This window comes from Aegilops tauschii, chromosome 5 (assembly GCF_002575655.3).
Source record: "Aegilops tauschii subsp. strangulata cultivar AL8/78 chromosome 5, Aet v6.0, whole genome shotgun sequence".
NCBI classification, from domain to species: Eukaryota; Viridiplantae; Streptophyta; class Magnoliopsida; order Poales; family Poaceae; genus Aegilops; species Aegilops tauschii.
In genome coordinates, this window is record NC_053039.3 from 396,403,414 (window position 1) to 396,475,502 (window position 72,089).

Here is a 72,089-nt window from a genome sequence, read left to right on the forward strand (position 1 = left end):
CATACTCTTGAAGGCAAGCATTTCTGAACTCTGGCATAATATTTTGTGTGGTGTTTTGATATGGTTACAGCACCTTTGACTTGGAGTATGTGATAGCTTTATGTATCGATATGGTCTCGTGCATGAGTGCACTTTGGAGTTGTTTTGTGGTCAGCAATGGATACACTAATGATTTGGATCACCCTCGTGAGCTTCTCTTGCATACCGGTAGGAAGCCGGGAAAGTCGTGGTCTTGGGTAGACACGAGCTTGTCCCTAATCCCTCGTCGAGACGAGTATGCCCGGCATAGCATGGTGAGGCTCGAGGGGTGGTGATTTATTTCACTAGTGGTAGTATCGATGGTGGATACTTGGACCACCTGAGTCGGTTGTAGACCGAGTCTTGATCAATAGCTTCCTTTTGTTGGTACCACCACTTGTCCCTGCAGGGGACAGGGTATGGTTCAGTAGGTTGTCAACCCCTTTCCAAAGCACACACCGTACAGAGAGGCCGTGATGAAGGTCCCGTGGCCACGGATTAAAGCCTGTCATTCGGTCCGGGGGCATGGGTGTTTCGGTTGTAGCCGAAGGGGATAGCTTCCCCAGTTTGCGCGCGGTATAAATTTTGTGATCCCATGCTACGTCGAGGTTGTGGCCTCCCCACTTAGAGTTTTGCTTGGCAAGTGTCGTGGGTGATTCCAGACACTGGTGAGTTAAGCTGGTGTGTGCAGGTCAGGCGTGTTTTCAGTCAAAAGACCGTAGGCGGAATTGGTCCCGAGGGACTGAGTAATCCCGTTACTCGTGGAGAATGGTACTCCCTCTGCAGAGGATATATCCTGTTGGATAGTCATGTCCTTGAGTAAGGACCACAGTCTGAGTTGAATCTCGGTAACGGTATTCGGATGGAGAACGATTTAACTAGAACTCTGTAACGGTATTCGGATGGAGACACGGTTAACTGGATCCTAGCAACGGTATTCGGATGGAGATACGGCTTGACTAAACTATCGGTTTTCGGATGGAGAAACGACTGTACTTAATTTTGTTTAAGATTTTGGCATATGGATTATGATCTTTATTATTTTGGACTAACCAATTATATTGCGTATATTATGGAGTATCCCTAGGACGGTCAACCTCCTGGATATTCACTATGATTGTTCCCTTATAAGCCCTCTCTGTGGCGTCGCTCAGACGCCCGACTGCGGCATGCTTGTTGTTCATTTATCTTTTATAAGCCCTTTCTGTGGTGTCGCTCAGACGCCCGACTGCGGCATTACTATTCTGCATTTTCCGCTCGAGGAGTCTTTCAGACACTCGTTTGGCACCAGTATTACTGTTCTGCATTTTCCGCTCGAGGAGTCTTTCAGACACTCGTTTGGCACCAGTATTACTATTCTGCATTTTCCGCTCGAGGAGTCTTTCAGACACTCGTTTGGCACCAGTATTACTATTCTGCATTTTCCGCTCGAGGAGTCATTCAGACACTCGTTTGGCACCCGATATTTTGTTTGGTATATTTTTTAACCATATGTGTGCATCTTGGTCTTTCGTATATTTCGTGACAGGCGTGTGATCACATAATAGTCTGGAGCATGTTTGATATATATATTATACCCGTGTTCTTAATGTTTGCGAGTACATTCAAACGTACTCACTGGCTTGTCCCTGGCTATTGTCTTGGCCAGATTCCTTGCTTGGAGATAAGCATCGCAGTGACAACCTCAGAACCTACGCGTTGACATTTGCAGCCTCGTGAAGATAGGAGTTATCCTGGTCAACTGTTCTTGTGGGAAATGGAGTCCCATAGACGCAGATGAACCACAGACCGCTTCCGCCATCAACCCTAGCAAACCAAATGTTGTACTCCTGGGCCTAAATGGCCTTGTACTACATATTTTTGTACTTGCTTGGATTTTCTTGTATCAAGTTGGTGCCTCATCAGCTAACAGAAATCCTGGGGCTGGTGAGTACACAGGCCGTTTTTCTGGGAATTTATATCCTAAAAATCCGGTCGTGACAGTAAGTGGAGCAATCGGAGTGCTAAGGAAATCATTATTGTTGGTATTGGTAAAGTCACATAATTTGGTATTATCTTGAGCCATCGTGACAAACAAGCAATCCAACACACGAGCAAACAAAAAGCAAGCGAAAAAGAGGCAAACGAAAAAGAGAGGGCGAATAAAACGACAAGGGTGAATTGGGGGAGAGGAAAACGAGAGGCAAATGGCAAATAATGTAATGCGGGAGATAAGGGATTGTGATGGGTACTTGATATGTTGAATTTTGCGTAGACCTCCCCGGCAACGGTGCCAGAAATCCTTCTTGCTACCTCTTGAGCACTGTGTTGGTTTTCCCTTGAAGAGGAAAGGGTGATGCAGCAAAGTAGCGTAAGTATTTCCCTCAGTTTTTGAGAACCAAGGTATCAATCCAGTAGGAGGCTACGCGCGAGTCCCTCGCACCTACACAAAACAAATAAATCCTCGCAACCAACGCGATAAGGGGTTGTCAATCCCTTCACGGTCACTTACGAGAGTGAGATCTGATAGATATGATAGGATAATATTTTTGGTATTTTTGTGATAAAGATGCAATGTAAAATAAAAGCAAAGTAAAAAAGCAAAGGAAATAACTAAGTGTTGGAAGATTAATATGATGAAGATAGACCCGGGGGCCATAGGTTTCACTAGTGGCTTCTCTCAAGAGCATAAGTATTTTACGGTGGGTGAACGAATTACTGTTGAGCAATTGACAGAATTGAGCATAGTTATGAGAATATCTAGGTATGATCATGTATATAGGCATCACGTCCGAGACAAGTAGACCGACTCCTGCCTGCATCTACTACTATTACTCCACTCATCGACCGCTATCCAGCATGCATCTAGAGTATTAAGTTCATAAAAATAGAGTAACGCCTTAAGCAAGATGACGTGATGTAGAGGGATAAATTCATGCAATATGATAAAAAAAACCCATCTTGTTATCCTCGATGGCAACAATACAATACGTGCCTTGCTGCCCCTACTGTCACTGGGAAAGGACACCGCAAGATTGAACCCAAAGCTAAGCACTTCTCCCATTGCAAGAAAGATCAATCTAGTAGGCCAAACCAAACTGATAATTCGAAGAGACTTGCAAAGATAACCAATCATACATAAAAGAATTCAGAGAAGATTCAAATATTGTTCATAGATAATCTTGATCATAAATCCACAATTCATCGGTCTCAACAAACACACCGCAAAAGAAGATTACATCGAATAGATCTCCACGAGAGAGGGGGAGAACATTGTATTGAGATCCAAAAAGAGAGAAGAAGCCATCTAGCTACTACCTATGGACCCGAAGGTCTGAGGTAAACTACTCACACTTCATCGGAGGGGCTATGGTGATGATGTAGAAGCCCTCCGTGATGGATGCCCCCTCCGGCAGAGCTCCGGAACAGGCCCCAAGATGGGATCTCGTGGGTACAGAAGGTTGCGGCGGTGGAATTAGGTTTTTGGCTCCGTATCTGATCGTTTGGGGTACGTAGGTATATATAGGAGGAAGGAGTACGTCGGTGGAGCAACAGGGGGCCCACGAGGGTGGAGGGCGCGCCCTGGGGGGTAGGCGCGCCCCCTATCTCGTGGCCTCCTCTTTTGTTTCTTGACATAGGGTCCAAGTCTCCTGGATCATATTCTTCCTAAAAATCACGTTCCCGGAGGTTTCATTCCGTTTGGACTCCGTTTGATATTCCTTTTTTGCGAAACTCTGAAATAGGCAAAAAACAGCAATTCTGGGCTGGCCTTCGGTTAATAGGTTAGTCCCAAAAATAATATAAAAGTGAATAATAAATCCCAATAATGTCCAAAACAGTAGATAATATAGCATGGAGCAATCAAAAATTATAGATACGTTGGAGACGTATCAGTAGCGTAAGTATTTCCCTCAGTTTTTGAGAACCAAGGTATCAATCCAGTAAGTGGCTACGCGCGAGTCCCTCTCACCTACACAAAACAAATAAATCCTCGCAACCAACGCGATAACGGGTTGTCAGTCCCTACACGGTCACTTACGAGAGTGAGATCTGATAGATATGATAGGATAATATTTTTGGTATTTTTATGATAAAGATGCAAAGTAAAATAAAAGCAAAGTAAAAAGCAACGGAAATAACTAAGTGTTGGAAGATTAATATGATGAAGATAGACCTGGGGGCCATAGGTTTCACTAGTGGCTTCTCTCAAGAGCATAAGTATTTTACGGTGGGTGAACGAATTACTGTTGAGCAATTGACAGAATTGCGCATAGTTATGAGAATATCTAGGTATGATCATGTATATAGGCATCACGTCCGAGACAAGTAGACCGACTCCTGCCTGCTGATACGTCCATTTTGCATCATGCTTTTATATCGATATTTATTGCATTATGGGCTGTTATTACACATTATGTCACAATACTTATGCCTATTCTCTCTTATTTACACGGTTTACATAAGGAGGGAGAATGCCGGCAGCTGGAATTCTGGGCTGGAAAAGAAGCAAATATTAGAGACCTATTCTGCACAACTCCAAAAGTCCTGAAACTCCACGAAAGTTATTTTTGGAAATAATAAAAATTATTGAGCGGAAGAAGTACGTCAGGGGGGGCCCCACCTGGCCACGAGGGTGGGGGCGCGCCCCCCTGCCTCGTGGGCCCCCTGTTGGCCCTCCGGTGGCCATCTTCTGCTATATGAAGTCTTTCGTCCGAAGAAAAATCATAAGCAACCTTTCGGGACGAGACTCCGCCGCCACGAGGCGGAACCAATCTAGGGCTCCGGCAGAGCTGTTCTGCTGGGGACACTTCCCTCTGGGAGGGGGAAATCATCGCCATCGTCATCACCAACGCTGCTCTCATCGGGAGAGGGCAATCTCCATCAACATCTTCATCAGCACCATCTCCTCTCAAAACCCTAGTTCATCTCTTGTATCCAATTCTTGTCTCTAAGTCCGGGATTGGTACCTGTAGGTTGCTAGTAGTGTTGATTACTCCTTGTAGTTGATACTAGTTGGTTTATTTGGTGGAAGATCATATGTTCAGATCCTATATGCATATTAATACCCCTCTGATTATGAACATGAATATGCTTTGTGAGTAGTTACGTTTGTTCTTGAGGACATGGGAGAAGCCTTGCTATTAGTAGTCATGTGAATTTGGTATTCGTTCGATATTTTGATGAGATGTATGTTGTCTATCCTCTAGTGGTGTTATGTGAACGTCGACTACATAACACTTCACCATTATTTGGGCCTAGGGGAAGGCATTGGGAAGTAATAAGTAGATGATGGGTTGCTAGAGTGACAGAAGCTTAAACCCTAGTTTATGCGTTGCTTCGTAAGGGGCTGATTTGGATCCATATGTTTCATGCTATGGTTAGGTTTACCTTAATACTTTTGTTGTAGTTGCGGATGCTTGCAATAGAGGTTAATCATAAGTGGGATGCTTGTCCAAGTAAAGGCAGCACCCAAGCACAGGTCCACCCACATATCAAATTATCGAAGTACCGAACGCGAATCATATGAACGTGATGAAAACTAGCTTGAAGATAATTCCCATGTGTCCTCGGGAGCGCTTTTCTCTATATAAGAGTTTTTCCAGGCTTGTCCTTTGCTACAAAAAGGATTGGGCCACCTTGCTACACTTTATTTACTTTTGTTACTTGTTGCTCGTTACAAATTATCCTATCACAAAACTATCTGTTACCTATTATTTCAGTACTTGCAGAGAATACCTTGCTGAAAACCGCTTATCATTTCCTTCTGCTCCTCGTTGGGTTCGACACTCTTATTTATCGAAAGGACTACGAAAGATCCCCTATACTTGTGGGTCATCAAGACTCTTTTCTGGCGCCGTTGCCGGGGAGTGAAGTGCCTTTGGTAGGTGGAATTTGGTTAGGAAAAATTTATATAGTGTGCTGAAATTTACTGTCACTTGTTACTATGGAAAGTAATCCTCTGAGGGGCTTGTTCGGGGTATCTTCACCCCGACCAGTAGAGCAAAGAGTTGCTCCTCAACCTACTGAACCTACTGAAAATGAAGATGTCCACTTTGAGATTCCTTCGGGTATGTTAGAAAAACTGCTAGCTAATCCTTTTGCAGGAGATGGAACAAAGCATCCTGATGAGCACCTAATCTATGTGGATGAAGTTTGTGGATTATTTAAGCTTGCAGGTATACCCGGTGATGTTATTAAGATGAAGGTCTTCCCTTTATCTTTGAAGGGAGATGCATCGACATGGTATAGGCTATGTGATGATACGGGATCATGGAACTACAAACGATTGAAATTGGAATTTCATCAGAAATTTTATCCTATGCATCTTGTTCATCATGATCGCAATTATATATATAATTTTTGGCCTCGCGAAGGAGAAAGCATCGCTCAAGCTTGGGGGAGGCTTAAATCAATGTTATATTCATGCCCCAATCATGAGCTCCCAAGAGAAATAATTATTCAAAGTTTTTATGCTCGGCTTTCTGAAAACAATCGCACCATGCTGGATACTTCTTGTGCTGGCTCTTTTATGATGAAGACTATTGAATTCAAATGGGATTTATTGGATAGAATTAAACGCAACTCTGAAGATTGGGACCTCGACGAAGGTAAGGAGTCAGGTATGAAACCTAAGTTTGATTGTGTTAAATCTTTTTATGGATACCGATGTTTTCCGTAAGTTTAGCACTAAATATGGACTTGACTCTGAGGTAGTAGCCTCTTTCTGTGAATCTTTTGCTGCTTATGTTGATCTCCCTAAGGAGAAGTGGTTTAAATATCATCCTCCCATAGAAGTAAAAGTAGCTGCACCTATTAAAGTTGAAGAAAAGACTATCACTTATAATGATCCTATTGTTCCTACTTCTTATGTTGAGAAACCACCTTTCCCTGTTAGAATAAAGGAACATGCTAAAGCTTCAACTGTGGTTCGTAAAAGCAATATTAGAACTTATACACCTCCTGAGCAAGTTAAAGTTGAACCTAATATTGCTATTGTTAAAGATCTCTTGGCTGATAATATTGATGGGCATGTTATTTATTTCTGCGGTGAAACTGCTAGAATTGCCAAACCTTGTGCTAAAGATAAACATAGACCTGTGGTAGGCATGCCTGTTATTTCTGTTAAAATAGGATATCATTGTTATCATGGCTTGTGTGATATGAGTGCTAGTGTTAGTGCAATACCTTATGACTTATACAAAGACATTATGCATGATATTGCACCTGCTGAGATAGAAGATATTGATGTCACAATTAAACTTGCTAATAGAGATACTATTTCACCAATGGGAATTGTAAGAGATGTTGAAGTCCTGTGTGGGAAAACTAAATATCCTACTGATTTTCTTGTTCTTGGTTCCCACAAGATAGCTTTTGTCCCATTATATTTGCTAGACCCTTCTTGAACACCGTCAATGCTAGGATAGACTGCGAAAAGGATGTTGTTACTATAGGCTTGGGTGATATGTCTCATGAGTTTAATTTCTCTAAATTTAGTAGACAACACCGTGAAGAAGAATTGCCTAGTAAGGATGAAATTATTGATCTTGCTTCTATTGCCGTACCTCCTAGTGATGCTTTAGAACAATATTTGCTAGACCATGAAAATGATATGTTTATGAATGAAAGAAGGGAAATAGATGAAGTATTCTTTAAATAGGAACCTATCCTGAAACACAATTTGCCTATTGAAATCCTAGGGGATCCTCCTCCACCCAAGGGTGATCCTGTGTTTGAGCTTAAACCGTTGCCTGATACTCTTAAATATGCTTATCTTGATGAGAAAAAGATATATCATGTTATTATTAGTGCTAACCTTTCAGAGCATGAAGAAGAGAGATTATTGAAAACTCTAAGGAAGCACCGTGCTGCTATTGGATATACTCTTGATGATCTTAAGGGCATTAGTCCCACTCTATGTCAATATAAAATAAATTTGGAGGAAGATGCAAACCAGTTCGTGATCATCAACGACGGCTGAATCCTAAGATGAAGGAAGTGGTAAGAAAAGAAATACTAAAGCTCCTTGAGGCAGGTATAATTTATCCCGTTGCTAATAGTCAGTGGGTAAGTCCTGTCCATTGTGTCCCTAAGAAGGGAGGTATTATCGTCGTTCCTAATGATAAAGATGAGTTGATCCCGCAAAGAATTATTACAGGTTATAGGATGGTAATTGATTTCCGCAAATTAAATAAGGCTACTAAAAAGGATCATTACCCCCTACCTTTTATCGATCAAATGCTAGAAAGATTATCCAAACATACACATTTTTGCTTTCTAGATGGTTATTCTGGTTTCTCTCAAATACTTGTGTCAGCCAATGATCAATCAAAGACTACTTTTACTTGCCCTTTTGGTACTTTTGCTTATAGACGTATGCCTTTTGGTTTATGTAATGCACCTGCTACCTTTCAAAGATGCATGATGGCTATATTCTCCGACTTTTGTGAAAAGATTTGTGAGGTTTTCATGGACGATTTCTCCGTTTATGGATCCTCTTTTGATGATTGCTTGAGCAACCTTAATCGAGTTTTGCAAAGATGTGAAGAAACTAATCTTGTCTTGAATTGGGAAAAGTGCCACTTTATGGTTAACGAAGGTATTGTCTTGGGGCATAAAGTTTCTGAAAGAGGTATTGAAGTTTATAAAGCCAAGGTTGATGCTATTGAAAAGATGCCATGTCCCAAGGACATCAAAGGTATAAGAAGTTTCCTTGGTCACGCCGGTTTTTATAGGAGGTTCATTAAGGACTTCTCAAAAATTTCTCGGCCTCCGACTAATTTATTACAAAAAGATATACCATTTGTTTTTGATGATGATTGTGTAGAAGCATTTGAAATCCTTAAGAAAGCATTGATCTCTGCGCCTATTGTTCAGCCACCTGATTGGAATTTACCCTTTGAAATTATGTGTGATGCTAGTGATTATGCTGTAGGTGCTGTTCTAGGGCAAAGAGTTGATAAGAAATTAAATGGTATTCAATATGCTAGTAAAACTCTAGACAATGCTCAAAGAAATTATGCTACTACTGAAAAAGAATTCCTAGCAGTTGTATTTGCTTGTGATAAGTTTAGACCTTATATTGTTGATTCCAAAGTAACTATTCACACGGATCATGCTGCTATTAAATATCTTATGGAAAAGAAAGATGCTAAACCTAGACTTATTGGATGGGTTCTCTTGCTACAAGAATTTGATTTGCATATTGTTGATAGAAAGGGAGCTGAGAACCCCGTTGCAGACAACTTGTCTAGGTTAGAAAATGTTCTTGATGACCCACTACCTATTGATGATAGCTTTCCTGATGAACAAGTAAATGTCATAAATACTTCTCGTACTGCTCCATGGTATGCTGATTATGCTAATTACATTGTTGCTAAATTTATACCACCTAGTTTCACATACCAGCAAAAGAAAAAGTTTTTCTATGATTTGAGACATTACTTTTGGGATGACCCACATCTTTACAAAGAAGGAGTAGATGGTGTTATTAGACGTTGTGTACCTGAGCATGAACAGGAACAGATCCTACACAAGTGTCACTCCGAGGCATATGGAGGACACCACGCTAGAGACAGAACGACACATAAGGTATTGCAATCCGGTTTTTATTGGCCTACTCTCTTCAAGGATGCCCGTAAGTTTGTCCTGTCTTGTTATGAGTGTCAAAGAATTGGTAATATTAGTAGATGTCAAGAAATGCCTATGAACTATTCACTTGTTATTGAACCATTTGATGTCCGGGGCTTTGATTATATGGTACCTTTTCCTGCCTCTAATGGATATACACATATTTTAGTTGCTGTTGATTACGTTACTAAGTGGGTAGAAGCTATTCCAACTAGTAGTGCTGATCATAACACTTCTATTAAAATGCTCAAAGAAGTTATTTTTCCGAGGTTTGGAGTCCCTAGATATTTAATGACTGATGGTGGTTCACACTTTATTCATGGTGCTTTTCGTAAAATGCTTGCTAAATATGATGGTAATCATAGAATTGCATCTCCTTATCACCCACAGTCTAGTGGTCAAGTAGAATTGAGTAATAGAGAGCTCAAATTAATTTTGCAAAAGACTGTCAATAGATCTAGAAAGAATTGGTCCACGAAACTTGATGATGCATTATGGGCCTATAGAACTGCATATAAAAATCCTATGGGTATGTCTCCGTATAAAATGGTTTATGGAAAAGCATGTCACTTACCTCTCGAACTAGAACATAAGGCATATTGGGATATTAAATAGCTCAATTATGATTTCAAACTTGCTGGTGAGAAGAGGTTATTTGATATTAGCTCACTTGATGAATGGAGAACCCAAGCTTATGAAAATGCCAAGTTGTTTAAAGAAAATGTTAAAAGATGGCATGACAAAAGGATACAAAAACGCGAGTTTAATGTAGGTGATTATGTATTGCTATACAACTCTCGTTTAAGATTTTTTTGCAGGAAAACTTCTCTCTAAATGGGAAGGTCCTTACGTTATCGAGGAGGTCTATCGTTTCGGTGCCATAAAAATCAACAACTTCGAAGGCACAAATCCGAAGGTGGTAAAAGGTCAAAGAATTAAACACTACATCTCAGGTAATCCTATAAATGTTGAAACCAATGTTATTGAAACCGTAACCCCGGAGGAATACATAAGGGACACTTTCCGGAACGTTGCAGACTCCGAAAAGGAATAGGTATGTGGTACGGTAAGTAAACCGACTCCAAAACAGTTCTAAAGGAATATTTCTCCGTTTTGGAATATTTAGAAAAATAGAAAAATAAGAAGCAGTCCGGGAAGGACACGAGGGCTCCACGAGGGTGGAGGGCGCGCCCTACCCTACTGGGCGCGCCCCCTACCTCGCGGGCACCTCGTGTGCTCTCCGGACTCCGTCTTCTTGCACGTTACGTATTTTGGTTGGTAAAAATTCATTATATATTCTCCCGAAGGTTTTGACTCCTGTATCACACAAATATCCTCTGTTTTCGTTTTGAGCTGTCCTGCTGCAGATCAGAGCAACATGTCGTCCCAGGATTCTGAAGGAGAAAGCTATGTGGCTGATTACCTTGCAAATCCAAGGTCTATGGAGATGTGGAGCGTTGTGGTTGGACTACGATAGAAGAAGAGGACTATGAGCCCAAGAGAAAGGAGGAGACGAGCTCAGACGAAGAAGAAGTCCCATTACCCCAACCTGGGGACATGCATGTGGAGTTCAGAAAGTCAAGCCTCCCTGATAGAGCAAAGAAATGTAAGATAGAGTTTATCCCTTTTCGTCTCTTGCAGGAAAACAAGCAGGAATTATGCAAAATGATATTAAGCCTGGAGCAGGAGATTGATGACTTGAGGTATCAAAATTCTATCCTCAAGCACAAATTAAGGAAGAAGACTACGCCATCAACTAAACCATCATCTTCATCACCGAAAAAGGAGACATAATCACATGGGTATGGGCACTCCCCTTGGCAACTGCCAAGCTTGGGGGAGATGCCCCGGTATCGTATCACCATCACACTCCTATCTTTACCGTTTTTTTCTTAGTTCGATCCTATTAGTAGTATCTTGATCTAGTTTTGAGTTTTGCTTTATGATCTCTCTTTGTAATTGAGTCTGTGAGCTATATAATAAAGATTAGTGTTGAGTCAAGGGCTTGATTATTTTGCCATGATCTTGAGTGAATAAAAGAAAAGAGAAAATAATAAAAAGAAACAAAGAGATCATATTGATCTTATTGAGAGTAATGACTTCACATAGAAAGAGTATGATGATTAAAAATTGTTGGGAGTTGGCAAACATAGCTTTGGTCATCGTTGCAATTAATAGGAAGTAATAAGGAAAGAGAGGTTTCACATATAAATATACTATCTTGGACATCTTTTATGATTGGGAGCACTCATTAAAATATGACATGCTAAAGAGTTGATGTTGGACAAGGAAGACAACGTAATGAGTTATGTTTTCTTATATCTGAGATAAAGTATATTGTCATGGATCATCCAACATGTTGAGCTTACCTTTCCCCCTCATGCTAGCCAAATTCTTTGCACCAAGTAGAGATACTACTTGTGCTTCCAAATACCCTTAAACCAGTTTTGCCATGAGAGTCCACCATACCTACCTATGGATTGAGTAAGATCCTTCAAGTAAGTTGTCATCGGTGCAAGCAATAAAAATTGCTCTCTAAATATGTATGATTGATTGGTGTGGAGGAAATAAGCTTTATACGATCTTGTGATGTGGAAGAAATAAAAGTGACGGACTGCATAATAAAGGTTCATATCACAAGTGGCAATATAAAGTGACGTTCTTTCGCATTAAGATTTTGTGCATCCAACCCTGAAAGTGCATGGCAACCTCTGCTTCCCTCTGCGAAGGGCCTATCTTTTACTATTATCTTCTACCTTATGCAAGAGTCATGGTGATCTTGACCTTCCCTTTTTATATTTTATCCTTTGGCAAGCACAGGGTGTTGGAAAGATCCTGATAGATATATCTAATTGGATGTGGGTTAGCATGAACCATTATTGTTGACATTACCCTTGAGATAAAAAGTTGGGAGGCAAAACTATAAGCCCCTATCTTTCTCTGTGTTCGATTAAAACTCCATAACCACAAGTATTGCGTGAGTGTTAGCAATTATGAAAGACTAAATGATAGTTGAGTATGTGGACTTGCTAGAAAGCTCTGACATAGACTCTTTCTGATGTTATGATAAATTACAATTGCTTCAATGACTGAGATTATAGTTTGTTAGTTCTCAATAAAGTTTCGGATTCATACTTTACATTGTGAATAGATTATTACTTGAGCATAAGAAATCATATGACAATATTCATATATGTTGCTGTTATGAGAATAATCATGATGCCCTCATGTTCGTATTTTATTTTATCGACACCTCTACCTATAAAAATGTGGACATATTTATCGTTATCGGCTTCTGCTTGAGGACAAGCGAGGTCTAAGCTTGGGGGAGTTGATACGTCCATTTTGCATCATGCTTTTATATCGATATTTATTGCATTATGGGCTGTTATTACACATTATGTCACAATACTTATGCCTATTCTCTCTTATTTTACAAGGTTTACATAAGGAGGGAGAATGCCGGCAGCTGGAATTCTGGGCTGGAAAAGAAGCAAATATTAGAGACCTATTCTGCACAACTCCAAAAGTCCTGAAACTCCACGAAAGTTATTTTTGGAAATAATAAAAAATATTGAGCGGAAGAAGTACGTCAGGGGGGGCCCACCTGGCCATGAGGGTGGGGGGCGCGCCCCCTGCCTCGTGGGCCCCTTGTTGGCCCTCCGGTGGCCATCTTCTGCTATATGAAGTCTTTCGTCCGAAGAAAAATCATAAGCAACCTTTCGGGACGAGACTCCGCCGCCACGAGGCGGAACCTTGGCGGAACCAATCTAGGGCTCCGGCAGAGCTGTTCTGTCGGGGACACTTCCCTCCGGGAGGGGAAATCATCGCCATCGTCATCACCAACGCTCCTCTCATCGGGAGAGGGCAATCTCCATCAACATCTTCATCGGCACCATCTCCTCTCAAAACCCTAGTTCATCTCTTGTATCCAATTCTTGTCTCTAAGTCCGGGATTGGTACATGTAGGTTGCTAGTAGTGTTGATTACTCCTTGTAGTTGATACTAGTTGGTTTATTTGGTGGAAGATCATATGTTCAGATCCTATATGCATATTAATACCCCTCTGATTATGAACATGAATATTCTTTGTGAGTAGTTACGTTTGTTCCTGAGGACATGGAAGAAGTCTTGCTATTAGTAGTCATGTGAATTTGGTATTCGTTCGATATTTTGATGAGATGTATGTTGTCTATCCTCTAGTGGTGTTATATGAACGTCGACTACATAACACTTCACCATTATTTGGGCCTAGGGGAAGGCATTGGGAAGTAATAAGTAGATGATGGGTTGCTAGAGTGACAGAAGCTTAAACCCTAGTTTATGCGTTTCTTCGTAAGGGCTGATTTGGATCCATATGTTTCATGCTATGGTTAGGTTTACCTTAATACTTTTGTTGTAGTTGTGGATGCTTGCAATAGAGGTTAATCATAAGTGGGATGCTTGTCCAAGTAAAGGCAGCACCCAAGCACCGGTCCACCCACATATCAAATTATCAAAGTACCGAACGCGAATCATATGAACGTGATGAAAACTAGCTTGACGATAATTCCCATGTGTCCTCGGGAGCGCTTTTCTCTATATAAGAGTTTGTCCAGGCTTGTCCTTTGCTACAAAAAGGAATGGGCCACCTTGCTGCACTTTATTTACTTTTGTTACTTGTTGCTCGTTACAAATTATCCTATCACAAAACTATCTGTTACCTATTATTTCAGTGCATGCAGAGAATACCTTGCTGAAAACCGCTTATCATTTCCTTCTACTCTTCGTTGGGTTCAACACTCTTACTTATCGAAAGGACTATGATAGATCCCCTATACTTGTGGGTCATCACCTGCATCTACTACTATTACTCCACACATCGACCGCTATCCAGCATGCATCTAGAGTATTAAGTTCATAAGAACAGAGTAACGCCTTAAGCAAGATGACATGATGTAGAGGGATAAATTCATGCAATATGATAAAAACCCCATCTTGTTATCCTCGATGGCAACAATACAATACGTGCCTTGCTGCCCCTACTGTCACTAGGAAAGGACACCGCAAGATTGAACCCAAAGCTAAGCACTTCTCCCATTGCAAGAAAGATCAATCTAGTAGGCCAAACCAAACTGATAATTCGAAGAGACTTGCAAAGATAACCAATCATACATAAAAGAATTCAGAGAAGATTCAAATATTGTTCATAGATAAACTTGATCATAAACCCACAATTCATCGGTCTCAACAAACACACCGCAAAAGAAGATTACATCGAATAGATCTCCACGAGAAAGGGGGAGAACATTGTATTGAGATCCAAAAAGAGAGAAGAAGCCATCTAGCTAATAACTATGGACCCGAAGGTCTGAGGTAAACTACTCACACTTCATCGAAGAGGCTATGGTGTTGATGTAGAAGCCCTCCGTGATGGATGCCCCCTCCGGCGGAGCTCCGGAACAGGCCCCAAGATGGGATCTCGTGGGTACAGAAGGTTGCGGTGGTGGAATTAGGTTTTTTGGCTCCGTATCTGATCGTTTGGGGGTACGTAGGTATATATAGGAGGAAGAAGTATGTCGGTGGAGCAACAGGGGGCCCACGAGGGTGGAGGGCGCGCCCTAGGGGGGTAGGCGCTCCCCCCTACCTCGTGGCTTCCTCTTTTGTTTCTTGACGTAGGGTCCAAGGCTCCTGGATCATGTACGTTCCGAAAATCACGTTCTGGAAGGTTTCATTCCGTTTGGACTCCGTTTGGTATTCTTTTTCTGCGAAACTCTAAAATAGGCAAAAAAACATCAATTCTGGGTTGGGCCTCCAGTTAATAGGTTAGTCCCAAAAATAATATAAAAGTGAATAATAAAGCCCAATAACGTCCAAAACAGAAGATAATATAGCATGGAGCAATCAAAAATTATAGATACGTTGGAGACGTATCAGTCTCCAACGTATCTATAATTTTTGATTGTTCCATGCTATTATATTATCTGTTTTGGATGTTTAATGGGTTTTATTATGCACTTTTATATTATTTTTGGGACTAACCTAATAACCGGAGGCCCAGTGCAAATTGTTGTCTTTTTGCCTATTTCAGTGTTTCACAGAGAAGGAATATCAAACGGAATCCAAACGGAATGAAACCTTCGCGAGGATCATTTTTGGAACAAACGCAATCCAGGAGACTTGGAGTGGACGTCAAGGAAGCAACGAGGCGGCCACAAGGTAGGAGGGCGCACCTAGGGGGGTAAGCGCGCCCCCACCCTCGTGGGCCCCTCGCGGCTCCACCGACCTACTTCCTTCGCCTATATATACTCTTATACCCTGAAAACATCCAGGAGCACCACGAAACACTTTTTCCACCGCCGCAACCTTCTGTACCCGTGAGATCCCATCTTGGGGCCTTTTCCGACGCTCCGCCAGAGGGGGAATCGATCACGGAGGGCTTCTACATCAACACCCTAGCCTCTCCGATGATGTGTGAGTAGTTTACCACAGACCTTCGGATCCATAGTTATTAGCTAGATGGCTTCTTCTCTCTCTTTGGATCTCAATACAAAGTTCTCCTTGATTCTCTTGGAGATCTATTCGATGTAATACTTTTTTGCGGTGTGTTTGTCGAGATCCGATGAATTGTGGGTTTATGATCAAGATTATCTATGAACAATATTTGGTTCTTCTCTGAATTCTTATATGTATGATTTGATATCTTTGCAAGTCTCTTCGAATTATCAGTTTGGTTTGGCCTACTAGATTGATCTGTCTTGCAATGGGAGCAGTGCTTAGCTTTGGGTTCAATCTTGCGGTGTCCTTTCCCAGTGACAGCAGGGGCAGCAAGGCACGTATTGTATTGTTGCCATCGAGGATAAAAAGATGGGGTTTATATCATATTGCTTGAGTTTATCCCTCTACATCATGTCATCTTGCTTAATGCGTTACTCTGTTCTTATGAACTTAATACTCTAGATGCATGCTGGATAGTGGTCGATGTGTGGAGTAATAGTAGTAGATGCAGAATCGTTTCGGTCTACTTGTCATGGACGTGATGCCTATATACATGATCATGCCTAGATATTCTCATAACTATGCACTTTTCTATCAATTGCTCGACAGTAATTTGTTCACCCACCGCAGAATTTGCTATCTTGAGAGAAGCCACTAGTGAAACCTATGGCCCCGGGGTCTATTTTCCACCATATAAGTTTCCGATCTATTTTATTTTGCAATCTTTACTTTCCAATCTATACCATAAAAATACCAAAAATATTTATCTTACTATCTCTATCAGATCTCACTTTTGCAAGTGGCCGTGAAGGGATTGCCAACCCCTTTATCATGTTGGTTGCAAGGTTCTTATTTGTTTGTGCAGGTACTAGGGATTTGCGTGTAAACTCCTACTGGATTGATACCTTGGTTCTCAAAAATTGAGGGAAATACTTACGCTACTTTGCTGCATCACCCTTTCCTCTTCAAGGGAAAACCAACGCATGCTCTAGAGGTAGCAAGAAGGATTTCTGGCGCCGTTGCCGGGGAGGCTTACGCCAAGTCAAGTCAAGATTTGATCTCCCGCCAACGTGCGATTTCGGGCGCCATTGTCGTAGAGATCTACGCACAAGTCAAGACATACCAAGTACCCATCACAAACTCTTATCCCTCGCATTACATTATTTTCCATTTGCCTCTCGTTTTCCTCTCCCCCACTTCACCCTTGCCGTTTTATTCGCCCTTTTTATGTTCGTCACTTTTTGCTTGCTTCTTGTGTCTCCGTGTGTTAGATCATTTGTTTCGTCGTCATGGCTAGTCCTTCTATCATTGTTAGTACTCCCGATCATGAAGTTCTTAATTTTAAACAAAGGGAGGGAGAAAATCTGAAAGATGCTTGGTATAGAATTTGCAATGCTCAGAATAGATCTACTAGGAAGAAATCCACTTCCGTTCTTCTTCGCAATTTTTATGTAGGCATCACTCCTTGGAATAGATATATTCTTGATACCATTACCGGAGGGAATTTCTTGGGTAGTCATACTTTTGATTCTTATAATGCTATGATAGATTTATTTAGCCCACCACCTCTTTTGGTTAATGGGACTACTTTAACTTTGGAACATGTGATGCAAAGGCTTGAAATTATTGAGAATAAAGTTGACACTATAGAGTTGATTGAGAATTTGGATAAAAAGATCCACAACCAAATTACCCAATATGGATCTAAGGTAGGAGTTACTCTGATTTTTTTTAAAGAAAAGGAACCCATAGTTAACGAAAAGATAGATCAAGATTCCACAAGGATTGATAAACTTGAGGATATTATTACCAACTTAGGGTCTGCCTTTTCTTCCGTAAGAAATACTCCAAATCATCCTACTACCAAAGTTGCCAAATTGATGTATGTTCCTAAAAATAAGGGTGAATCTTCTAGTAAGGAAAATGCGGATCTCAAGTCAATAAGTGTTCACCCCAACTTTTTTGCTATCATTAAGGAACCTTTTGCTACAAATGAATTCCTTGATTTCTTGCCTAGGAGTTTGATCATTAATAAAAAGAAGGAAACTCCTAAGGGTTATAAGTGTTCAATTGAAGAATTGCATACCAAAGATGGCAATACCTAAATCTATTCTTGTTTTTATGCCTAGCTAGGGGCGTTAAACGATAGCGCTTGTTGGGAGGCAACCCAATTTTATTTTTGTTCCTTGCTTTTTGTTCATGTTTAGTAATAAATAATTCATCTAGCCTCTGGTTAGATGTGGTTTTATGTTTTAATTAGTGTTTGTGCCAAGTAAAACCTATAGGATCTTCTTGGGTGATAATTATTTGATCTTGCTGAAAAAGACAGAAACTTTCTGCTCATGAAAACAATTGTTAAAAATCACCAGAAAGTGATAAATACTGATTCCAATTGCGTTAGATCAAACAAATTATTTAGGTCGTCCTATTTTGGAAGAATTTTTTAGTTACAGAAGTTTGCGTTTGATACAGATTACTACAGACTGTTCTGTTTTTGAGAGATTCTGTTTTTCGTGTGTTGTTTGCTTATTTTGATGAATCTATGGCTACTATCGGGGGGGGGGGGGGGGGTATGAACCATAGATAAGTTGGAATACAGTAGGTTTAACACCAATATAAATAAAGAATGAGTTCATTACAGTACCTTAAAGTGGTGGTTTGTTTTATTTCGTTAACGGAGCTCGTGAGATTTTCTGTTGAGTTTTGTGTTGTGAAGTTTTCAAGTTTTTGGGTAAAGATTTGATGGATTATGGAATAAGGAGTGGCAAGAGCCTAAGATTGGGGATGCCCAAGGCACCCCAAGCTAAAATTCAAGGACAACCAAAAGCCTAAGCTTGGGGATGCCCCGGAAGGCATCCCCTCTTTTGTCTTCGTCTATCGGTAACTTTACTTGATGCTATATTTTTATTCACCACATGATATGTGTTTTGCTTGGAGCATCTTGTATGATTTGAGTCTTTGCTTTTTAGTTTACCACAATCATCCTTGTTGTACGCACTTTTTGGAGAGACACACATGAATCGGAATTTATTAGAATACTCTATGTGCTTCACTTATATCTTTTGAACTAGATAATTTTGCTCTAGTGCTTTGCTTATATCTTTTAGAGCACGGTGGTGGTTTATTTTATAGAAATTATTGATCTCTCATGCTTCACATATATTATTTTGAGAGTCTTTTAGAACAGCATGGTAATTTTCTTTGGTTAAAATTTTAGTCCTAAAGTGATGAGCATCCAAGATAGGTATAATAAAAACTATCATATAAAGTGCATTGAATACTATGAGAAGTTTGATTCCTTATGATTGTTTTGAGATATGAAGATGGTGATATTAGAGTCATGCTAGTTGAGTAGTTGTGAATTTGAGAAATACTTGTGTTAAAGCTTGTGATTCTCGTAGCATGCACGTATGGTGAACCGTTATGTGATGAAGTCGGAGCATGATTTATTTATTGATTGTCTTCCTTATGAGTGGCGGTCGGGGACGAGCGATGGTCTTTTCCTACCAATCTATCCCCATAGGAGCATGCGTGTAATACTTTGTTTCGATAACTAATAGATTTTTGCAATAAGTATGTGAGTTCTTTATGACTAATGTTGAGTCCATGGATTATACGCACTCTCACCCTTCCACCATTGCCAGCCTCTCTAATACCGCGCAACTTTCGCCGGTATCATACACCCACTATATACCTTCCTCAAAACAGCCACCATACCTACCAATTATGGCATTTCCATAGCCATTCCGAGATATATTGCCATGCAACTTTCCACCGTTTCGTTTATCATGACACGCTTCATCATTGTCATATTGCTTCGCATGATCATGTAGTTGACATCGTATTTGTGGCAAAGCCACCGTTCATAATTTTCAGACATGTCACTCTTGATTCATTGCATATCCCGGTACACCGCCGGAGGCATTCATATAGTCATATTTTGTTCTAAGTATTGAGTTGTAATTTTTGAGTTGTAAGTAAATAAAAGTGTGATGATCATCATTATTAGAGCATTGTCCCAAGTGAGGAAAGGATGATGGAGACTATGATTCCCCCACAAGTCGGGATGAGACTCCGAACAAAAAATAAAAAAAGAAAAGAAAAGAGGCCATAAAAAAGAGAAAGGCCCAAACAAAAAAACAAAAAAAGAGAAAAAGAGAGAAGGGACAATGCTACTATCCTTTTACCACACTTGTGCTTCAAAGTAGCACCATGATCTTCATGATAGAGAGTCTCCTATGTTATCACTTTCATATACTAGTGGGAATTTTACATTATAGAACTTGGCTTGTATATTCCAATGATGGGCTTCCTCAAATGTCCCTAGGTCTTCATAAGCAAGCAAGTTGGATGCACACCCACTTAGTTTCTTTTGTTGAGCTTTCATACACTTATAGCTCTAGTGCATCCGTTGCATGACAATCCCTACTCACTCGCATTGATATCTATTGCTGGGCATCTCCATAGCCCGTTAATACGCCTAGTTGATGTGAGACTATCTTCTTCTTTTTGTCTTCTCCACAACCACCATTCTATTCCACATATAGTGCTATGTCCATGGCTCACGCTCATGTATTGCGGTAAGATTGAAAAAGTTTGAGAACATCAAAAGTATGAAACAATTGCTTGGCTTGTCATCGGGGTTGTGCATGATTTAAATATTTTTTGATGAAGATAGAGCATAGCCAGACTATATGATTTTGTAGGGATAACTTTCTTTGGCCATGTTATTTTGAGAAGACATGATTGCTTTATTAGTATGCTTGAAGTATTATTATTTTTATGTCAATATTAAACTTTTGTCTTGAATCTTTCGGATCTGAACATTCATGCCACAATAAAGAAAATTACATTGAGAACTATGCTAGGTAGCATTCCACATCAAAAAAATCTATTTTTATCATTTACCTACTCGAGGACGAGTAGGAATTAAGCTTGGGGATGCTTGATACGTCTCCAACGTGTCTATAATTTTTGATTGTTCCATGCTATTATATTATCTGTTTTGGATGTTTAATGGGTTTTATTATGCACTTTTATATTATTTTTGGGACTAACCTACTAACCGGAGGCCCAGTGCAAATTGCTGTCTTTTTGCCTATTTCAGTGTTTCACAGAAAAGGAATATCAAACGGAATCCAAACGGAATGAAACCTTTGCGAAGATCGTTTTGGGAACAAATGCAATCCAGGAGACTTGGAGTGGATGTCAAGGAAGCAACGAGGCGGTCACGAGGTAGGAGGGCGCCCCCACCCTCATGGGCCCCTCGCGGCTCCACCGACCTACTTCCTTCGCCTATATATACTCTTATACCCTGAAAACATCCAGGAGCACCACGAAACACTTTTTCCACCGCCGCAACCTTCTGTACCCGTGAGATCCCATCTTGGGGCCTTTTTCGGCGCTCCGCCAGAGGGGGAATCGATCACGGAGGGCTTCTACATCAACACCCTAGCCTCTCCGATGATGTGTGAGTAGTTTACCACAGACCTTCGGGTCCATAGTTATTAGCTAGATGGCTTCTTCTCTCTCTTTGGATCTCAATACAAAGTTCTCCTCGATTCTCTTGGAGATCTATTCGATGTAATACTTTTTTGCGGTGTGTTTGTCAAGATCCGATGAATTGTGGGCTTATGATCAAGATTATCTATGAACAATATTTGGTTTGGCCTACTAGATTGATCTTTCTTGCAATGCGAGAAGTGCTTAGCTTTGGGTTCAATCTTGGGGTGTCCTTTCCCTGTGACAGCAGGGGCAGCAAGGCATGTATTGTATTGTTGCCATCGAGGATAAAAAGATGGGGTTTATATCATATTGCTTGAGTTTATCCCTCTACATCATGTCATCTTGCTTAATGCGTTACTCTGTTCTTATGAACTTAATACTCTAGATGCATGCTGGATAGCGGTCGAAGTGTGGAGTAATAGTAGTAGATGCAGAATCGTTTCGGTCTACTTGTCAGGGACGTGATGCCTATATACATGATCATGCCTAGATATTCTCATAACTATGCACTTTTCTATCAATTGCTCGACAGTAATTTGTTCACCCACCGTAGAATTTGCTATCTTGAGAGAAGCCACTAGTGAGACCTATGCCCCCGGGGTCTATTTTCCATCATATAAGTTTCCGATCTATTTTATTTTGCAATCTTTACTTTCCAATCTATACCATAAAAATACCAAAAATATTTATCTTACTATCTCTATCAGATCTCACTTTTGCAAGTGGCCGTGAAGGGATTGACAACCCCTTTATCGCGTTGGTTGCAAGGTTCTTATTTGTTTGTGCAGGTACTAGGGATTTGCGTGTAACCTCCTACTGGATTGATACCTTGGTTCTCAAAAGCCGAGGGAAATACTTATGCTACTTTGCTGCATCACCCTTTCCTCTTCAAGGGAAAACCAACGCATGCTCAAGAGGTAGCAGGACCGCCTCACGGACCGATACAGGCCTGCGATGGATGGCTTCGCCTTTTCGGACAGCGCAATCCGGATGGAAGCGAGCAGTTTGTGGGTTCGCCTTGGAGATGCCCTAAGGACATCTCTGACACCTAATCGCATCCGTCCGGGATACAGGAGACCATTCCACGGACACAGATGTGGGAGCCAACTATCTAATACTATCCCCTAAGGGTGTGGCTAGATCTCAGTCGACTGAGATTTAACCAAGTGTCAGTCAAGTGACACAAACATAGCCTAGTGGTGGGAAGGGGCTGATGCCTTCCCACTGTTGGGGAACGCAGTATTTCAAAAAAATTCCTACGATCATGCAAGATCTATCTAGGAGATGCATAGCAACAAGCGGGGAGAGTGTGTCCACGTACCCTCGTAGACCGAAAGCGGAAGCGTTAAGTAACGCGGTTGATGTAGTCGAACGTCTTCGCGATCCAACTGATCAAGTACCGAACGCACGGCACCTTCGCGATCTGCACATGTTTAGCTCGGTGATGTCCCACGAACTCTAGATCCAGCTGAGGCCGAGGGAGAGTTTCGTCAGCACGATGGCGTGATGACGGTGATGATGAAGTTACCGACGCACGGCTTCGCCTAAGCACTACAACGATATGACCGAGGTGGAAATCTGTGGAGGGGGCACCGCACACGGCTAAACAATCAACTTGTCTGTCTATGGGGTGCCCCCCTGCCCCCGTATATAAAGGATCAAGGGGGAGGCCGGCCGGCCCTCATAGGGCGCGCCCAAGGGGGGCAATCCTACTCCAAGTAGGAGTTGGATCCCCCCTTTCCTAGTCCTACTAGGATAAGAAGGAAGGAGAGGGGAAAGAGAAGGAAGGAGGGGGCGCCGCCCCTCCCCCTAGTCCAATTCGGACTAGGCCCATGGGGGGGGGCGCGGCCAGCCCTTGGCTGCCCCTCTCGTTCTCCCCTAGGCCCATTACTTCTCCGGTGGTTCCGGTAACCCTTCGGCACTCCGATATTTATCCGGTGACCCCCGGAACTCATCCGGTGTCCGAATAACATCGTCCAATATATCATGCTTTATGTCTCGACCATTTCGAGACTCCTCGTCATGTCCGTTATCACATCCGGGACTCCGAACTACCTTCGGTACATCAAAACACATAAACTCATAATACCGATCGTCAGCGAACGTTAAGCGTGCAGACCCTACGGGTTCGAGAACTATGTAGACATGACCGAGACTCATCTCCGGTCAATAACCAATAGCGGAACCTGGATGCTCATATTGGCTCCCACATATTCTACGAAGATCTTTATCGGTCAAACCACATAACAACATACGTTGTTCCCTTTGTCATCGGTATGTTACTTGCCCGAGATCCGATCGTCGGTATCACTATACCTAGTTCAATCTCATTACCGGCAAGTCTCTTTACTCATTCCGTAATGCATCATCCCGCAACTAACTCATTAGTCACATTGCTTGCAAGGCTTATAGTGATGTGCATTACTGAGAGGGCCCAGAGATACCTCTCCGACAATCGGAGTGACAAATCCTAATCTTGATCTATGCCAACTCAACAAACACCATCGGAGACACCCGTAGAGCATATTTATAATCACCCAGTTACATTGTGATGTTTGATAGCACACTAAGTGTTCCTCCGGTATTCGGGAGTTGCATAATCTCATAGTCATAGGAACATGTATAAGTCATGAAGAAAGCAATAGCAACAAACTAAACGATTATTGTGCTAAGCTAACGGATGGGTCATGTCAATCACATCATTCTCTAATGATGTGATCCCGTTAATCAAATGACAACTCATGTCTATGGCTAGGAAACTTAACCATCTTTGTTTAACGAGCTAGTCAAGTAGAGGCATACTAGTGACACTCTGTTTGTCTATGTATTCACACATGTACTAAGTTTCCGGTTAATACAATTCTAGCATGAATAATAAACATTTATCATGATATAAGGAAATATAAATAACAACGTTATTATTGCCTCTAGGGCATATTTCCTTCAGTCTCCCACTTGCACTAGAGCCAATAATCTAGATTACACAGTAATGATTCTAACACCCATGGAGTCTTGGTGCTGATCATGTTTTGCTCGTGAGAGAGGCTTAGTCAACGGGTCTGCAACATTCAGATCCGTATGTATCTCGCAAATCTCTATGTCTCCCTCCTTGACTTGATCGCGGATGGAATTGAAGCGTCTCTTGATGTGCTTGGTTCTCTTGTGAAATCTGGATTCCTTTGCCAAGGCAATTGCACCAATATTGTCACAAAAGATTTTCATTGGACCCGATGCACTAGGTATGACACCTAGATCGGATATGAACTCCTTCATCTAGACTCCTTGATTTGCTGCTTTCGAAGCAGCTATGTACTCCTCTTCACACGTAGGTCCGCACGACGCTTTGCTTGGAACTGCACCAACTGATAGCTCCACCGTTCAATATAAATACGTATCCGGTTTGTGACTTAGAGTCATCTGGATCGGTGTCAAAGCTTGCATCGACATAACCATTTACGACGAGCTCTTTGTCACCTCCATAAACGAGAAACATATCCTTAGTCCTTTTCAGGTATTTCAGGATGTTCTTGACCGCTGTCCAGTGATCCACTCCTAGATTACTTTGGTACCTCCCTGCTAAACTAATAGCAAGGCACACATCAGGTCCGGTACACAGCATTGCATACATGATAGAACCTATGGCTGAAGCATAGAGAATGACTTTCATTTTCTCTCTATCTTCTGCAGTGGTCGGGCATTGAGTCTGACTCAACTTCACACCTTGTAACACAGGGTGGAACCCTTTCTTTGCTTGATCCATTTTGAACTTCTTAAAACTTTATCAAGGTATGTGCTTTGTGAAAGTCCAATTAAGCATCTTGATCTATCTCTATAGATCTTGATGCCCAGTATATAAGCAGCTTCACCGAGGTCTTCCATTGAAAAACTCTTGTTCAAGTATCCTTTTATGCTATCCAGAAATTCTATATCATTTCGAATCAACAATATGTCATCCACATATAATATTAGAAATGCTACAGAGCTCCCACTCACTTTCTTGTAAATACAGGCTTCTCCAAAAGTCTGTATAAAACCATATGCTTTGATCACACTATCAAAACGTTTATTCCAACTCTGAGATGCTTGCACCAGTCCATAAATGGATCGCTGGAGCTTGCACACTTTGTTAGCATCCTTTGGATCGATAAAACTTCTGGTTGCATCATATACAACTCTTCTTCCAGAAATCCATTCAGGAATGCAGTTTTTACGTCCATTTGCCAAATTTAATAATCATAAAATGCGGCAATTGCTAACATGATTTGGACGGACTTAAGCATCGCTACGGGTGAGAAGGTCTCATCGTAGTCAACTCCTTGAACTTGTTGAAAACCTTTCGCAACAAGTCGAGCTTTGTAGACAGTAACATTACCGTCAGCGTCAGTCTTCTTCTTGAACATCCATTTATTCTCTATGGCTTGCCGATCATCGGGCAAGTCAACCAAAGTCCACACTTTGTTCTCATACATGGACCCCATCTCAGATTTCATGGCCTCAAGCCATTTCGCGGAATCTGGGCTCATCATCGCTTTCTCATAGTTCGTAGGTTCGTCATGATCAAGTAACATGACCTCCAGAACAGGATTACCGTACCACTCTGGTGCGGATCTTACTCTGGTTGACCTATGAGGTTCGGTAGTAACTTGATCTGAAGTTACATGATCATCATCATTAGCTTCCTCACTAATTGGTGTAGGAGTCACAGGAACTGATTTCTGTGATGAACTACTTTCCAATAAGGGAGTAGGTACAGTTACCTCATCAATTTCTACTTTCCTCCCACTCACTTCTTTCGAGAGAAACTCCTTCTCTAGAAAGGATCCATTCTCGGCAACGAATATCTTGCCTTCGGATCTGTGATAGAAGGCGTACCCAACAGTCTCTTTTGGGTATCCTATGAAGACACATTTCTCTGATTTGGGTTCGAGCTTATCAGGCTGAAGTTTTTTCACATAAGCATCGCAGCCCCAAACTTTAAGAAATGACAACTTGGGTTTCTTGCCAAACCACAGTTCATAAGGTGTCGTCTCAATGGATATAGATGGTGCCCTATTTAACGTGAATGTAGCCGTCTCTAAAGCATAACCCCAAAACGATAGCGGTCAATCAGTAAGAGACATCATAGATCGCACCATATCTAATAAAGTGCGGTTGCGATGTTCGGACACACCATTACGCTGTGGTGTTCCGGGTGGCGTGAGTTACGAAAATATTCCGCATTGTTTCAAATGAAGACCAAACTCGTAACTCAAATATTCTCCTCCATGATCAGATCACAGAAACTTTATTTTCTTGTTACGATGATTTTCCACTTCACTCTGAAATTCTTTGAACTTTTCAAATGTTTCAGACTTATGTTTCATCAAGTAGATATACCCATATCTGCTTAAATCATCTGTGAAGGTCAGAAAATAACGATACCCGCCGCGAGCCTCAATATTCATCGGACCGCATACATCAGTAAGTATTACTTCTAATAAATCTGTTGCTCGCTCCATTGTTCCGGAGAACGGAGTTTTAGTCATCTTGCCCATGAGGCATGGTTCGCAAGTACCAAGTGATTTCAAAAGTCCATCAGTATGGAGTTTCTTCATGCGCTTTACACCAATATGACCCAAATGGCAGTGCCACAAATAAGTTGCACTATCATTATCAACTCTGACTCTTTTGGTTTCGATATTATGAATATGTGTATCACTACTATCGAGATTCAACAAAAATAGACCACTCTTCAAGGGTGCATGACCATAAAAGATATTACTCATATAAATAGAACAACCATTATTCTCAGATTTAAATGAATAACCGTCTCGCATCAAACAAGATCCAAATATAATGTTCATGCTTAACGCTGGCACCAAATAACAATTATTCAGGTCTAAAACTAATCCCGAAGGTAGATGTAGAGGTAGCGTGCCGACGGCGATCACATCCACTTTGGAACCATTTCCCACGCGCATCGTCACCTCGTCCTTAGCCAATCTTCGCTTAATCCGCAGTCCCTGTTTCGAGTTGCAAATATTAGCAACAGAACCAGTATCAAATACCCAAGCACTACTACGAGCATTAGTAAGGTACACATCAATAACATGTATATCACATATATCTTTGTTCACTTTGCTATCCTTCTTATCCGCCAAATACTTGGGGCAGTTCCGCTTCTAGTGACCAGTCCCTTTGCATTAGAAGCACTCAGTCTCAGGCTTAGATCCAGACTTGGGCTTCTTCACTTGAGCAGCAACTTGCTTACCGTTCTTTTTGAAGTTCCCCTTCTTCCCTTTACCCTTCTTCTTGAAACTGGTGGTCTTGTTGACCATCAACACTTGATGCTCCTTCTTGATTTCTACCTCCACAGCCTTTAGCATTGCGAAGAGCTCGGGAATTGTCTTATCCATCCCTTCCATATTATAGTTCATCACGAAGCTTTTGTAGCTTGGTGGCAGTGATTGAAGAACTCTGTCAATGACACTATCAACTGGAAGATTAACTCCCAGCTGAGTCAAGTGATTATGATACCCATACATTTTGAGTATATGTTCACTGACAGAACCATTCTCCTCCATTTTACAGCTGTAGAACTTATCGGAGACTTCATATCTCTCAATCCGGGCATTTGCTTGAAATGTTAACTTCAACTCCTGGAACATCTCATATGCTCTATGACGTTCAAAACGTCGTTGAAGTCCCGGTTCTAAGCCGTAAAGCATGGCACACTGAACTATCGAGTAGTCATCAGCTTTGCTCTGCCAGGCGTTCACAACGTCCAACGTTGCTCCTGCAGCGGGTCTTGCACCTAGCGGTGCTTCCAAGACGTAATTCTTCTGTACAGCAATGAGGATAATCCTCAAGTTACGGACCCAGTCCGTGTAGTTGCTACCATCATCTTTCGACTTAGCTTTCTCTAGGAACGCATTAAAATTTAAAGGAACAGTAGCACGGGCCATTGATCTACAACAACATAGACATGCAAAATACCATCGGGTACTAAGTTCGTGATAAATTAAAGTTCAATTAATCATATTACTTAAGAACTCCCACTTAGATAGACATCCCTCTAATCATCTAAGTGATCACGTGATCCAAATCAACTAAACCATGTCCGATCATCACGTGAGATGAAGTAGTTTTCAATGGTGAACATCACTATGTTGATCATATCTACTATATGATTCACGCTCGACCTTTCGGTCTCAGTGTTCCGAGGCCATATCTGCATATGCTAGGCTCGTCAAGCTTAACTCGAGTATTCTGCGTGTGCAAAACTGGCTTGCACCCGTTGTATGTGAACATAGAGCTTATCACACCCGATCATCACGTGGTGTCTCGGCACGACGAACTGTCGCAACGGTGCATACTCAAGGAGAACACTTATACCTTGAAATTTAGTGAGAGACCATCTTATAATGCTACCACCGAACTAAGCAAAATAAGATGCATAAAGAATAAACATCACATGCAATCAATATAAGTGATATGATATGGCCATCATCATCTTGTGCCTCTGATCTCCATCTCCAAAGCACCGTCATGATCACCATCGTCACCGGCTTGACACCTTGATCTGCATCGAAGCATCGTTGTTGTCTCGCCAACTATTTCTATCACGGCTATCGCTACCGCTTAGTGATAAAGTAAAGCAATTACATGGTGATTGCATTTCATACAATAAAGCGACAACCATAAGGCTCCTGCCAGTTGCCGATAACTGTTACAAAACATGATCATCTCATACAACAATTTATATATCATCACGCCTTGACCATATCACATCACAACATAACCTGCAAAAACAAGTTAGACGTCCTCTACTTGTTGTTGCAAATTTTACGTGGCTGCTACGGGTTTAGCAAGAACCGTTCTTACCTACGCATCAAAAACCACAACGATTTTTTGTCAAGTGTGCTGTTTTAACCTTCAACAAGGACCGGGCGTAGTCACACTCGATTCAACTAAAGTTGGAGAAACAGACACCCATTAGCCACCTGTGTGCGAAGCACGGCGGTAGAACCAGTCTCATGAACGCGGTCATGTAATGTCGGTCTGGGCCGCTTCATCCAACAATACCGCCGAATCAAAGTATGACATGCTGGTAAGCAGTATGACTATTATCGCCCACAACTCTTTGTGTTCTACTCGTGCATATAACATCTACGCATAGACCTGGCTCGGATGCCACTGTTGGGGAATGCAGTATTTCAAAAAATTTCCTACGATCACGCAAGGTCTATCTAGGAGATGCATAGCAACGAGCGGGGAGAGTGTGTCCACGTACCCTCGTAGACCGAAAGCGGAAGCGTTAAGTAACGTGGTTGATGTAGTCGAACGTCTTCGCGATCCAACCGATCAAGTACCGAACGCACGGCACCTCCGCGATCTGCACACGTTCAGCTCGGTGACGTCCCACGAACTCTAGATCCAGCTGAGGCCGAGGGAGAGTTTCGTCAGCACGACGGCGCGATGACGGTGATGATGAAGTTACCGACGTAGGGCTTCGCCTAAGCACTACAACGATATGACCAAGGTGGAAATCTGTGGAGGGGGGCACCGCACACGGCTAAACAATCAACTTGTCTGTCTATGGGGTGCCCCCTGCCCCCGTATATAAAGGAGCAAGGGGGAGGCCGGCCGGCCCTCATAGGGCGCGCCCAAGGGGGGCAATCCTACTCCAAGTAGGAGTCGGATCCCCCCTTTCCTAGTCCTACTAGGAGAAGAAGGAAGGAGAGGGGAAAGAGAAGGAAGGAGGGGGCGCCGCCCCTCCCCATAGTCAAATTCGAATTAGGCCCATGGGGGCCGCGCGGTCAGCCCTTGGCTGCCCCTCTCTCTCTCCCCTAGGCCCAATAAGGCCCATTACTTCTCCGGTGGTTCCAGTAACCCTTCCGGCACTCCGATATTTATCCGGTGACCCCCGGAACTCATTCAGTGTCCGAATAACATTGTCCAATATATCATTCTTTATGTCTCGACCATTTCGAGACTCCTCGTCATGTCCGTTATCACATCCGGGACTCCGAACTACCTTCGGTACATCAAAACACATAAACTCATAATATCGATCATCACCGAACGTTAAGCGTGCGGACCCTAAGGGTTCGAGAACTATGTAGACACGACAGAGGCTCATCTCCGGTCAATAACCAATAGCGGAACCTGGATGCTCATATTGGCTCCAACATAGTCTACGAACATCTTTATCGGTCAAACCGCATAACAACATACGTTGTTCCCTTTGTCATCGGTATGTAGCTTGCCCGAGATTCGGTCGTCGGTATCACTATACCTAGTTCAATCTCGTTACCGGCAAGTCTTTTTACTCGTTCCGTAATGCATCATCCCTCAACTAACTCATTAGTCACATTGCTTGCAAGGCTTATAGTGATGTGCATTACCGAGAGGGCCCAGAGATACCTCTCCGATAATCGGAGTGACAAATCCTAATCTCGATCTATGCCAACTCAACAAACACCATCGGAGACACCTGTAGAGCATCTTTATAATCACCTAGTTACGTTGTGACGTTTGATAGCACACTAAGTGTTCCTCCGGTATTCGGGAGTTGCATAATCTCATAGTCATAGGAACATGTATAAGTCATGAAGAAAGCAATAGCAACAAACTAAATGATCATCGTGCTAAGCTAACAGATGGGTCATGTCAATCACATCATTCTCTAATGATGTGATCCCGTTAATCAAATGACAACTCATGTCTATGGCTAGGAAACTTAACCATCTTTGTTTAACGAGCTAGTCAAGTAAAGGCATACTAGTGACACTCTGTTTGTCTATGTATTCACACATGTAATAAGTTTCTGGTTAATACAATTCTAGCATGAATAATAAACATTTATCATGATATAAGGAAATATAAATAACAACTTTATTATTGCCTCTAGGACATATTTCTTCACCCACCCACCCAGGTTCAAGGCACGGTGCTTGCAATTTGGGTTGTTACACCAATTATACTGTAGGGGATTCCCTTACAGTCTTTCTATAAAAAAACATGCAAAAGAGAAAAAAAACTGAAAAGAAAATTTTGGACGGATCTTAATGTAAGATCTCACGGATATAGCATCGACTGAGACTTAACAAAGTCTCAGCGACCGAGACTTAGCAAGACTGATCCCCTAAATGTCTGTTAGTATGATCAATTTTAAATTCAAATCGGTTTTTACCTGTCTCAGAGTTGATCTTCCGCGCAAGCATGATCGCTGGATCCTTCACCACCGCCAGGCAGCTTCTCTTGCAGGTCCATGGGTCGACGACGGCGAAAAAGGGCGGGACTTGGGTGGAGAGGGGTGGGATGGAAGAGGAGAGTGGGGGATTTTGTCGCGGGGACAATGTTGCTAGGTACAAAAGCACGGGCTCCGCCTCAGTTTTTGGTGGGTGGGCCGAATGTGTCGGAGTCCTATGTTGTTTGTGTCCTGCAAAGCCCCTTTCATTTAGTTCCAATTTTGCGAAAAATTGCGGTCCGGACCGCTCCGCGGATCAATGAAGATCGATGCCGAATGGTTTGCGAGGCACGGACAGCTGCATCCCGACGGATATACACGGTTTGGAGGTTGGGGTTAGAGATGTCCTGACAAAAAACTTAGTATTTCTTTGTACGAAACCATCATTTGATAGGCTGACATGGTACTAATCCGAAGAAGTACCTTACGTTTTCATGACACATAGAAATACAAAAAATACTAATAGATGAACGCTCGTTGGGAGGGAGCTTTGAACGAATGATCTTAAAGTCGTTGGATCTTGATCAAATGTATGCCTTTTTTTTGAAGAAAAATCTGTCATTTTTTTTAACATGGCAGTTTTCCCCTCCATACATGGCAAGTCCCTCAAACATGCATAATAATTTTATTTATTTTGGCATGGCAACTGAACCGTTCGTTGGCAATTTCTTCCGAGAGAACGTTCGGCAGATAAACGGGTCCTAGAAATATTGGTGGGTGGCACGAGGAGTCCGTGTTTGGTAAGAACCCTAGTCCACCCTTCCGGCTGCGCCGACGCAATTTCCTCCCTCGCCGTGTTCGATTCAAATCGAGAATCCATATTCGCGAGAGCGGGACGCCCCTCGCCGAAAATAGAAATGCATATGTAGAGAGATTTCTCGACCCTAGGTCTCGCCGTATCATGGGGCAGCTGATGCTCAATCGGGTGATGTCGATGCAGCGGGATGGTGGTCGCCTGCAAATCCAACCCCAGAGTAAGTCACCGCCTCGCTGTTATTTTATCTTGACCCCGGTTTTGTGGAGCAGGGCAGGTAAGGTAATTAAGCAGATTCTTTTAGGTTGATCTAACCTGGTGTCTATTGAGCGTAAAATCTTGATTTTTCTTTTTATAGGAAAATTGTTTGAGTAAGCTAGGTTTCTGGTCCTGCTCTCTGTGTCTGTCCCTGTGTGGATTTGTTCACAGAAAGGATCAATTCGGGGACAAACAAACTATTCAGTGTGAAATTATGGTAGCGTAAAAGGATTTTGTGGATCAATTTGGGGAAAGATCTTTTTTGTGTGTGTGGCTCATATGATATGTACCCATGTTGTGAAAATTTGCTATAACGTCAGTATGGCCACTCAAATACAGAGTAAACTTACATTTGATTTGAGAGGCCCCATGTGTCATCCATGCTAAAGTTAGCAGGTGGCTGCCTTGCTTAGTCGGTACGAGGTCTGAGACCATCCTTGGCAACACAACAGAGGGGAACCCAAGATGTTCTCTGGATTATGTGTTCCCCTGTCTTGTTTTATTTCTTTGAGCACCGTTGACGATATACTTGGGTGGTATTGCAATCTTTATACCAATGTATATGGTCTTTCAAAAGTCTTTTTCTTTAATTGAAAGTTGGGTGTCTAGCTCGAAAAGCATTATTTCTGTTGACTAAAGTTGGACGTGGAAAACTATTTCTGTTTCTGCATGTGCATATGCATGCTTTGCTTTTTTTTTTCTTATGACTTTCCATTTGTAATCATGCATTATGTGTTGCAGATGGACCAGCTGATTTGACGGTTGACAGAAAGGACTCACCCTGCAAAGAAGACCATAATTCCCAAGATGGTGAAGCACAATATCCTCGGCCACATCTTCCAGAGGTACGCCATGAAACGCTGATGATGGGCTATGAGTGCTCTAACTATACTAATTGGTTTTTGGTAAATATTTAGTATGAACATATCCTTAGTGATGCAACCTGCTACAATCCTACTGCATTACTAGCTTTGTTTTCTTTGAACTGCCTGCAGAAAAATGTCTGTCATGAGTGTTAGATCCCCTTCTGTCTTAGTAAGGAGGGGTAGACTTCATAGAGTTACTTATCTTACCAATGGTTTGTTTTTTTCTTGGTGTGGTTTTACGGTCTGGAATCTGGATTCAGTGTCCTGCTGTTTATGCATACTGTACTCTAAATACTCCGGTATGCAGTGCTGAGGGTTGATCGCTGGCTGCGAGGCCTGACGCTAATCCCCTTCACCTCCTTGTTCAACCTCCATAGTTCGGAGGCCCTTCTCCGGTTCCCCCCTTGCCGCCTTGGTCGGGTGTCCTCAGCAAACATGCTGAGAGTGGCTTTGCTCGTGTTGGTAAGGTGTGCTTTTGTCGCTGACGACGTAGTCATCATCTCCTGCTAGATCAGCTGCAGCTCCAAGACTCAATTGTGTTTCTTTTGTTCGATCCAAGTCCTGTGTGCAAAAGTGAAGGACTAAGTTACAATTTTTATTTTCTTTCGGGTCCTCCTATGGGTTGTGATGTAACAAATTTTGACGCGTTATACCAGCTTCGGGGTCCTTCGGGACCCTACACTTTGCTTAGAAAATAAATAAAAAATAACCAACATATTGTTAGCTTCTTCCATGCCTAGCACATGTCGTCCTTGGCAGCTAAAACTCAATCTTCACGATAAAACATCCATGCATATCTACAGAGGCCCCATCCTTACCTTGATACATTTTTTAGTTCAGATGAATAACCATCTTTGTGCCCATGTTTGCTACAGTATGTACCCTGAGTGTCCATATCTACTAATAATTTGGTGTCCGATGTTATTATTTTTATACAACTCCCTCCCATTAAAAGACCAATATTTTGACTGCATTATTTTTCTTAGTCCAGTTCACATTGGGCTCTTTAACGAGTAAATAATCTTGACCCATGGTACTTCGAGCGAAAACACTTCTGATATAAGGTCGATCAGCTGCTCATTTCCTGTAGTGAAATGATATTTTTTATAGAGAAAATTTCCTCTGCGGCGACATAGTTATCTCCATCCTTCTTTGTTTTGCACTTCTATATAACAGAGATTGATGGTAAGACTGTTCCCAGTTGACATGATCACACCAAATTATGTGCGAGTTTAGAACCATGTAAAGTATACCTCTTCATACTACTAGAACTGAGAAGTGTTCAATTTGGAATGATTTGTTTTGGATATGTCGCTATTGTTGGAAGCGCTAGACTGCTAAGGCTACCGCAATCTTTTATCCTGGTGCTAGTGGCTGGTACTCTGTATAAGTAGTGGTTTAATTTGCTATCATTAGGAAGTTAGGTTGTGTCTATGAAGTTGCCTCGCCATATGCCATAAACGTGTGTACGTGCGAGTTTGATGAAATGCAATGGTTTCACTCGTAGTAACTAGATGATACCAACACTATTCGTTTAGAACCAAGACATTTAGGAAAGTAACCAGCCTTTACTCAGCAGTCAGCACAATTGCACGGTATGCCTTTGTATCGCGTTGCAATCATGTGCAAGCAGTTGGGTTAAAATGTTGCTTGACATGGTTTTCTTTATTTCTTTTGTCCATTTGAAATAATTTCTCACATGCTTGTGCATGCAGGATATCTGGTGTCATATACATTCCCTACTGCCAATGCGAGATGCTGCTCGAGCTGCTTGCGTATCTCATGCATTTAAACGTTCTTGGAGACGCTATCCTAACCTTGCTTTCGATATGATAACATTGGGCATAGATATAGAATCATGTGGAGAGGATGAAATAGCAAGGAATTTTACCAGCAAAGTTGACCACATTTTGAAAAACCGCCCATGCATTGCCACCAAGACCCTCGAGATTGTTTTCCGTTACTACAATGTCAACGTCTGTAACATTGATAGCTAGTTTCAGACTGCTGTTACACCGGGGATTGAAGAACTCACTGTGGAACTATCTTCAAACTCAGGAACATATTACAACTTTCCGTGGTCACTTTTGGCTAATGAGAGTGGAAACTCGATTCGGTATCTAAATCTTGCCCGTTGTGCTTTCTCTCCGACTGGCGGGTTGTGCTTTAAAAGCTTGTCAAGACTCGAGCTAAGCGACGTTCATATCACGGGGGACCAGTTGGGATCGCTTCTTCAAAATTCTTTTGCTTTGCAACGGATGCAACTCAAGTGTTGCAATAAGATAATTTGCTTGAAGATACCGTTTCATCTACAACAGCTCAGATATCTGGACGTGTTTGACGGCGGCAGCTTGCTGCGGGTTATAGAGGTAGAAGCTCCAAACCTCTCTAATTTCCAGTTTATGGGTCATCGCCAAGTACAACTATCGCTTGCAGTAGGATTGCAATTCAAGAAGTTCGACCTGTCCTTTCCTGGTGCTGTCAGCTATGTTTGTTCTGCTTTTCCGCCCAGCTTGCGATATGTTGAAGCTCTTTCCCTAGGTTCATGGCGTGAGGTATACGCTAAATCTTTAGTTATCTTTTGACTGTTGATATGCATAGCATGAGTGATCTGAAATATCTTTGCGCAGATGATTGATACACCGGTTCTACCTAGCAAATTCTTACATCTCAAGCACTTGAGTGTTGATCTTCAAGCAATGACATTTCCCCCAACCTACGACTACTGTTCTTTGATATCCCTTCTTGATGCTTCTCCTTCCTTGGAGACCCTTGTCATGAACGTAAGTCACTGTCCATCTTGCAAGGATATTTAGTTACAATGATGGAACTATTAATCCAACCATATTGGCCTGTCGTCTTCAGGTTTTGCAGAAAAAGATGTTGCACGAATCAATCGTGGGAGATACATCACATTTGAGGCAGATGCCAGGACACCGCCATGATAGCCTCAAAACAGTGAAGATCATTGGTTTCTCCTCTGCGAAAAGCTTAGTAGAGCTAACATGCCATATCATTGAGAATACAACGTCACTTGAGGGCCTTACATTGGACACCACAAGAGGACATCCTTCGTATAGCTGTTTAACCAACAATATTGGAAAGTGCATGCTGTTGCGCGGGGATTTTATGGTGGAAGTTCGTAAAGCGCTCTTGGCTATCAGGACATATGTTGAGCCAAAAGTTCCTTCCAGAGTCAAGCTAAATGTTGTGGAGCCTTGCCGCCGATGCCATGATCAACCATTGATCATATGTTGAATTTCATATGCAAGTTATCATAAGTACCCTATGATTCCTGTGTAAGTTAAACTAGAACGTCGAGGAACCTTGCTGCTGCTGCTACCCGGGTTATACACCCCAAACCCAATGTTTAACGTGAGGCTCGTGTGTTGCCATGTAAGTAGACCTCCTGCCACTGCAATGTTTCTAGGTGTAGGAGCAAGCAAAGTATAACTGGAATGGACAGAAAATTGTTGATCCGTAAACGATGTACTCCCAGTATCCAGTAGAGCCACTGCTCTTTTTCCATTGAGATAGATGACCACAGTGGGTGTGGCAGGGGAGCACCACTGATGGCTTGGGCAGAAATGAACATCACATTTTCTGTGTTGTTCCCTGTATTTCAGGTTCTTCAGTGTCCGTTTGCTGTTGGCCAGTATGATCTTCCTGCATGATATGAATATTTGGTACCAATTTGCTCTAGTGGCTTTGAACCCATTTATCACAACATCTCCAACATTCTCCCACTTTTCTAGTTTTATGAAACTTAACACATTTGGCAGCTCTAATTGTTTCAAAGGTTGTTGTTGTTGGACAGGCATATGAACATGAACATATCTCTGAGGCACAACATTGTTTGGTTTCTTATAGAAGTTTGTGCAAGGGACACGGGCCTTATTTCGGGGACAAGGCTTAGTATCCCTTGCTATCCAAATAAGCATCAGTCAGGTCTAACTTGGTGCTTTATGCCCTCTCTGAGTCCATTGACATAGCACCTAACAACCGAAGCTTCAGATAGTTCAGGATTTCATCCTGGACATCAGCCATCAGTCCTTCAATTTTTGGGTATATTCCTGGACTGTCTGATTATTCTGTTTAACTGTATCGAACCTCTCTCGTAGGTCATATATACTCCCTCCGTTCCTAAATATAAGTCATTTTAGATATTTCACTACGGACTACATACGGAGCAAAATGAGTGAATCTACACTCTAAAGTATGTCTATATACATCCGTATGTAGTCCGTAGTGGAATCTCTAAAAAGACTTATATTTTGGAATGGAGGGAGTAAGAGCCATGAGAGGAAAACCTTTTTGTCAGCTCAGAACAGAATTCAGTCCATGACAACAGTTTCTCTAACAGTCCTGACCTTCTTAAACACACTCCTACAATATAAAGTTGAGCTAGAGACAACTTATATGTTCTTCAGGTGCAGCAGCCATCTGCAAATATTTGTCACATTGTCGAATCCATCCCACTGGATCCGTCCCGTCAAACCTGGGAAAAATCCATCTTAGGCCCTTTTGTGATGGATTTCATGAACCGATCTTTCATTTCCTGTTCATATGTTTTCAAATATCTCTGTTGATTGAACTGGCTAAATGCTGGAGTATAAGCTTGTGCTGGGGACTGGTTCTGGGGAGTGTGTTCATTTCCACTTTCAGTTTCAGGTGCCTGCTGTTTACGCATGCCAGGAGGTACATGTGGTCTGGTGATCCTGATATGTGGTAGATTATCACACTGCCTGTTGTATTCCTTCATTTCCAGTTGTTTTCGAAGAAGATCAGTTCCACTGTAGCATTTTGATGTGCTACTTGAGCCTGCTGTAGTATAGGTGACTTGATGATGTGCTCTGTTTCACCTACTACCGGTTGTTTTTCAGGTGTATCACGAGAACATTGGGGTTGCATACATTTAAGCACTGTACTCATAGCGGCGGGGCGCCTTCGATTTTGTAGGGGATTTGTATCTGTATTGTTCTAACATAATGGCAGAAATGGGGAATCAAGTCATCAACACAACCTGGCCTTAAGATGGCCGTATGCATCACTCTGATGCAGAGGCCGGGGAGACCCCCTTTTCGAAAAAAAAACACAACCTGGCTTACGTAGTGAGGGTTTAACCTTCAGATAAGTTGTGGTAAACATGATTTTCTTTTTTGGCGGGGGCGGCAAACAGGATTAACAACAACTGGATGGTAAACGGTAAAAAGGAGGATATCGTCCGCCGAGCGACTGTAACTCGTGCAAGGAGCGATGACAGTCGTCCGATTCAGCGAAGCGGCATCTGAAGAAATGGACAGTCTTCTGAAGATATGTGACAACTCGTCAGTTACACGCGGTCGAGGTCGTAGCTGGGAGGCGTGTCATGTGACTGCTCAGGAACGCCACCTCATGTGTCATGCTGATCTGCACCAGGCTCTCCTGGATGGATGGCGCGGATGGTCGCCTCCGTCGTCGTCACAGCCGCCCCCATCACCTCCGACCAAATCAAGCGGGGAATAAAAACGGTGGGTGTAACGACCCGTTGCCACAACGATCGCCAGACGTGAGCAGAGAAGGATGAGCGACCGCCAGAGAAATAGAGGATCGAGACAAGGGTACAGGACTACAGGGCAGGACAGAGGAAGAAGAAGATAGCTCTGGAAAGTCTGCTGCTCTGGTTCTGCCTTGACCGATTCTTCCGGCGACTGCATGCGCTAGAGCAAGCCACACGGGCTTTTTTTTTTGAGGGGTCAAGCCACACGAAAGCTCCTACCTGACTCTCGTGAGCGTCAACAGAAGGAGCTTTCGCGCAGGGCGTGCATCCAATTGGGCCGGCCCATTCGGTAACGTTATTGTGAGTTGCAATTAATAAAGCAGCCGGATTTGTTTTGTTTGAAGGACACTTTCACAGAGAAGAGATTCTTTGGCGCCAACGGGCGAGAATCGACTGGCTAGTGCATGGGACAAAAACACCTATTTTTTTCATCTAAGAGCTAGTAGGCGCAGAAGAAAGAATCAAATTAAAGCATTACAGCGTCTAGATGGACAGCTAACCGAGGACGCTAATGAGATGGAGACCATAACCACAGCTTTTTATAAGGAGTTATACACTACAGAAGGTACTCATAACATGGAACAGGTGCTAGCGACAGTTCCTCGTAAGGTAACTCCAGATATGAACTTAGCCTCAAATGCACCTTATAGTCAAGAGGAGGTCAAAAATGCTTTATTCCAGATGTTTCCAACCAAGGCACCTGGCCCAGATGGTTTTCCAGCTCACTTCTTCCAGAGACATTGGGAAATTTGCAAGGATGAAGTGACAAATGTGGTGTTGAAAATTGTGGAAGGACACGAATCGGCTGAGTCTATCAATGAGACAGTCTTGGTTCTGATCCCGAAGGTAAAAAACCCTACGCTACTCACACAGTTTCGTCCTATAAGCTTGTGTAATGTTCTATATAAGATTGCTTCTAAGGTGGTCGCTAACCGTCTGAAAGTAGTCTTGCCTGACATCATATCTGAGGAGCAGTCAGCTTTCGTCCCAGGAAGGTTAATAACTGATAACATTATCACTGCCTACGAGTGCCTACACTTTATGAAGAGGAACAAGGCAAAAAAGCACCAGTCCTGTGCGTTGAAGCTTGATATGATGAAAGCCTATGATAGACTGGAATGGCCTTATCTGAGGGCGATTATGCTTAAACTTGGCTTCACCAATAGGTGGGTGGACATCGTTATGAGTCTGGTTACCACAGTTAAATTTTCAGTGATGTTCAATGGTAAGAAACTTGAAGAGTTTGAACCATCAAGGGGGATAAGACAAGGGGACCCAATCTCTCCATATTTGTTCTTGATAGCAGCAGAGGGCCTGTCGTGCCTATTAAAATCCAGAAGAGAGTCATCCAACTTGCAAGGTCTACAGGTGGCACCCTCAGCGCCACCGGTGAACCATTTGCTATTCGCTGATGACAGCCTGCTGTTCTTCAAGGCAAACGGTGAGGGAGCTAATGAGGTGAACCTGGTTTTGGACCAATATTGTCAAGCGTCGGGGCAGCGAGTTAATAATGCAAAATCATCTATCTTCTTCAGCAAAGGGGTGCCAGATAGTACGAGGCAAGACATAAAGAACTTGCTGAATGTACAGAACGAAACTTTGAATGAGAAGTATCTTGGTATGCCATCTGACATTGGGGGTTCCAAAATTGGTGCTTTTAAATATCTCAAAGATCGTCTCTGGAGCAAAATACAGGGCTGGATAGCTAAAGCTTTGTCATCAGCCGGCAAAGAGGTACTAGTAAAATCGGTTGCTCAAGCAGTCCCTGTTTTTTCCATGTCGTGTTTCAAACTCCCCAGAGGTTTATGCGAGCATCTGAATAAGTTGATCAGAAAGTTCTGGTGGGGAAGCAAAGATGGCCAGCGCAAACCGCATTGGGTTTCATGGAATTCTATGACGCAACCAAAAGGTATGGGTGGGTTAGGTTTCAAGGATTTTGAGCTGTTTAACCTTGCTATGTTAGCTCGCCAGGCATGGCGACTCTTGCTTAACCCAGACTCCCTAAGCGGCCGAATATTAAAGGGAGTTTACTTCCCTAACAGCACCATATTGGAAGCCGAGCTGGGTACACACCCGAGCCAGATCTGGAGGGCCATGTTAGATGGAAGGGATACCCTGAAACTTGGCCTGATCAAGCGCATAGGGAATGGACTATCAACAAACATCTGGACGGATAATTGGCTTCCCCGTGATGAAATGCTGCGTCCTTATGGCAGTGTGTCTCCAAACCCCCCTACTTTTGTCTCTGAGCTCATCGACCCTACTTCTGCTAGCTGGATCAGAGAACGAGTGGAGGAGGTGTTCATGCCAATGGATGTCCCAATTATTCTTGGGATCCCCCTCTGTACAAGAAACATTCCGGACTTCTGGAGTTGGAACTTTGAAAAGAAGGGTAATTTCACGGTGAAATCGGCATACAGAATGTTGGTGACTATTAAACAGAGGAGAGAGGCGTGGCTCGACGGTAACGCCGGTCCCTCTAGGACGGCTGTGGAGGAGAACTCATGGAAAAACCTGCGGAAGATTAAGGTGCCTGGAAAGGTCAGAATGTTCTTGTGGCGCTTGTCCAAGCAATCGCTACCCACAAATGACGTGAGAGCTCATAGGCACATGACAGACTCCCCTGCTTGCGGTATCTGTGGCTCGCCAGATTCATGGAGACATTCACTGATCAATTGTACGATGTCACGTTGCATTTGGGCCCTGGTTGATGATGAGATGGCACAACAATTGATATCAACCACGGAGCCCAGCGCCAAGAACTGGCTGTTCACATTGATGGAGCTTTTGTCACATGAAATGTTTGTCAAACTTTCAGTTACATTATGGGCGATCTGGACAGCCCGTCGGAAGGCTATACATGAAGGCATATTTCAGAGCCCTCACGCTACATACTCCTTTGTCAATAGGTATATTGAAGAACTAGGAATGATTTTTGGGAAGGAAGAGATGAGGCCAACTGAACCTCCAGTGCAGGGACGAGCGCCGAGACCCAGGCGACCACCTATGGGCTTTCATAAAATCCATGTGGATGCAGCAACACGCCAAGGCAGAGGTGGAGCCGTTTCAGCTGTTTGTAGAGATGGCAACGGCAACTTCGTTGGCAGTTCAGCTCTGGTGATAGTAGGTGTTCAGGATCCAGCAACACTTGAAGCCATCGCTGTGAGGGAAGCTCTATCACTTGCGGCGGATATGCATATTCATAACTTGGTGGTATCTTCGGATTGCAAGCAAGTGATCATGGACATAAAGAGCGATTCGGCAGGAAGATATGGAGCGATCATTAAGGAAGTCAAGCTCCAAGCAACTCTTTTCAACTGTAATTTTATTTTTGAAAGTCGTAGGGTTAATGTTGAGGCTCATAAACTAGCCAAGTATTCTCTTACTCTTGGTCCGGGACGGCACATTTGGTTTGGCCACTCCCATGACCAACGATGTATCCCACATTCTGTGGTCTATGATGAATAAAACTTGGTTTTCCCCTCAAATTTTTTTTTAATAAAACAGCAAAATAGGTCTTCATTACCAACGATACAGAATAGGTCTTCATTACCAGCTGAGCTGATGATTTCTGATGATTAAAATGGTGCGAAAATGTTTAAGAACTAAGCGCAGCGGCAGATAAATAAATCAAACAACATTGAACATCTTTTTAATATACGATGAACAATTTTTAAATAGACAATGAACATTTTTGTGATATACACTGAATTTTCTTTGAAATACGCATTGAACATTTTTTTGATATACGCTGAACAGTTTTCAAATACATAATGAACATTTTTTTAAATACGATGAACAGTTTCTTACTATATGGTGAACATTTTGTTAAATCTATGATGAACATTTTTCTAATACACGACGAAAAATTTCATAACGATGTTGAACTTTTTCATAATGTACGAGTGAAACATTTTTCTTAATATACGATGAACATTTTTGTAATAGGAGGTGAGCTTTTTATCTAACACAAAAAAGATAGGACAAATAAAAAGAAATAAAAACGAAAAATAGAAAGGAAAAAAAATGGAAACAAATGACAGGAAAAAGGAACTAAAACAAAAAATCTGAACAAAACCACTGAAAACCAGACAAAAAAATTGAAAAAACTGGTAGAAAAACCACAGAAGAAAACGAAAAGAACCACAGGAAGCAGCGAAGGAAAAAACGCGAACTTGATATATTGGCCGGCTCAACTGGCAACTTGCCTCAGCGAAAGCACAAGCTTTTGACGAACAGTCCGAACTATGGGGCTATTATTCGTGAGATAGGTGATTATTCTCGTAGTTTTCAGTCATGCAATTTTGTGCTAGGAGCTCGAATGTCGAGGCTCACAATCTAGCGCAACATGTTTTAATACTAGGGATTGACCGCCATGTCTGGTTGGGCAACCCTCGTGAACTTCAGTTCGTCCCTGTAAACATTGTGACGGTTGAATAAAAAGCTTCGTGGATTGTCTCAAAAAAAACAAGCTTTTGACGCTAACGAGCGTCAAATAGGGTCTGCCAAGCCACACGGGCTAGCCACCGAGCAGCGCACAGGATTGTGTGCGTGCTTATGGGCTGCTCGGCCCATTTAAGGAGCGCTACCCACTTAGAGCAAGCCACACGGGCCCGAGGTAACGTGATCAGGCGAGGACGAGCGCCCGAGGCGCTCCTATGTTTTTTTTTCGGGAATCCTGGCCCATATCAAATTACCTTACGTTTCCGTGAGATAGAGAGATATACTACTGGTGGGCTGGGTGCCCTGGCCTGGCGCCGTGTTCGATCCAAATCGAGATTCCATACTCGCGACAGCGAGATCCAAATCGAGATTTCTCGACCTAGGTCTCGTCAAGCCACGAGTCAGCTGATGCTCAATCGGGTGATGTCGATGCAGCGGGAAACTCGTCGCCTGCAAATCCAACCCCATGGTAAGTCACCACCTCGCTGTTTTTTTCATCTGTACCCAGTTCCTTTTTTTTTGGAACAAGACCAGGTAAGGCAAGCAGATTCTTGTAGGTCGATCTAGCCTAGTGCCTATTTGAGCGTAATTTTTTGTTTTTTTTTTCATAAAGAAAACTGTTTGAGTAAGCTAGGTTTCTATGGTCTAGTGTCAAAAAAGGTCTTACATTATGGGACGGATGGAGTAGTATAAAAGGATTTTTTGGATCAATTTGGGGAAAGATCAAATTCTGTATCTGTTGTTCATATGTACCCATGTTATGAAAATTTTGCTGTAACATCAGTGTAGCCACTCAAATACACAGTAAACATGCATTGGATTTGAGAGGCCCCATGTGTTTTCCATGCTAAAGTTAGCAGGTGGCTGCCGATCCTTGGCAACACAACAGAGGGGAAACCAAGTCGACTGTCTATGCACCCTCTGAATTATGTGTTTCCCTGTCTTGTTTTATTTGTTTGAGCACCGTCGACGATGTATGGGGTACTTGGGTGATATCACAATGTTTTATACCAATGTATATGGTCATTCAAAAGTCTTTTCCTTTAACTGAAATGAAACTTGGGTGTCTAGCTCGAAAAGCGTTATTTCTGTTGTCTAAAGTTGGACGAGAAGAACTATTTCTCTGTCAGCATGTGCATATACATGCTTCACTTTTTCTTCTCTTGTAACTTTCCACCTGTAATCGTGCATTATGTATTGCAGATGGACCAGCTGATTCAATGCTTCACAGAAAGGACTCAAACTGCACACAAGACCATTGTTCCCAAGGTGGTGAAACACAATGCCCTGGGCCACATCTTCCAGAGGTACGCCAGAAACGGTGATGATGGGCTATGAATGCTCTAACTATACTAATCGGTTGAGCTGTGCTTGGTGAAGTATTTAGTATGAATGTAACCTTAGTGCTGCAACATGCCACAGTCCTGCATTAGTAGCTTTGTTTTCTTTGAACTGCCTGCAGAAAAATGCCTGTCATGAGTGTTAGAACTCAATCTTCATGAGAGGCCCCGTCCTTTCCTTGATATTTTTTTTTAATTCAGATGACTAGCCATTTTTGTGCCCATGTTTGCTGCATTATATAAATATCCAGAGTGTATATATCTACTAATAATCTGACTTATGATGTTATTTTATACAACTCCCTCCCGTTAAAAGCTCAATATTTTGACCGCATTAATTTTACTAGTCTGATTGACATTGGGCTCTTAAACCAGTAAATAATCTTGACCCACATTAGTTCGAGCAACCCTTCTGATATAAGTGCAGCTGCTCGTTTCCTGCACTGAAATGATATTTTTTTGTACAGAAAATTTCTTCTGCGGTGACACAGTTATCTCCATCCTTATTTGTTTTGCACTTCTATATAACAGAGATTGACGGTAAGACTGTTCCAGTTAACATGATCGCATTTAGATTATGAGCGAGTTTAGGACCATGTAAAGTGTACGCCTTCATACTACCAGAACTCGGAAGTGGTCAATTTGGACGGATTTTTTGGATATGTCGCTATTGTTGGAAGTGATAGACAGCTAAGGTTACTGCACGCAACCTTTTATCCCGGTGTTAGTGGATGGTGCTCTGTATAAGTAGTCATTTAATTTGCCATCATGACGAAATTAGGTTGTGTCTATGAAGTTGCCTTGCCATACGACATAAATGTGCGCACATGTGAGTTCGACGAAATGCAATGGTTTCACTCGTAGTAACTAGCCGATACTAAGACTATCTTTCAGAACCAGTAATAAGACATTTAGGAAAGTAACCACCCTTTAGGCCTTTACTCAGCGGTCAGCACAATTGCATAGTGTGCCTCTGTATCGCGTTGCAATTATGTGCAAGCACTTAGGCTAAAATGTTACTCTATGTTTTTTTTTCATTCTTTTGTCCATTTGAAATAATTATTCGTGGCCATGTTCAGCTTTTCTCACATGTTTGTGCATGCAGGATATCTGGTGTCATATATTCTCCCTACTGCCAATGCAAGATGCTGCTCGAGCTGCCTGCGTGTCTCATGCATTTAAACGTTCTTGGAGATGCTATCCAAACCTTGCTTTCAATATGAAAGCACTGGGCGTGGATGAAAGATCATGTGGAGAGGATGAAATAGTAACAAATTTCACCAGCAAAGTTGATAACATTTTGAAAAATCACTCATGCATCGCCATCAAAAAACTCGAGATTGTTTTCCGTTATTACGATGACAAGGTATGTAACCTTGATAGCTGGCTTCAGACTGCTATTACACCAGGGATTGAAGAACTCACTGTTCAGCTATCTACAAAGTCACGAAAGTATTATAACTTTCCGTGGTCACTTTTGGCTAATGAGAATGGGAAATTGATTCAGTATCTAAAGCTTTCTTGTTGTGCTTTCTCTCCCACTGTCGGGCTGTGCTTGAAAAGTTTGTCAAGACTTGAGCTATTTGATGTTAATATTACGAGGGATCAGATGGGGTCCCTTCTTCACAACTTTTTTGCTTTGCAACGGATGCAACTCAAGAATTGCGATAACATAACTTGCTTAAAGATGCCATTTCATCTGCAACACCTCAAATACCTGGAAGTGTTTCACTGCAGCAGCCTGAAGGTTATAGAGATAGAAGCTCCAAACTTATCTAATTTTCAATTTATGGGTCTCCGCCAAGTACAACTATCACTTGGAGTAGCATTGCAATTCAAGAAGTTTGACATGTCCTTCCCCGGTGTTGTCAGTTATGCATGCACTAATCTTTTGTCCAACTTGCAATATGTTGAAGCTCTTTCTCTATGTTCACGTCGTGAGGTATACACTAAATCCTTTGGTATCTTTACACTTTTGATTTGCATAGTATGATTGATTTGAGATATTTTTGTGCAGATAATTGATACACCAGTGTTACCTAGCAAATTCTTACATCTCAAGCACTTGAGTGTTGATCTTAATGCAATGACATTTTCCCCGACCTACGACTATTGTTCTCTAATATCCCTTTTTGATGCTTCTCCTTCCTTGGAGACCCTTGTCCTGAATGTAAGTCACTCTCCATCTTGCAAGGATATTTAGTTACAATGATGGAACTATTAATCCAACCATATTGGCATGTCATCTTTAGGTGTTGCAGAGAAAGATGTTGCACGAATCAATCGTCGGAGATACATCAAATTTGAGGCAGATGCCAGGACACCGCCATGATAGGCTTAAGACAGTGAAGATCATTGGTTTCTCCTCTGCGAAGAGCGTAGTAGAGCTAACATGCCATATCATTGAGAATACGGCATCACTTCAGTGCCTTACATTGGACACCACAACAGGACATCCTTGGCATAGCTGTTTGACCAACTATAGTGGAAAGTGCTTGGTGTTGCACGTGGATTTTCTGGTGGAAGTTGGTAAAGGGCTCTTGGCTATCAAGACATACGTTGAGCCAAAAGTTCCCTCAAGAGTCAAGCTAAATGTTGTGGAGCCTTGCCGCCGATGCCATGATCTTGAACCGCTGTCATGATCTCGAACTTCATATGCAAGTCATCATAAGTACCCTACGGTTCCTGTATAAGTTAAACTGGAACCTTGCTGCTGCTGCTGCTGCTAGCCGGGTTATGTTCCCCAAACCCAATGCTTAACATGTACTCCCTCCGTTCCTAAATATAAGTCTTTGTAGAGATTCCATTAGGTGGACTACATACGAAGCAAAATGAATGAATCTAAACTTAAAATGCATCTATATACATCTGTATGCGGTTTATAGTGGAATTTCTACAAAGATTTATATTTAGGAACGGAGGGAGTAACTAGTAGGCTCGTGTGTTGCCACCCAATGCTTAACATGGCTCTCCTGGATGGCGCGCATGGTCGCCTCCGGCGTTGTCACAGCCACCCCCATCACCTCCGACCAAATCAAGTGGGGAATTAGAAATGGTGGGTGTAAAAACCCGTTGCCACAACGATCGCCGGATGTGAGTAGAGAAGGATAACCCTGGTCGCTCGTACCACAGAAATAGGGGACCGAGACGAGAGGAACAGGGCAGGACAGAGGAAGAAGAAGATAGCTTCAGTTTTCGTTTCTGTTCGAGGCCCTTTTCGTGACTATTTTTTTGCTTCCCTCTTATGGCTGCCCTGCTACAGGCCGACTCTCGCTGGCCAACGGTCCGTATAAACCAAGCCCCTGTTATGTTACTAAGGTTATTATCACAATGTCAGCATCGTCGAGCCAGCCAGAGCGCCGATGGGTTGTCGAGGAGCTGCGATTAGCGCATGCAGCAGCGTGTGGAGGCGGGTAGCAGCGAGTAGAAACCAAAATATACTTTTCTCAGTAGAAAAAGTGGAATTTCCTCACTTCCCACCAACTGTTGTTTGTTTATTTTGAGATGCAAATGGCACAACACATGATATTCCTAGATTTAGCCTTGATTAAAAATTGCATTTATTGGGTTGCCCTATTTTTGTTCTAAAAAAAATCTCTCGGACGCTATTTGATATCAGCAAACTCACCATGATGTCTTTCCCTGAGGAAGAAAACACCTCATTTGTGGAGTCAATTGCAAGAAACCACCATATTTGTGGCTAGGTTTGCAGGAAACTACCAAGTCGTTAATCTGTTGCAAAAAACACCGTAAAATCTCTTAACCCGTTGCAAAAAGCACTGAACAGACGTTTAGCCTCGTTTGATCTCTTTTCCGACAGGTGGGCCCGGAAAACGCTGACGTAGCGTGACGGACAGGCAAACGGCGCCGTTAGGAACAAAACGCTCAAGACGCCGCGCCGGTCGGTCCTGTCGGTGCTCGCCAGACAGATCCCCCGCGCCCTCTCTCTCTCTCTCTCGCCCCTCTCCTCTGTCTCCTCTCTCTGGCTCTGGTCGCCGTCGGTGAGAAGCCAGCTCGCCGCCGTCCGCCATGGTTTCGTGGAGCGACGACGGCGAGGAATCGGGCTACGAGTACTCTTCAGGCGGCTCCCCTATCAAGGTCAGTGATGTGTACTCGTAGCTAGGGTTCTTTGAGCTAGGGTTTCGGTTTGGGGATTTTGTTTTTCCTGCTCGATTTGAACCCGTGAGATGGATTTTGTGCGTTTCTTTTGTTGATGTAGATCCCGGCTACAATCGAGGACCCGAACTACTCTGGTGTTGACGATGAGGTGATGGTGATGTGTGAGCATGGCCAGCCGGCGAAGAGGCATGTTTGCTTCGAAGGGATTAGCACTGGGAGGAGGTTCATTGCCTGCGGACTTGATGTGAGTGCTAGCAAAAATCTGTAGTTTGCTCATTTTGTGAAGAAACTATAAATTGTTCATATGCACTGTTCATTGTTCATGTTCACTGTTCATTGTTCATTGTTCATGTTCACTGTTCACCTAGTAGTTTAGTTAAAGGTACTGTCATGTACCATACCATAGTGACTGAGTGAAGTAAATGAATTGTTCATACATATAAATGAACAACACCACAGTGATATAAATGAAGTAAATGAATTAAATTGTGCTGTTAAAAATTAAGTACATAGATATAAAATTAAGGTATCCATAGTGACTGAGTGAAGTAAATTGTGCTGTTAAAAAGTATCATAGTGCATTGTTCATAGATATAAATGAAGTAAATGAATTGAACTGAATTGTATTGTGATGTTTAAAATTAAGGTATACTATAGTTGTTTTGAATTGGATTGAATAGAAGTGAAGTGAAAAAGGAAGTAAATGCATTTGTACTTATTGTTTTGCAGGAAGCAAGCAGTTGTGGTGTTGTTCAGTGGGTAGATGAGGAGTGACCAGAGCATCTGCAGAATGCTCTTCACAAACTATGGCTTTTGTATGAGGATTGCCAGCGTGCTAATAGGATGGCATGTCTGGAACATTCATCACTTGTCCACAATCTCACATCACAGAAGAACAAGCTACATGAGACTTATGAGAAGCTTGTTGAGGATGTGAACAACCTACTTGATACCCAGGACAATATACCCAAGGAAAATGAAGTCCAACAAGGTGAACGTGAGGAGATCACTCCTCCTTTGGACAACAATATTTCAGCTTTGAAGGAACAGCTGGGTGCAATGGATGCTGAGAACAAAGAACTGAAGCAAAAGGTTGACCAGTTGAAGAGCATTCAGGTTGCCCAAGGTAATGTGATTAGGAATCTGAAGCTTGCTCATTTGAAGGAGAAGGAAAAGTTGAGCACTAAGAGGAGGAATTTGGAGTTTCACATTGCTGATCTTGTCAAAGCTAGTGACAAGAACAAGAGAAAGCTGAAGGACATCAAGGATATTTGTGATGAAGAGTGATTTGTAATCTGACCATGTGGGTCATTATCTTAAGTTTCAAGCATTGAACTATGGCTTGTAATGTGTGAACTAGTGGCAGTTTGCAGTATTTGAAGTAGGGTGTAGCCTTGAACTATGTCTTGTAAGCTTTGAACTATGGTGTCATGATGTTAACTATGTTGTTAAGTATGATGTTAACTATGGTGTCATGATGTTAACTATGTTGTTGACTAGAGTTGTTAAGTATGATGTTAACTATGGTGTCATGATGTTAACTACGTTAGTGACTAGAGTTGTTAAGTATGATGTTAACTATGTTAGTGACTAGAGTTGTTAAGTATGATGTTAACTATGTCATTAATGTTAACTATGGCACCCTAAATGATGGAATGAGGATATGTTGGATATCGTCGACGTCGAGGCACCCTAGATGATCAAATTAGGTTATCTTGGATACCGTCGATGTCGAGGCACCCTAGATGATCAAATTAGGTTATCTTGGATGCCGTCGAGGCCGAGGCACCCTAGATGATCAAATTTGGTTATCTTGGATGCCGTCGACGCCGAGGCACCCTAGATGATCAAATTAGGTTATCTTGGACGCCGTCGACACCGAGGCACCCTAGATGATCAAATTAGGTTATCTTGGATGCCGTCGACGCCGAGGCACCCTAGATGATCAAATTAGGTTATCTTGGATGCCGTCGACGCCGAGGCACCCTAGATGATCAAATTAGTTTATCTTGGATGCCGTCGACGCCGAGGCACCCTAGATGATCAAATTAGGTTATCTTGGATGCCGTCGACGCCGAGGCACCCTAGATGATCAAATTAGGTTATCTTGGATGCCGTCGACGCCGAGGCATCCTAGATGATCAAATTAGGTTATCTTGGATGCTGTCGACGCCGAGGCACCCTAGATGATCAAATTAGGTTATCTTGGACGCTGTCGAGGCCGAGGCACCCTAGATGATCAAATTAGGTTATCTTGGATGCCGTCGACGCCGAGGCACCCTAGATGATCAAATTAAGTTATCTTGGATGTCGTCGACACCGAGGCACCGTAGATGATCAAATTAGGTTATCTTGGATGCCGTCGACGCCGAGGCACCCTAGATGATCAAATTAGGTTATCTTGGATGCCGTCGACGCCGAGGCACCCTAGATGATCAAATTAGGTTATCTTGGATGTCGTCGACGCCGAGGCACCCTAGATGATCAAATTAGGTAATCTTGGATCACAGTAGTAGCCACATTCATCACACTTATTAGCAAACAATAAGAAAATTAGGAGCCACAACTAACCAGAAAGTACTCAACCAAAATAAAGATGTTTTGAACATGAACAGCTAACCAAAAGCAACACCAAGTTTTCATCACAGCCCAACAAGTCCACTAGGTACCTTACATGAAAGTACTCATGACAGCCAGAATAAAGATGTTTAGAACATCAACAGCTAACCAGAAGCAACACAAGTTTTCATCACAGCCCAACAAGTCCACTAGGTACCTTACATGAAAGGTGTCATCACAACCAAAATGCAGATGTTTTGAACATCATCAGCTCACCACAAATTAACACAACTTCACCTGCTCCCTTGAGAACAGTTGAACCACTCAGACATCTTAAAGGATGGCTTCCTCACTCTTCCACTACCTGCAACTCTTGGGGGGATGAACTTGTTTCTTCCTCTTGGCCCAGCAGCAGTAGAGGAACTTGGACCAGCACCAGCAGTAGAAGAACTTGGACCAGCACCAGCAGTAGAAGTTGCAGTCCTTGTAGTTTTAGCTTTCTTTGTTGCCCTTGTAGCAGGAGGAGCAGCAGCTGCAGCAGGAGCAGAAGGAGCTCTCCTTGGTGCACTTGGAGCTGAAGCAGGAGCAGAAGGAGCTCTCCTTGATACCCTTGGAGCCCTTGGAGCTGGTGGAGCTGGAGCTGCAGTTTGAGCAGCAGCAGGAGCACTTCTCCTTGGTGGCATGGGAGCAGGAGCAGATACAGTTCTGGGTGTATCATCCTGAAATTACAGCATACAAATGTTAGAAACTGGTATGTGAAATTTTACAAAAACCTACAACAATAGTTACCTGGTGCTGGTTCATTCTCATAGCTAGGGCTGGTTTAAGAGCCTGCTTGCAACTAGTGTATCTATGCCCAGTCCTATTGCAATTGCTACAAGTGATAGTTGCCATCCTAGATGTATCCTTTGGAGCTGGCTTTTCAAACTTGCTCTTTCTCCTCTTTGTCTCTTTGTTTCCTGGCTTTTCTTTGAACACTGGTGGTTCAATGTCAGGGGTTCTAGTCTTTGGCCACAAATCAGGCCCAGGCACAGGGAAAACTATTGGACTATAAGCTGCCTTATACATTGGTTTCTTGAAGAAATCATGAACAAAATCTTCTGGCTGTAGTTTTGCCTTGTTGATTGCAGAAACACCATGATTGCAAGGTACTCCACACATGTCCCACTTCCTACAACCACATGTATGTAGCAACAAGTTAACTGCATATGTGCTTTCTCCACTTGTCACCTGGAAGAGATCTGGTCCAGCTTTGATAGACTGACAAAACCTAGAATGATGTTTTGCTTCCTCTAGCTTCTCAGCATATGTTGGGCATATCTGCCACTTAGCAGTCTCAGTCTTTGTCCTATTTGCATTGAACTTCACTAACAGCTTTGTCCTGATCCCATCTACCATAGTTCTAATGGGTTTGGCTCTGACATCAAGTACCATCTTGTTAAAAACTTCACTTATATTGTTCACTACCAAGTCAGTTTTGCAATTGTTGTCCATGGCATGCCTAGCCCATGTATGTTTTGGTATCCTAGATAGCCATTTCCAAGCTAGCTCACACTCCTTTTTCATGCCTTCCATTGCTGTTACATAACCATGCTCAGTATAGGAATAACTTGCCTGATACATGTATTTCTTCAACTCTTCCCCTCTAAAACCAGCAGTTTGAAAGTTCTGATAAATATGTCTAAGGCAGAATCTTTGTTTGCAATTGGGGAATACATTGTTTATGGCTGTAAGAAGGCCCTGTTTGAATGAACTACAGTTTGAGAATACTACAACAATGCCATGTATGAAATTAATAAACATAGACAATTAATAAGCAATGCAAGCAATGATTAGAGTAGAGATAGTAGTACCTTTTGCCTGTCAGATATAATAGTGTAGTAGCCAAACTTGCCTGACTCACCACCAATGGCATATTTTAATTGAGTAAGAAACCAAGACCAGCTTGCTGTGTTTTCCTTGTCCACTATTGCAAAAGCAATGGGAAATATGTTATTGTTTCCATCTCTTCCAGTGGCAGCCAAGATTTGCTGCCCTGTTGTCAACTTTATGAAGCAACCATCAACACCTATCATACAAGATCACAAGTAGATTACCAACAAATTAGTGGGTGTGCACATATAAATGTAGAGTCACTAGTTAATTAGTAGGTGTGCACATACCTATGAATGGTCTGCAACCATTAAGGAAACCCTCTTTGCAAGCATTGAGGCAGATGAACAAGCCATGGAATCTTGGGTTTTTACTTGGATGTAGTTTTAGATGCTTTGTTGTGACAATGCATCTACTTCCTGGATTGGTTTCTAGCACAGCTTCTAGGTAATCCCTTATCCTATGATATTGTGCCTTCTGATCTCCTAGGACTACATTTTTAGCTAGCTTTCTTGCCCTATAGGCCATATGTATAGATACCTCTATTCCATGCTTTTGCTTCAAGTTTGAAATTATAGTCTGGACAGGTGTGTTGGGGTCTGTCCTCAACTGTTGCTCACATTCATGTGCCAACCACTTAGCACTAACTTTTGTGCTCTCTCCTACTACTGGGCAGCTGTGGTGCAAGTTCAGTTTCTTTATACAGAATGTCTTATCATGTGCTATCTGAGAAGCTGCAATGAAAAATGGACAATTCTCAAATTTGCAGACAGCTATAATCCTGTCTGGACAGTTCCTGTGGAAGGCATGGTTCCTATTTTGTGAGATGTGAAAATTAAGAAGTGCCCTCCTGAACTGGGTCACATCTAGGAAACAAAGCTTCTTCATAAATTGCTCTTCTGGGTTCTCCCTTTGCTCATCATACCAAACTCTAGGCTTCCTCTTTTTAGCCCTGCACTTCCTATCAGCTGGAAGCTTCACACATGGTAGTTGAGCCCCATCATTGTCCTCCTGACTTAGGTCACCAGGGTTGCTCTCCTCATCAGATGAAGGAAACCAATCTTCCTCAATAATCTCATCCAAACTAGCATGAGATCTTATAGTTGGCCCCTTTCTTTTACTTCCTCTGCTACTTCCTCCTATGCTGCTCCCTTCCTCCTCCTCCTCTGGTGCCTTCTCCTCCTCCTCCTCCTCCTCATATGCTTCATATGTGTAACACCCACGATGCGGCTATATCTCCCACATGTCGAGGCACGACTTAGAGGCATAACCGCATTGTGGTTTTGTCGCAAGAAGGGTCATCTTCACACAATCCCATGTAATGAACAAGAATGGGATAAAGAGTTGGCTTACAATCGCCACTTCACACAATACATGAATAAATCATACATCAATCAGAGTACACACATAGGTCCGACTACGGAACCAAAAGAAAATAAGACAACCCAACTGCTAGATCCCCGATCGTCCCAACTGGGCTCCACTACTGATCATCAGGAAAAGACACATAGTAACGACGACGTCCCTCGTCGAACTCCCACTTGAGCTCGGTTGCGTCACCTGCACTGGTATCCTCGGCACCTGCAACTGTTTTGGAAGTATCTGTGAGTCACGAGGACTCAGCAATCTCACACCCGCGAGATCAAGACTATTTAAGCTTAAAGGAAAGGATGGTGTAATAAGGTGGAGCTGCAGCAGGCACTAAGCATATATGGTGGCTAACATACGCAAATAAGAGCGAGAAGAGAAGCAACGGAACGGTCGTGAACTAGCAATGATCAAGAAGTGATCCTGAACCTCTACTTACGTCAAACATAACCTAGAAACCGTGTTCACTTCCCGGACTCCGCCGAGAAGAGACCATCACGGCTACACACGCGGTTGATGCGTTTTAATTAAGGTCAAGTGTCAAGTTCTCTACAACCGGATATTAACAAATTCCCATCTGCCTCATAACCGCGGGCACGGCTTTCGAAAGATAATACCCTGCAGGGATGTCCCAACTTAGCCCATTATAAGCTCTCACGGTCAACGAAGGATAAACCTTCTCCCGGGAAGACCCGATCAGTCTCGGAATCCCGGTTTACAAGACATTTCGACAATGGTAAAACAAGACCAGCAAAGCCGCCTGATGTGCCGACAAATCCCGATAGGAGCTGCACATATCTCGTTCTCAGGGCACACCGGATAAGTCAAGCTACGAGTAAAACCAGACCTCGAGTTTCCCCGAGGTGGCCCCGCAGGCTGCTCGGTTCGGACCAACACTCGAAGGAGCACTGGCCCGGGGGGGGGGGGGGTCTAAAATAAAGATGACCCTTGAGTCTGCAGAACCCAAGGCAAAAGGGGATAGGTGGTAGCAAATGGTAAAACCAAGGTTGGGCCTTGCTAGAGGAGTTTTATTCAAGGCGAACTGTCAAGGGGGTCCCATAAATCACCCAACCGCGCAAGGAACGCAAAATCAAGGAACATAACACCGGTATGACGGAAACTAGGGCGGCAAGAGTGGAACAAAACACCAGGCATAAGGCCGAGCCTTCCACCCTTTACCAAGTATATAGATGCATTAATTAAATAAGAGATATTGTGATATCCCAACATATCCATGTTCCAACATGGAACAAACTTCATCTTCACCTGCAACTAGCAACGCTATAAGAAGGGCTGAGCAAAGGCGGTAACTTAGCCAAACAACGGTTTGCTAGGAAAGGATGGTTAGAGGCTTGACATGGCAATATGGGAGGCATGATATAGCAAGTGGTAGGTAGCGCAGCATGGCAATAGAGCGAACAACTAGCAAAGCAAAGATAGAAGTGATTTCGAGGGTATGGTCATCTTGCCTGAAATCCCGCTAGGAAGAAGAACGAGCCCATGAAGAAGACAAACGGACGTAGTCGAACGAATCCTCACAACTCCGGAACGAAACCGAAGGTAACGAGAGAAGCAACCCGGAAAGAAACAAACAACATAGTAAACAACCACCACATACACATGGCATGATGCACAAACAAATATGATGCATGTCCGGTTTAATGAGGCATGGCATGGCAAAGTGCAACAAACAACACTACAAATTAAGTGGAGCTCAATATGCAACGAGTTGCATATTGACGAGACACCACATCAATTGTTTAGTTCTCTCGGTTATGTGCCCAACAATATTAAATGTTGATTAACATGGCAAGAGGTGAGGCATAAGAAAAACTAACTATCTAGGCAATTTAAATGAGGCCGGAACAACAAACAACAATTCCGGAAAATCCTCATATGCATATTTTGAATTTGGTACTGTTCTGCCCTAAACACAATTTTAATGTTGTTAAACAGCAAAATGCAGTGCACCATGTTAATCTATGCATTTTTCTACCCCATTTACATATAAAGTTTATTAAATTCCGAGTTACGGTTAATTAGTTATGAAATAAATCATTTTAACATGGCATTTGAGTAAAATAAACAAACATCATTTTTAAATATTTTAACATGGGATGAAAGTGGCATATTATGAAGCTAGATGAAATTCTCATTTTTCATATATGGGTTATTTAAAACTGATGCATGATTAATTAGTTATTATATGCATGAACTCAAGGGGTTTTCTGTAAAACTGCAGTTCTCCGGATAATGCATAAAATCGCAGATCTGGGAAAAAAACTACACGGGCCAAAACTAAAACCGGAGCAGGCCCAACAGAAGAAAAACAAAGGGCGCTGGGGGGTTTCTCACCATGGGCCAAGCCCAGGTCGGTGGAGAGGCCAAGGCAGAAGCGGGCGCTGGGCCTGGTAGCTGGTGAAGGGTGACGAAGTGAACGCGGCGGCGCGGGCGTGCGCTCGATGCAGCGCTGCTGCATCTAACTGCAGAAGAACTGCAGCGGCGCCATGGCGACAGGAAGCAGGGGTCGCGGGCACGGCGGCGGCTACCGACGAGCAGGCGACGGCGGATCCGGCCATGGGGCACCGGACTTGGCTGGAGAAGGGGCGGAGACGCGCCGGGGAGGCGAGCGGCGCTGGCGAGGCGGCGGCAGCAACAGGTCCAGGAGGGGTCGCCGGGGCTTGGGCTTCTGCTCCGCGGCTGTGGGCACGAGGACGAGGAGGTAGGCGATGGCATCAGGAGGAGCTGCTGCGGGAGGAGTCCGGCGTGACGAGTCGCCGGCGCGACGAGGTGGAGGTGAGGTCGAGGCAGGAGCTCCAGCTCGGGAAGGAGTACGGCGCAGGGGCTTGATGCGCAGGGGCGGCGAGGACGAAGCCTTGGGCGATGCGGACGGGTCGAGCAGCAAGGAGAGTTGACGAGGCCGACGACGTTCTTGACTTGGTGGCGCAATCCTTGCAGGAGAAACACGGCGACCATGCGATTAGCGGCAGCAGTAGGAGAAGAACAGCGAGAAACAGGGAGGAGGCGCGGTGAGGAGGACCTGCGGGTCGGAGCACCTTGACGGCGGGGCCATGGGGTGGTGCTGCTCGGGGTCGGAGGACGCTGCTCTCGATCCACCCTGGATCGAGGCACAGGAGGAGGGGAGGAGGAGCGGTGCAGCCTGCTCGAGCTCGAGGGAGAGGGTGGCGCTCGGGGTTGGCCATGAACAGAGGAGCTCGAACAGAGAGGTGACTGGCTGGATCGGAAGGAGGGGATGGATGAGACAGAGATGATCGGCCGATGCTCTGGTCGGTGGTGGCTGAATGCGAGGTGCATCGGGCAGGGGAGATCCCGAGGGGGATTTGAGTGTGGCGGCGGCGGACACGGGATGGATGGGACAACTCCCCTAGGTTTTAGGGTTTGGCCTCAAATTAGACTAGGGGTGGACTATTTATATAGGTAGGGAATTAGGCTAGGGCTTAACGCGATCCGTCCGATCGCAATCGGGCGGTCGAGAATAAGTAGGCTAGGGCGTCCAATTGAGAAAACGGAGATGTTTTGTAGACGTTAGGGGATGATCCGGACCCAACGGTAACAACAAACTGGGTCGGCTCCGGGACAATATCCGGACGCGCGTGAGGGGTGGTTTGAGAGGGGTCGACAAAGACAAAGTGTCTGACAAAAGGCCCCGGAGAAGACAAGAGAGAAAACGAGGAGCAACGTAGCAAGTGAGGTTGGTCTCGAAACGGTCAACGAAAGCAAAGGGGGGGGACGCGGCAACTACTAGCGGATGCAAGTTTTTAAAAACATGCGGATGCAAAGCGATGATGCAATGATGAATGCAACAAACAAATAAAACACAGCTGACTCGCAAAACAAGGAAGGCAACTGGAGCGTCGGTCTCGGGGCGTCACAACACTCCACCACTACGAGAGGATCTCGTCCCGAGATCTAGGATGGCACCGGAGAAAAGCAGAAAAGGAAGAGGTAAAACAAATTGCTTCTTTGACAAACGAGTGAAACCAAAGAACCTTTAGAGGTCGCAAAGCTTGAGGAAATGACACAACGGAGATAAGCGAATTTAGAGCACTCCGTAGTAAACGGAAACAAGGAACACCATGAGAACCTTGAGGTTAAGTGGCACGATAGATATTTAAACCACTCCTGTTAAAACAAGATAGGGAAGGAATAAGAACGATATAATTTGGGCAGCACTCCGACTGTAAATGGAAGGAATTGAACATGATCTTGACAAGCTGAGAGGATACTCGATGCAATCAACAACACACTGCCTCCGGAACTATTGAAAGAATGGCACAATGGGTCAGAAAGCTTTCAGACAGCACTCCGGTTGAGAAGGGAGGCAAAACTTGACAGAATGGGAAGAACTTGAAAAGAGGGCACAACACTCTGGTTGGAATGGATAAGCACGAAAAGCACACGGTCCTCACAAACCGAGAAGATGAGTGAAGAGAGCAACATCACAATGCCTCCGGAAGAAAAAAATAATAGAAGATAGATCCTTGAAATAAGAATGGAGAAGAAAATGCCAACTTCTGCCACAACTGAGCTTGGAAAGCACCCTTGCAAGAAGGTTAGAACAGAGTTTGTTGGAAAAAACCAACAACGAAAAGAATAAGCTTGTAGTGGGCTTATGGAAACATCTCGAAAACTTGAGGTGAAATTTTGCCACTAACGAAAAACCACAGATTGGATTTATATGAACAAGGAGACGAGAAACTTATTTCACCGGGAGGAGAAATGAAGAACTTGGGTCATTTATAAGCACCATAAATAGCAACAATCCTTAGGGAAAGCTTTAGGTGAAATAACCCAAGATAACCCCAATGAAGAGATTGATGGATTTAAAATACCTCATTCTTGACAACATGTGAATCATGAAACGCGAACTCAAACTGTCAAGAATGACATAACACCACCTCCAATGATAAGGTAGAACGAATTGCACTTTAGAATGCAAGATGAAGAATGCTTGGACTCCTCAAAACAACACATTTGTTGAGCACCATGTTTATTTCACAATATAGTTTGGCGGATCATAACTTCGAGAGAATTCTTGAAGAACAATTGAAGAATGAAAGGAATCCTTGACGAAGCACCATGTAGAGCCTCCATGAAGAACTCCGATAATAAAAGAATGATCAAACAAAAGGGAAAGTTGAAAAGAACTCCGGGAGAAGCCTTGCAATGATTAGACGAAGCTTTGAAATGATATAATTGAAATAACTTGGAGCTCCGGAAAATAAAGATGAAGCAACTCGAACCGAGAATGTGATATGATGAACAACTCCGGAAAGAAGAAATTAAACACTTGGATGAAACAAGAACAAGAATTATGTTATGCGTATCCTTCACCAATTTAAATTGATGCCAAGCAATGGATTTTTGCATACTACTTATTCTCATAGAAAGGATTAAGATAGATATTGCGCAAACCTGGGAAGGTCTTCATTGAACCACCGGTAGGATTGAAACAACGAATAAATTAATATGCGGACATGGGAAAAGGAATCTTGAACGAACCACCGTAAGAATTTAAAATGAATGAAGAAAAGAGAACGGATCACCGTAAGAATTAAAGAGCGCGCGAAAATACTCGAGGGAATTTGATACACGAGAACGAAGAGATCACGAGCTGATTAGAGAATACTTGAACGATGCATTGGAAGAATTCGAGAACGAGAGCTGAAAGCTGAGAATGAATAATTCTGAGATGATGAGTTCCAGAGAATCAAACTGAAAAGACTCCTGAATTGCTCCAGATGGGTGAAAAGAATAATCGCAATCAAAACAATTACGAGAGGATTGCAACAAGTTAGAACCACGCATCTTTGAGAGAACGGATAAGATTGAAGAGGAACTCTTCTTCGGTGATACGAGAATGACGACGAGAAACACCACCATGAATTGTTGAGATACTCCGGGATGAAAATTAGAAAAGATTGAACGAACGATGAAAATGATTTGAAAGATCTTGGAGAAAGACATGACTGATGATAATTCATTCTTACGTCAAACTTCGAAAAGAATTTAGGAATAGCTCCGAAAAATTATAAGAGTCAGGTAAGATCCTGGAAAAAGACCTGTGGGTTAGGGCCCACTCAAAAGACACCATTGAATGATTAAAAGAAAGATCGCACCGGTTGAATTAAATGGCTTGAATGAGATAACATCCTCAAAAGAACTTGAGTGAATTGAGAATGGAAACTTGAATCTACTGAGATATTTTCATCACTCCGGAACAATTGAATAGCGAGAAGTGGAAGATTAAGAGGTGCACAGGTACGAGAAAAACATTTGAAACGAGGAAAAGATATGATCGACAAAGCTTGAATTTAATCCACCGGAGAAGAATACAAGAATGAAGAATGATGAACTTGAAGTTTCGTGAGCATCTTCATGAGAAATCACCGGTTAAGAACATTGACGGAAAAGAATGGAGAGACTTCCCATCTATAAGATGGATACTTGATTAAGAAATCTGAGTCCTTGAAAAAAAAGGGTGGGAGGGTGGGAAAACAAAGGCAATTTGGGGCAGATGAAACAAACAACGTTGGGAAACTGAGAGGTGATCTTGCGAATGTTGAAATGATTGGATCCACTTGAAGAGAAGCACGCCGGTTGGAAAGAATTGGCATGACAATCTCGATAATCAAGAAGGATTATCATCCACATAGAAATATGAGAACACCGTTTAGGAAAGGTATGGATTCAACATTTGACTTCGAAGCAACTCGAATACCACAATAAAACAAAACAAAGGATTTGGCTTGCAGAATAAGCCGGAACAAACATATGATAGAGATTTCGTCCGAAGTTTTCGTGGTGGGGCACACACGGGCTCGATCGTACAGCACCATCATGTACAAGGCAGTGCACATGACATACGAAGCGTCCCCGAGTCGGCATAGCCAAGGACTCTTTAAGACACTACGAGACCACTGTAAAACCAACCGTGGAAAGGCGGACCACTAGACGTCGAACCCCAATCTCATATCATGCGTCTGTCGGAAAGATATCCTAAGAGCTACTTGAATTCCCACTTATAAACTCCCGAAACTTTCTGGTTATGCAATCTGGTGTTGGGGATACAGGGGACACAAAATATATCACCCAAACTAACAATACCTAGATCCAGCTGTATCCATCCGTCAACACATAACCAAGAAACCTTCGGAAATCATTTACCTCAACCTTTGAAAAACATCCGTTATACGAGTTATGGCAATACTCCCGAACTCCCGCCCCAGTACTGGGTGGCGTCGAGGTGATCTCACCAACAACTGCATAAAAGAGATTTCGATGTCGGCGAAACTCAGGTATTCCAGAACTGCAACGATAAAATTGTGACAACAACACCTCGGAGCTCAACTCCCCGGGACACTGCCACAACCCCTAAATGTCAGGAGGCACCAAGAACAATGTTCTCGTCACAAAACCATCGGAACGATTCCAAGATACCCGCGTGATCCTAAATTTTTTTTTAGTGAAATTTGAGGAGAGAAAAGTCAAAACTTCTACGTCAGGAGGCCTCACCAGAGCGATGAAGGGACTGAGGAGTAAAAAGAATCCTACTCTCCGATATATATAATCCTAAGACTCAAAACATTTTTTGTTCTAGACTCAACAACGCGAGCGATTCGATCAAGCAGGGGGCTCCTAAGTCGGGGATGGCTCTGATTACCAACCTGTAACACCCACGATGCGGCTATATCTCCCACGTGTCGAGGCACGACTTAGAGGCATAACCGCATTGTGGTTTTGTCGCAAGAAGGGTCATCTTCACACAATCCCATGTAATGAACAAGAATGGGATAAAGAGTTGGCTTACAATCGCCACTTCACACAATACATGAATAAATCATACATCAATCAGAGTACACACATAGGTCCGACTACGGAACCAAAAGAAAAGAAGACAACCCAACTTCTAGATCCCCGATCGTCCCAACTGGGCTCCACTACTGATCACCAGGAAAAGACACATAGTAACGACGACGTCCCTCGTCGAACTCCCACTTGAGCTCGGTTGCGTCACCTGCACCGGTATCCTCGGCACCTGCAACTGTTTTGGAAGTATCTGTGAGTCACGAGGACTCAGCAATCTCACACCCGCGAGATCAAGACTATTTAAGCTTAAAGGAAAGGATGGTGTAATAAGGTGGAGCTGCAGCAGGCACTAAGCATATATGGTGGCTAACATACGCAAATAAGAGCGAGAAGTGAAGCAACGGAACGGTCGTGAACTAGCAATGATCAAGAAGTGATCCTGAACCTCTACTTACGTCAAACATAACCCACGCATAATAAAATCCTGTTAAAAAAATATTTGTTCGTTGACAATTTAAAACAAACCTTCCAAGTACTTCAAGAACTTAAATACTCTTTAATAGATGAAAATCGTGTTCACTTCCCGGACTCCGCCGAGAAGAGACCATCACGGCTACACACGCGGTTGATGCATTTTAATTAAGGTCAAGTGTCAAGTTCTCTACAACCGGATATTAACAAATTCCCATCTGCCTCATAACCGCGGGCACGGCTTTCGAAAGATAATACCCTGCAGGGATGTCCCAACTTAGCCCATTATAAGCTCTCACGGTCAACGAAGGATAAACCTTCTCCCGGGAAGACCCGATCAGTCTCGGAATCCCGGTTTACAAGACATTTCGACAATGGTAAAACAAGACCAGCAACGCCGCCCAATGTGCCGACAAATCCCGATAGGAGCTGCACATATCTCGTTCTCAGGGCACACCGGATAAGTCAAGCTACGAGTAAAACCAGACCTCGAGTTTCCCCGAGGTGGCCCCGCAGGCTGCTCGGTTCGGACCAACACTCGAAGGAGCACTGACCCGGGGGGGTTTAAAATAAAGATGACCCTTAAGTCTGCAGACCCAAGGGAAAAGGGGATAGGTGGTAGCAAATGGTAAAACCAAGGTTGGGCCTTGCTGGAGGAGTTTTATTCAAGGCGAACTGTCAAGGGGGTCCCATAAATCGCCCAACCGCGTAAGGAATGCAAAATCAAGGAACATAACACCGGTATGACGGAAACTAGGGCGGCAAGAGTGGTACAAAACACCAGGCATAAGGCCGAGCCTTCCACCCTTTACCAAGTATATAGATGCATTAATTAAATAAGAGATATTGCGATATCCCAACATATCCATGTTCCAACATGGAACAAACTTCATCTTCACCTGCAACTAGCAACGCTATAAGAAGGGTTGAGCAAAGGCGGTAACTTAGCCAAACAACGGTTTGCTAGGAAAGGATGGTTAGAGGCTTGACATGGCAATATGGGAGGCATGATATAGCAAGTGGTAGGTAGCGCAGCATGGCAATAGAGCGAACAACTAGCAAAGCAAAGATAGAAGTGATTTCGAGGGTATGGTCATCTTGCCTGAAATCCCGCTAGGAAGAAGAACGAGTCCATGAAGAAGACAAACGGACGTAGTCGAACGATTCCTCACAACTCCGGAACGAAACCGAAGGTAACGAGAGAAGCAACCCGGAAACAAACAAACAACATAGTAAACAACCACCACATACACATGGCATGATGCACAAACAAATATGATGCATGTCCGGTTTAATGAGGCATTGCATGGCAAAGTGCAACAAACAACACTACAAATTAAGTGGAGCTCAATATGCAACGAGTTGCATATTGACGAGACACCACATCAATTGTTTAGTTCTCTCGGTTATGTGCCCAACAATATTAAATGTTGATTAACATGGCAAGAGGTGAGGCATAAGAAAAACTAACTATCTAGGCAATTTAAATGAGGCCGGAACAACAAACAACAATTCCGGAAAAACCTCATATGCATATTTTGAATTTGGTACTGTTCTGCCCTAAACACAATTTTAATGTTGTTAAACAGCAAAATGCAGTGCACCATGTTAATCTATGCATTTTTCTACCCCATTTACATATAAAGTTTATTAAATTCCGAGTTATGGTTAATTAGTTATGAAATAAATCATTTTAACATGGCATTTGAGTAAAATAAACAAACAGCATTTTTAAACATTTTAACATGGGATGAAAGTGGCATATTATGAAACTAGATGAAATTCTAGACATTTTTCATATATGGGTTATTTAAAACTGATGCATGATTAATTAGTTATTATATGCATGAACTCAAGGGGTTTTCTGTAAAACTGCAGTTCTCCGGATAATGCATAAAATCGCATATCTGGGAAAAAACTACACGGGCCAAAAGTAAAATCGGAGCAGTCCCAATAGAAGAAAAACAAAGGGCGCTGGGGGGTTTCTCACCATGGGCCAAGCCCAGGTCGGTGGAGAGGCCAAGGCAGAAGCGGGCGCTGGGCCTGGTAGTTGGTGAAGGGCGACGAAGTCAACGCGGCGGCGCGGGCGTGCGCTCGATGCAGCGCTGCTGTATCTAACTGCAGAAGAACTGCAGCGGCGCCATGGCGACAGGAAGCAGGGGTCGCGGGCACGGCGGCGGCTACCGACGAGCAGGCGACGGCGGATCCGGCCATGGGGCACCGGACTTGGTCGGAGAAGGGGCGGAGACGCGCCGGGGAGGCGAGCGGCGCTGGCGAGGCGGCGGCAGCAACAGGTCCAGGAGGGGTCGCCGGGGCTTGGGCTTCTGCTCCGCGGCTGTGGGCACGGGGACGAGGAGGTAGGCGATGGCATCGGGAGGAGCTGCTGCGGGAGGAGTCCGGCGTGACGAGTCGCCGGCGCGACGAGGTGGAGGTGAGGTCGAGGCAGGAGCTCCGGCTCGAGAAGGAGTACGGCGCAGGGGCTTGATGCGCAGGGGCGGCGAGGACGAAGCCTTGGGCGATGCGGACGGGTCGAGCAGGAAGGAGAGTTGACGAGGCCGACGACGTTCTTGACTTGGTGGCGCAGTCCTTGCAGGAGAAACACGGCGACCATGCGATTAGCGGCAGCAGTAGGAGAAGAACAGCGAGAAAGAGGGAGGAGGCGCGGTGAGGAGGATCTGGGGGTCGGAGCAGCTTGATGGCGGGGCCATGGCGTGGTGCTGCTCGGGGTCGGAGGACGCTGCTCTCGATCCACCCTGGATCGAGGCACAGGAGGAGGGGAGGAGGAGCGGTGCAGCCTGCTCGAGCTCGAGGGAGAGGGTGGCGCTCGGGGTTGGCCATGAACAGAGGAGCTCGAACAAAGAGGTGACTGGCTGGATCGGAAGGAGGGGATGGATGAGACAGAGATGATCGGCCGATGCTCTGGTCGGTGGTGGCTGAATGCGAGGTGCATCGGGCAGGGGAGATCCCGAGGGGGATTTGAGTGTGGCGGCGGCGGACACGGGATGGATGGGACAACTCCCCTAGGTTTTAGGGTTTGGCCTCAAATTAGACTAGGGGTGGACTATTTATATAGGTAGGGAATTAGGCTAGGGCTTAACACGATCCGTCCGATCGTAATCGGGCGGTCGAGAATAAGTAGGCTAGGGCGTCCAATTGAGAAAACGGAGATGTTTTGTAGACGTTAGGGGATGATCCGGACCCAACGGTAACAACAAACCGGGTCGGGTCCGGGGCAATATCCGGACGCGCGCGAGGGGTGGTCTGAGAGGGGTCGACAAAGACAAAGTGTCTGACAAAAGGCCCCGGAGAAGACAAGAGAGAAAACGAGGAGCAACGTAGCAAGTGAGGTTGGTCTCGAAACGGTCAACGAAAGCAAGGGGGGGACGCGGCAACTACTAGCGGATGCAAGTTTTTAAAAACATGCGGATGCAAAGCGATGATGCAATGATGAATGCAACAAACAAATAAAACACAGCTGACTCGGAAAACAAGGAAGGCAACTGGAGCGTCGGTCTCGGGGCGTCACAACACTCCACCACTACGAGAGGATCTCGTCCCGAGATCTAGGATGGCACCGGAGAAAAGCGGAAAAGGAAGAGGTAAAACAAATTGCTTCTTTGACAAACGAGTGAAACCAAAGAACCTTTAGAGGTCGCAAAGCTTGAGGAAATGACACAACGGAGATAAGCGAATTTAGAGCACTCCGTAGTAAACGGAAACAAGGAACACCAGGAGAACCTTGAGGTTAAGTGGCACGATAGATATTTAAACCACTCCTGTTAAAACAAGATAGGGAAGGAATAAGAACGATATAATTTGGGCAGCACTCCGACTGTAAATGGAAGGAATTGAACATGATCTTGACAAGCTGAGAGGATACTCGATGCAATCAACAGCACACTGCCTCCGGAACTATTGAAAGAATGGCACAATGGGTCAGAAAGCTTTCAGACAGCACTCCGGTTGAGAAGGGAGGCAAAACTTGACAGAATGGGAAGAACTTGAAAAGAGGGCACGACACTCCGGTTGGAAATGGATAAGCACGAAAAGCACACGGTCCTCACAAACCGAGAAGATGAGTGAAGAGAGCAACATCACAATGCCTCCGGAAGAAAAAAAATAATAGAAGATAGATCCTTGAAATAAGAATGGAGAAGAAAATGCCAACTTCTGCCACAACTGAGCTTGGAAAGCACCCTTGCAAGAAGGTTAGAACGGAGTTTGTTGGAAAAAACCAACAACGAAAAGAATAAGCTTGTAGTGGGCTTATGGAAACATCTCGAAAACTTGAGGTGAAATTTTGCCACTAACGAAAAACCACAGATTGGATTTATATGAACAAGGAGACGAGAAACTTATTTCATCGGGAGGACAAATGAAGAACTTGGGTCATTTATAAGCACCATAAATAGCAACAATCCTTAGGGAAAGCTTTAGGTGAAATAACCCAAGATAACCCCAATGAAGAGATTGATGGATTTAAAATACCTCATTCTTGACAACATGTGAATCATGAAACGCGAACTCAAACTGTCAAGAATGACATAACACCACCTCCAATGATAAGGTAGAACGAATTGCACTTTAGAATGCAAGATGAAGAATGCTTGGACTCCTCAAAATAACACATTTGTTGAGCACCATGTTTATTTCACAATATAGTTTGGCGGATCATAACTTCGAGAGAATTCTTGAAGAACAATTGAAGAATGAAAGGAATCCTTGACGAAGCACCATGTAGAGCCTCCATGAAGAACTCCGGTAATAAAAGAATGATCAAACGAAAGGGAAAGCTGAAAAGAACTCCGGGAGAAGCCTTGCAATGATTAGATGAAGCTTTTAAATGATATAATTGAAATAACTTGGAGCTCCAGAAAATAAAGATGAAGCAACTCGAACCGAGAATGTGATATGATGAACAACTCCGGAAAGAAGAAATTAATCACTTGGATGAAACAAGAACAAGAATTATGTTATGTGTATCCTTCACCAATTTAAATTGATGACAAGCAATGGATTTTTGCATACTACTTATTCTCGTAGAAAGGATTAAGATAGATATTGCGCAAACTTTGGAAGGTCTTCATCGAACCACCGGTAGGATTGAAACAACGAATAAATTAATATGCGGACATGGGAAAAGGAATCTTGAACGAACCACCGTAAGAATTTAAAATGAATGAAGAAAAGAGAACGGATCACCGTAAGAATTAAAGAGCGCGCGGAAATACTCGAGGGAATTTGATATACGAGAACGAAGAGATCACGAGCTGATTAGAGAATACTTGAACGATGCATTGGAAGAATTCGAGAACGAGAGCTAAAAGCTGAGAATGAATAATTCTGAGATGATGAGTTCTAGAGAATCAAACTGAAAAGACTCCTGAATTGCTCCGGATGGGTGAAAAGAATACTCGCAATCAAAACAATTATGAGAGGATTGCAACAAGTTAGAACCACGCATCTTGGAGAGAACGGATAAGATTGAAGAGGAACTCTTCTTCGGTGATACAAGAATGACGACGAGAAACACCACCATGAATTGTTGAGATACTCCGGGATGAAAATTAGAAAAGATTGAACAAACGATGAAAATGATTTGAAAGATCTTGGAGAAAGACATGAATGATGATAATTCATTCTTACGTCAAACTTCGAAAAGAATTTAGGAATAGCTCCGAAAAATTATAAGAGTCAGGTAAGATCCTTGAAAAAGACCTGTGGGTTAGGGCCCACTCAAAAGATACACCGTTGAATGATTAAAAGAAAGATCGCACCGGTTGAATTAAATGGCTTGAATGAGATAACATCCTCAAAAGAACTTGAGTGAATTGAGAATGGAAACTTGAATCTACTGAGATATTTTCATCACTCCGGAACAATTGAATAGCGAGAAGTGGAAGATTAAGAGGTGCACCGGTACGAGAAAAACATTTGAAACGAGGAAAAGATATGATCGACAAAGCTTGAATTTAATCCACCGGAGAAGAATACAAGAATGAACAATGATGAACTTGAAGTTTCGTGAGCATCTTCATGAGAAATCACCGGTTAAGAACATTGACGGAAAAGAATGGAGAGACTTCCCATCTATAAGATGTTGGAAATATGCCCTAGAGGCAATAATAAATTGGTTATTATTATATTTCCTTGTTCATGATAATCGTTTATTATCCATGCTAAAATTGTATTGATAGGAAACTCAGATACATGTGTGGATACATAGACAACACCATGTCCCTAGTAAGCCTCTAGTTGACTAGCTCGTTGATCAATAGATGGTTACGGTTTCCTGACCATGGACATTGGATGTCGTTGATAACGGGATCACATCATTAGGAGAATGATGTGATGGACAAGACCCAATCCTAAGCCTAGCACAAGATCGTGTAGTTCGTTTGCTGAGAGCTTTTCTAATGTCAAGTATCATTTCCTTAGACCATGAGATTGTGCAACTCCCGGATACCGTAGGAATGCTTTGCGTGTACCAAACGTCACAACGTAACTGGGTGGCTATAAAGGTGCACTACAGGTATCTCCGAAAGTGTCTGTTGGGTTGGCACGAATCGAGACTGGGATTTGTCACTCCGTGTAAACGGAGAGGTATCTCTGGGCCCACTCGGTAGGACATCATCATAATGTGCACAATGTGACCAAGGAGTTGATCACGGGATGATGTGAGTTACGGAACGAGTAAAGAGACTTGCCGGTAACGAGATTGAACAAGGTATCGGGATACCGACGATCGAATCTCGAGCAAGTAACATACCGATAGACAAAGGGAATTGTATATGGGATTGATTGAATCCTCGACATCGTGGTTCATCCGATGAGATCATTGAGGAGCATGTGGGAGCCAACATGGGTATCCAGATCCCGCTGTTGGTTATTGACCGGAGAGTCGTCTCGGTCATGTCTGCGTGTCTCCCGAACCCGTAGGGTCTACACACTTAAGGTTCGGTGACGCTAGGGTTATAGAGATATTAGTATGCGGTAACCCGAAAGTTGTTCGGAGTCCTGGATGAGATCCCGGATGTCACGAGGAGTTCCGGAATGGTCCGGAGGTAAAGATTTATATATGGGAAGTCTTATTTTGGTCGCCGGAAAAGTTTCGCACTTTATCGGTATTGTACCGGGAGTGCCGAAAGGGGTCCGGGGGTCCACCAGCCCCGGGGGGGCCACATGGGCTGTGGGGGGTGCGCCTTGGCCTATATGGGCCAAGGGAACCAGCCCCAAGAGGCCCATGCGCCAAGAGATAAGATAAACGGAGAGTCCTAAAGTGGGAAGGCACCTCCGAGGTGCCTTGGGGAGGAAGGACTCCTCCCTGGCCGCACCCTTCCTTGGAGGAAGGGCCAAGGCTGCGCCCCCCCTCTCCCTTGGCCCTATATATAGTGGGGGGGGGGGAGGGAGGGCAGCAGCAATCTAAGCCTTGGCGCCTCCCTCTCCCTCCCGTGACACCTCTTCCTCCCCGCTTGCGCTTGACGAAGCCCTGCCGGGATCCCGCTACTTCCACCACCATGCCGTCGTGCTGCTGGATCTCCATCAACCTCTCCTTCCCCCTTGCTGGATCAAGAAGGAGGAGACGTCGCTGCTCCGTACGTGTGTTGAACGCGGAGGTGCCGTCCGTTCGGCGCTAGGATCATCGGTGATTTGGATCACGACGAGTACGACTCCATCAACCCCGTTCTCTTGAACGCTTCTGCTCGCGATCTACAAGGGTATGTAGATGCACTCCCCTTCCCCTCGTTGCTAGATTACTCCATAGATTGATCTTGGTGATGCGTAGAAAATTTTGAATTTCTGCCACGTTCCCCAACAGTGGCATCATGAGCTAGGTCTATGCGTAGTTTCTATGCACGAGTAGAACACAAAGTAGTTGTGGGCGTTGATGTTGTCAATTCTTCTTGCCGCTACTAGTCTTATCTTGTTTCGGCGGCATTGTGGGATGAAGCGGCCCGGACCGACCTTACACGTACGCTTACGTGAGACAGGTTCCACCGACTGACATGCACTAGTTGCATAAGGTGGCTAGCGGGTGTCTGTCTCTCCCACTTTATCCGGAACGGATTCGATGAAAAGGGTCCTTATGAAGGGTACATAGAAATTGGCATATCACGTTGTGGTTTTACGTAGGTAAGAAACGTTCTTGCTAGAAACCTATACAAGCCACGTAAAAACTTGCAACAACAATTAGAGGACGTCTAACTTGTTTTTGCAGCATGTGCTATGTGATGTGATATGGCCAGAAGATGTGATGAATGATATATGTGATGTATGAGATTGACCATATTCTTGTAATAGGAATCACGACTTGCATGTCGATGAGTATGACAACCGGCAGGAGCCATAGGAGTTGTCTTTATTTTTTGTATGACCTGCGTGTCATTGAATAACGCCATGTAAATTACTTTACTTTATTGCTAAGCGCGTTAGCCATAGAAGTAGAAGTAATCGTTGGCGTGACAACTTCATGAAGACACAATGATGGAGATCATGATGATGGAGATCATGGTGTCATGCCAGTGACAAAGGTGATCATGGTGCCCCGAAGATGGAGATCAAAGGAGCAAAATGATATTGGCCATATCATGTCACTATTTGATTGCATGTGATGTTTATCATGTTATGCATCTTATTTTCTTAGAACGACGGTAGCATAAATAAGATGATCCCTCACTAAAATTTCAAGAGAAGTGTTCCCCCTAACTGTGCACCGTTGCGAAGGTTCGTTGTTTCGAAGCACCACGTGATGATCGGGTGTGATAGATTCTAACGTTCGAATACAACGGGTGTTGACGAGCCTAGCATGTACAGACATGGCCTCGGAACA

General features: G+C 43.4%; 3 protein-coding genes across 4 annotated transcripts; all 3 read left to right on the top strand.

Moving 5' to 3' along the window:
• The first annotated feature begins 32,573 nt into the window (after positions 1 to 32,573).
• On the top strand, positions 32,574 to 37,338 carry LOC109774700 (uncharacterized). Its single transcript, XM_020333464.4, has 5 exons — positions 32,574 to 32,814; positions 33,594 to 33,697; positions 35,434 to 36,273; positions 36,349 to 36,501; positions 36,584 to 37,338. Exons 3-5 carry the CDS (start codon positions 35,977 to 35,979, stop codon positions 36,974 to 36,976), a joined length of 843 nt encoding a protein of 280 aa, XP_020189053.2. The 5' UTR covers positions 32,574 to 32,814; positions 33,594 to 33,697; positions 35,434 to 35,976; the 3' UTR covers positions 36,977 to 37,338.
• Positions 37,339 to 43,982: 6,644 nt separating this feature from the next.
• On the top strand, positions 43,983 to 47,788 carry LOC109774699 (putative F-box/FBD/LRR-repeat protein At5g56810). Of its 2 annotated transcripts, XM_073500486.1 has the most exons (6): positions 44,003 to 44,169; positions 44,904 to 45,007; positions 45,508 to 45,580; positions 46,146 to 46,982; positions 47,058 to 47,210; positions 47,293 to 47,788. In XM_073500486.1, the coding sequence occupies exons 4-6, from the start codon at positions 46,179 to 46,181 to the stop codon at positions 47,680 to 47,682; spliced, it is 1,347 nt and encodes a 448-aa protein (XP_073356587.1). In that variant the 5' UTR covers positions 44,003 to 44,169; positions 44,904 to 45,007; positions 45,508 to 45,580; positions 46,146 to 46,178; the 3' UTR covers positions 47,683 to 47,788. The 2 variants fall into 2 exon arrangements, with proteins under 2 accessions (XP_020189051.1, XP_073356587.1); XM_020333462.4 differs by lacking the exon at positions 45,508 to 45,580 and having other exon boundaries at positions 43,983 to 44,169.
• Positions 47,789 to 49,069: 1,281 nt separating this feature from the next.
• On the top strand, positions 49,070 to 50,446 carry LOC141022915 (uncharacterized). The gene is made up of 3 exons (XM_073499197.1): positions 49,070 to 49,138; positions 49,260 to 49,403; positions 49,991 to 50,446. The coding sequence occupies exons 1-3, from the start codon at positions 49,070 to 49,072 to the stop codon at positions 50,444 to 50,446; spliced, it is 669 nt and encodes a 222-aa protein (XP_073355298.1).
• Positions 50,447 to 72,089: the final 21,643 nt, after the last annotated feature.

What these genes read in the sequence shown, in the direction of transcription:
- LOC141022915 (XM_073499197.1), top strand. Translation starts at nt 49,070, where the DNA reads ATGGTTTCGTGGAGCGACGACGGCGAGGAATCGGGCTACGAGTACTCT. An exon ending in CAGGCGGCTCCCCTATCAAG is followed by an intron (nt 49,139 to 49,259) that starts GTCAGTGATGTG and finishes TTGTTGATGTAG; the next exon opens with ATCCCGGCTACAATCGAGGA. An exon ending in TCATTGCCTGCGGACTTGAT is followed by an intron (nt 49,404 to 49,990) that starts GTGAGTGCTAGC and finishes GAGGATTGCCAG; the next exon opens with CGTGCTAATAGGATGGCATG.
- LOC109774699 (XM_020333462.4), top strand. Translation starts at nt 44,109, where the DNA reads ATGCTCAATCGGGTGATGTCGATGCAGCGGGAAACTCGTCGCCTGCAA. An exon ending in CCTGCAAATCCAACCCCATG is followed by an intron (nt 44,170 to 44,903) that starts GTAAGTCACCAC and finishes TATGTATTGCAG; the next exon opens with ATGGACCAGCTGATTCAATG. An exon ending in TGGAGACCCTTGTCCTGAAT is followed by an intron (nt 47,211 to 47,292) that starts GTAAGTCACTCT and finishes TGTCATCTTTAG; the next exon opens with GTGTTGCAGAGAAAGATGTT.
- LOC109774700 (XM_020333464.4), top strand. Translation starts at nt 35,977, where the DNA reads ATGCAACTCAAGTGTTGCAATAAGATAATTTGCTTGAAGATACCGTTT. An exon ending in CCCTAGGTTCATGGCGTGAG is followed by an intron (nt 36,274 to 36,348) that starts GTATACGCTAAA and finishes ATCTTTGCGCAG; the next exon opens with ATGATTGATACACCGGTTCT. An exon ending in TGGAGACCCTTGTCATGAAC is followed by an intron (nt 36,502 to 36,583) that starts GTAAGTCACTGT and finishes TGTCGTCTTCAG; the next exon opens with GTTTTGCAGAAAAAGATGTT.